The 72,089-nt window shown below is 43.3% G+C and overlaps 2 protein-coding genes across 2 annotated transcripts; both read right to left on the bottom strand.

Annotated features, from left to right (window-relative positions):
• Positions 1 to 33,505: 33,505 nt before the first annotated feature.
• Positions 33,506 to 33,949, bottom strand: LOC310856637 (ubiquitin-conjugating enzyme E2 D4-like; the record flags this gene model as incomplete). Its single annotated transcript, XM_083762108.1, has 1 exon — positions 33,506 to 33,949. The coding sequence occupies one exon, from the start codon at positions 33,947 to 33,949 to the stop codon at positions 33,506 to 33,508; it is 444 nt and encodes a 147-aa protein (XP_083618234.1).
• A 5,696-nt stretch (positions 33,950 to 39,645) lies between these two features.
• LOC310859260 (uncharacterized protein) lies at positions 39,646 to 48,552 on the bottom strand. The gene is made up of 11 exons (XM_083765674.1): positions 48,476 to 48,552; positions 47,840 to 47,917; positions 47,489 to 47,631; positions 46,323 to 46,442; positions 45,970 to 46,027; positions 45,275 to 45,676; positions 44,418 to 44,557; positions 43,188 to 43,295; positions 42,074 to 42,131; positions 41,077 to 41,148; positions 39,646 to 40,452 (listed from the first exon to the last, which is right to left on the bottom strand). The coding sequence occupies exons 1-11, from the start codon at positions 48,498 to 48,500 to the stop codon at positions 39,842 to 39,844; spliced, it is 1,815 nt and encodes a 604-aa protein (XP_083621800.1). The 5' UTR covers positions 48,501 to 48,552; the 3' UTR covers positions 39,646 to 39,841.
• Positions 48,553 to 72,089: the final 23,537 nt, after the last annotated feature.

Raw genomic sequence — 72,089 nt, 5'->3', positions numbered from 1 at the left:
AAGAATCACTTGTGTCTGTGACAATAACCAATCATACAGTTTGACTTCTGTACACAGACCGACATGAAGTCATTTTACCTGAACAGATCACATCCAGGACATCCATGGAACGAGTGGATCTTTTTGTTGCACACTCCCTCAGTGAAGACTCAGAACCAACACAGGTAGACATAGTCCGCCATACAAGTGAATATTGGGAAAGGGAAGTCTTTTTGGTTGAAACAGCAGAACCACAGCCCAGCTGTCTACAGACTACAGCTGCTGTCTTCATGGTCCAGCCCCGCTCATCAACCACTGGTCTCCACTCTCCCTGGTGTTTAATCTCCAGTCTACCATTACACATACTGGTTCCTTCAGCCAACCTGACATCATCAGGCTCTGTACAGACACAAGAGAGTTAAGGAGCAAGAATAATAATATTAATTAACTATAAAATAAATCACACTTGTGTGAAGTGAGGGACGCTCTTATCATCGTACAGCGATCATGACGAAAAATAGACACTGTCTTTTGCTCTGACACTATAAAATCCAATGGGAATTTCATGTTTGTGTAGGACAAAGTTTGTGAACCTACACTGTAAATATATATAAGGGGCTAGCGCCCCTCAAAAAAGAGATGATGCTTATGTCGTTATATATTTAAAATGATTTTTTAGATAAATTAGAACTTTTCTAGCGTCAGTAATGCCACAGACGAAAAACAGTCCAAGTCCACACTATTGATCCATAATGTATAAATGATAGATAAGGGTTCAGGACAACGAGGCCTTTTCGTGGAGGGGTCAGAATGAAATTTGGACTGTTTTTCGTCTGTGGTACTCACCTGTTGATGCTTTGCCATAATATTAGTACAATGCTCTTTTTAACACTATTATTAATTATTATCATATTAAGCAATAAAGAAAAGTCTATGGGAGTTTTGAATAGGAAATATTCTGCATGACCCATAGAGCCGTCGTTTAAATGTCAGGGACTTTGGTAAAAATGTGTAATAATCTGAACCTAAAGGTTAGTGTGTCTATTACCTGCACAGGTGAGTCCAACCGGCTTATCAGGTGAGCAGGTGTTTCTAGTTGAGTCTGTGGTTCCACAGTCCAGGAGAACAGACTCACTGCCGTTACACTGGAACTCTTTGGTCCACATTGGAGCCTTCGCTTCTCCATAGAGCGCCCCCTGGAGGACTGAAGGAGCCCCACAGCCAAGCTCCTTACAAACCACCTCTGCATCCTGATGGTCAAAGTCACCTTCACACACTGAGACCCACAACTGATTAGACTTCACCTCCACTCTGCCTGAACACAAACCAGTCCCATTCACCAACCTCACAGACTCTGAAGGTGTGTGTGTGTGTGTGGGGGGGGGGGGGGTACAGAGGGGGAGAGAAGATTACATTCCTTAGTGCATGAGCAGCTGTCATCAAACAAATGCTATTTGTGCTAACAAACTATCCCCTTTACAGAGCAGAAAGACAGTGTTTGACACAAACAACATATTTAACAGCAGGTCATACAGTCACAAACATATACAACAGAGAGACAGACAGACAGACAGCATAAGATACAAGATCACTGTTATTGTTTAAGCAATTGTGTTGTCTTACCTGAACATATCACCTCCAGTCTGTTGGAGGAAGTATCAGTGTACTGACTTCCACAATCGCTCAGTGTAGACTCAGACCCAACACAAGTTTTAGAATAAAACCTCCACACAGGTTGATTGATAGAAAATTTAGGCCTATATTCTAGTGTTGAAACAGCAGAACCACAGCCCAGCTGTCTACACAATACAGATGATGACTTCAGGGTCCAGTCTTGACCAATCACTGGTCTCAACTCTCCCCGGGGTTTTTTCATCTCCAGTCTACCAGTACAGTTACTGGTTCCTCCCACCAACCTGGCATAATTCGACTCTGTAAGGAGTTAAAAAAGTAATATAATTTGAATTTCACCATGAAATAATAATCACAACTTAAGGTGTAGTGTAGTGTGTGTCTTTTACCTGAGCAGGTGAGTCCAACAGTCTTATCAGGTGTGCAGGTGTTTCTAGTTGAGTCTGATGTTCCACAGTCCAGGAGAACTGACTCACTGCCTTCACACTGGAACTCTTTGGTCCACATTGGAGCCTTCACTTCTCCATAGAGCGCCCCCTGGAGGACTGAAGGAGCCCCACAGCCAAGCTCCCTACAGACCACCTCTGCGTCCTGCTGGTCAAAGTCACCTTCACATACTGGGACCCACGACTGATTAGACTTCACCTCCACTCTGCCTGAACACAAACTAGTCCCCTTCACCAACCTCACAGACTCTGGAGGGGTAAAGAGAGAGGGAGGAGACAGGGAGAGAGTATATAAATAGAAACTAATCATCATAAATAAATCATTATCATCAGTCCCCATCTGAGAGTCCATGAAATCCTAGATCTCCGGGAGTCCCTTCATAGTACTCCCCGACCAGTTACCACACACACTCTTAATGGTCCAAGGAAGACCCTCGGATCATGATGAACTCCCCATTTAGGCCACGCCCATTTCTACCTGACAAGAGTTTGTCATTTTGCTATTTCTTATATAAAAAAGCACATGATCTTCTATGAATTTGTCTCTATTTTGTCCAAAACCCACCAAAATCGCTACAAATCATCTCTGGAGTCATTATGATAAAGTCCGTTTTACAAAAATTGCTGCACATCATGAATTAACACAAACAATTGCTGTCTTAAAACTCCCTTTCCCCCACAGCTTCCTGACGGCTGCACCGGCCATCTGACTCTGGTGGAGACCTGCGCTCTGAGGAGTCATTTGGCAAGTAACTTAAGTAATATACTACTTTCAGTAATATTACTTTTTTCCAGTCAAAAAAGTTAATGTAATATTATTACTCAAAATGTGAAAGTAACTAGTTAACTAGTTACTTAACTAGTTACTTTCACATTTTGAGTAATAATATTACATTTACTTTTTTCCAAAAAGTTTCACAAGCCTTGGTGGAACTGTGGGTTTGAGTGTTTATTTATAATGGTAGACTACTAGACTGGATATAGGGGTCAAGTTTCTTTGCAGACTGCTGATCCACTCTAGATCTAGACTCTAGACTCTAGAGCGGATACGGAAACGATGCACACTCGTCGGTACGTATGTGTGAAGTATCGGATGCAGAAGGGCGGGCCTTAAACCGTCCGGAACAACAACCTAAACTGTTTATTTTTTGTGACCAATTTATATATTTTTGTAAGCAACTATAGCATTTGTTTGCTTTAATAAACAACAGAAGTTGTTCAAAGATTGCGTTTCATTATCTTTTGCCCAGGTGTGGTTTTCATTTAGACTGTAATTAATTAATTCATACACAGTAAAAGTCTTAGTGTTCATTTAATTCAAATGAGTGTACAAATGGACCCATCATCATGTGTACACTATACAGTACACTTTTTAGAGTTAAATAAACACTGCAGAATAGGGGAGGGGGGACTGTTAATGTTGAAAATGCAAAGTATACTTTTGGGGACAAAATATGCAATTACTGGAGGCGAGAGAAAAAGGAAAAGTAAAGTAATAAGTAACTAGTTACTTTTCTCAGGGAGTAATAAGTAGTGTAACTTTATTCCTTTTTTTAAGTAATAAGTAGTATATTAGTGTTAAAGTAATATTTTGCCAACACTGCATTTAGTATAGTAATTTCAGTCTTTGTGTTACCTGAGCAGACCACTTTGATTCTGCTAGAGGAATCTTGTTCATGCATTGTTTCACATTCCCCCAGTGAAAACTCAAGCTCATCACAGTGAGATTTAATTGTCCATACTTTAGAATCGTCAGAATCAAAAGTCCTTTCTATTGAAACAGCAGAACCACAGTCCAGCTGTCCACACACTATCGATGATGTTTTTTTGCTCCAATCAGAGTTCCAGGCAGTCCAACCATCCACTGGTCTCCACTTCTCCTTGTGTTTCAGCTCTAGTATACCAGAACAGTGACTGGTTCCTCCCACCAACCTGACAGGTTCTGTACAGAGACATGATAGAAAGCAAGTTTTTAAAAGTTGTATTATAAATAAAATATGTTCAAGTCGGCCATCCCACCCATGATCCAAAATTGCATTAAAAAGAAGAAAAAAGCCAAATAAGAAATGATTCCTTCATTATTTAACAATAATCCAAATCCAAAGTGTAGTGTGTCCTTTACCTGAGCAGATAAGTCCAACAGTCTTGTCAGGTGAGCAGGTGTTTGTAGTTGAGTCTGTGCTTCCACAGTCCAGGAGAACAGACTCACTGCCGTTACACTGGAACTCTTTGGTCCACATTGGAGCATTCACTATTTCATACATTACCCTTTTGAGGATTGAAGGAACACCACAGCGAAGCTCCCTACAGACCACCTTTGCAGCTTGCTGGTCAAAGTCATCCTCACAGACCGGGACCCACGAGTGATTAGACTTAACCTCCACTCTGCCTGAACATTTACTAGTTCCATCCACCAGCCTCACTGACTCTGGAGAGAGAGAGGGAGACTTTACATAAGGAAATTGACTTCGTAGGTCCAGATACCACAGCACACACGGTGATCCTGTGTGATGACAGAGATGTGGTATCTGGACCTGACACACACACGTGCACGCACACACAGTATTAGTGCATATACACATACATTACAGAGAATCTACTATAAGTTCAAGTTCTGGCAGTGTCTTTGGCTGGCAACCAACCCAAATCATGCCAAATATAGGCAAACCTGAGGTCAATGAACTGGCAGATCATGCCCAGAATATGGCTATGATAATATGCCTGCTATCACAGTACAACAGGGCATGGGAATGAGCAAATCACCACAGAATTCAAGAATGGTAAATAATTTGTATGGGAGTGACAAATTAGAATGTGTACAGTCTAACTGCATTTTAGGAGTATACATACATTTATTGCAAAGGGTAAAACAATTGTTGGTTGCTGGCTTGTTGTTGATTCTGTCTTGTGATTTTCTTTTCTTTTTTTGCGTGTATGTTGGCCTAAGTATGTCTTTATTTGTAATGTGCATGTGATTTTGTCAAAAAATCTGTTGGTAATTTGTCATTTGCACAATTTTGTTTAAAAAAGAAAGAAATGAAGGAAAAAAGAACTGAATACTGAAACACCTATACTGTACTCAGGTAAACGAGAATGTTCTTACCTTCAGCATTCACTATAAAGTTTAGAGTATACACCCATATGAGAAGGAGACAGCTTTGCGTTATCATGTGCATTTTCGTTCTTCGTTCAACTGCAAATGTGATTTAGACAAGTGTGTGCTGGTCCCTACACCACAGGAAGGGGTCAAAAGAGGTTGTTGTGACACATGAAGAAGCCAGCAGTGTGGATTGGCTTAGAGAGATAAATGTTTCAACACACGGGCACGGGCATCATAGTGGAGGGAACAGTAGAAGTGGGGAGTTTGCTCAAAATGGCCTGGACTGCTTTGGTCTATGCAGTTTGAAATTCAACTTGTGTCATAAATACATTTTAATCTCTGATTAACCCCCTATAGTCTCATAATATAGATATTCCACTGTTACTTTCTTAGCTTACGCATGTTTAGTTTTATGATAAATGATTTTTGTGATGTATTCCCATGCTTTTTGTTCTTGCTTAATGTAAGTCGCTCTGGATTAAGAGCGTCTGCTAAATGCCTAAATTGTAAATTGTAAACCCCAATGAAAACAAGTTGTAGGCTTTCTTTGTTTTAAAATGGTCTTAGCAGACCTTGTATTGAAATGTACTTTCCTGTGCTTTTTGTGTGTACTTATTTAGATGTGCACTTACAGAACACGAATGACAGCTACAGTATGTAATGATGAATTGATTACATATAAAGATACATTACAAGAAACGTAAGTCCACCCAAGATATGAACCCATCTGTATTTAAATCTACTATATAGTTGTTTTTGCACGTGTGTACATAAGATAAATAAACAGGGCATGGAGAGTCAAACATCATAGTCCAGAAACACACTCTTATCTACAGTATATGAACAGAGTCAACATTTAGGAACATGGACTCTGAAACCGTCCCATATACCCTGCCAAATGAGTTAGCAAAGATTTTTAACAACACCAAATACTTTCAGACTTTCAGATCCACGGCCAAATATAAATACATTTAGCAGTCCTTGACATGAACACATTTCAGAACCACTGCCAGTGTGCTACTCTTACTGTACAAGATGGAACAAATGAAGAAACCTTTATCCTTGGATAAAGGTTTCTTCATTTGTTGACTGAGTCAACACAACCCATTACCTGAACCAAATTCTCCTGGTAAAATATTACTACTCTAAGGGGATCATGATCATGTTCAGTCAGTTCTGTAGCCTTACAATAAAAAATAAAGAGACACTTTCACACATGGCATGTACAGTATAGCTAACAAATTACATGACCTGGTAAAAGTAATAATAGTAACAATACATACAATTTTCATAGCACTTTTCTTGGTACTCAAAGCAGAACAAACAACATTATTAAGAGAATAACTAGTTAAAAGAAAACAAAAATATTACAAGGCAAAAGGGGGGATTTGAATAAGAGATGATGATGATAAAATGGCAATTTTAGTAGGAATACACATTTCGGGGCATTCATGTGCAGGTTTAGCCAGTTCCCATAATGGCTTCAGTCAGTTCCACAGAGCTCACTGGCATTGATTCTTCAAAAAAGTGTGCATTAAAAAAAAAAAAAAAAAAAGAGATCTGAAAATAGCATATGTATTTTTCTATTTTCCTGAATCAATTAGCAATCTGACAGAGGTCATAATCATCAAAATCTATGGTGCAAATTTATGGTGCATGCTATGGCATAGATTAGAACATTGTGTGTATACAGGATTGTATGAGCTTCTTGTAGTCTACTGTATAACAAGTGGTCATGGTCTTAAACCACATAAGAAAATGAAATTAAACATCTCTCCAAAAACTCTGTACTGAGCCTGGACGGTGTTACAGTGGCACGTCAGCTCCACAAATTGCCTGGGCAGGCCGTTAGTGCGCTGCATCCTCGTGTTTATGGACACATATTTTCCCTCATCCTGTTCCTTCTTGGGTTCTATCATCCGTAGTTTCGTTTTAATGTCACAGGCCATTGTTTTGATCTGTTCTCTTATAGCATTTGGAGCTCTTAATTTCTTCATGCTATCGACAGACTTTTTTGGCATCTAACTACTTCCACATACTTTGTGCTAGGAATCAACTTCAAACTTCTTTTTGCAATTTTTTATTTTGTAATAGTTTTTTTTCCCCTAGTTCATCACACAAAACACAAACACGTAATGTGTGTGTGTGTGTGTGTGTGTGTGTGTGTGTGTGTGTGTGTGCGCGCGCGCATGTGTGCGTGTGTGTCCAGTTTGTCTATTTCCTTCACTATGATGCCCCTGCCTGTGTGTTGAAACATTTCTCTCTCCGCCAATAAAAACAGCTGGCTTCATCATGTGACCAATAAAAACAGCTGGCTTCATCATGCGTCACAACAACCTCTATTTACATAAAGTCCCCTTCCTGTGGTGGAGGGACTAGCACACACTTGTGTAAATCATTGAGCAATAGTTTTCTTTGTACAAATCTAAAGTGCAGGTTGATGAAGAACAAAATGCATGTGATGACGCAAAGCTGTCTCCTTTTCATGTGGCCGTATATTCTGATCTTAGTGAGCGCTGACGGTAAGACGATTCTTGTTTACAGAACAGATTAGATAATCTTCATCTCTTAGATTGTGTGTGTATATATATATATATATATATATATAGAGGTGTCCTGAGTTGCACCTGTTTTTGCTGCATGGCCGTGGGTGTTCCATCACAGTCAGCAGACTCAGCAGGTTATCAAGCTGAACCTCATGTTGATTTAACCTCTACAGCAGGGGTCTTCAAGGGAAGACGTGACGAAGACCCCTGCCCCTCAAATGTCTGAAAGCCAGACGTTTGAGGCCCAATCAACTCAGTACTACAGTCTTCCTAGAAATATACTCCGTAAAAGTAAAAGTAAAATATTTGTCTTGGAAATGTACTCGAGTAAGAGTAAAGTGCAGGCCAAAGAGAACTTCCCCAGGGAAAGGAAGGGACCGCACACTCCAAAGACTCAGGACAAGTTGATTTACTTGTGCTTCATTTTTATTGCACGGCGCGTTTCGCCGTCTGAAGCCAGGCGGCTCTCTGACTAATTCTCCCTCTCTTTCACCCCCGTTTACAGAGGCTGATGATGTTAGGTTGGTCGGAGGAAACAGTAACTGTTCTGGTAGATTAGAGATGAGAAACCATGGAGAGTGGAAACCAGTGGATGTTTGGTATGAAATAAACTGGATGACATCAGCTGTTGTGTGTAGACAGCTGGACTGTGGCTCTGCTGTTTCAACTAAAAGGATTTATGGGTCTACATATCAACATGTATGGAAGATTACATCCTGTATTGGGTCTGAGTCTTCACTGGGGGAGTGTGGATATTGGGCAAGTGATTTATCCCGTGAAACAGTGGAGGTGATCTGTTCAGGTATCAAAAACAATGACTTAAACAATGATATTCCATCTTACAGTGGAGTGTGCGCTGTTGGGATTCTATGAACTCTTAGATGATGATTGATCTATGTGCTCTCTCTCTCCCTCCCTCCCTCTCTCAAGAGTCTGTGAGGTTGGTGAATGGGACTAGTGCATGTTCAGGCAGAGTGGAGGTGAAGTCTAATCAGTCGTGGGCCTCAGTGTGTGAAGGTGACTTTGACCAGCAGGATGCAGAGGTGGTCTGTAGGGAGCTTGGCTGTAATGCTCCTTCAGTCCTCCAGGGGGCGCTCTATGGAGAAGTAAAGGCTCCAATGTGGACTGAAGAGTTCCAGTGTAAAGGCAGTGAGTCAGTTCTCCTGGACTGTGGAACCACAGACTCAACTAGAAACACCTGCTCACCTCTTAAGATTGTTGGACTCACCTGCTCAGGTAAAACTCGCACAACACTTTATGTTTAGACTTTTTATAATGACGTAATATGTTTTACGGCCTACTCTCTTGTCTCTGTACAGAGCCAGATAACATCAGGTTGGTGGGAGGAACCAGTAACTGTACTGGCAGACTAGAGATGAACCACCAGGGAGAGTGGAGACCAGTGGTTGGTTGGTCTGACTGGAACCAGAATTCATCAGCTGTAGTGTGCAGACAGCTGGACTGTGGCTCTGCTGTTTTAACAGAGCATACTTATGGTTTTACACGCAAATCTGTATGGAAGGTCCGATCGTCCTGCGTTGGGTCTGAATCTTCACTGAGGGAGTGTGTTACAAGGCAGTCTAGTACTTCCGTTGGCAGACTGGAGGTGATCTGTTTAGGTACCACAAAAGCATAACTTCAACAATAGCATTTATGGTGGCTAGTGGCTATACCCATGTAATTATAACAGCAAACTGTCTGTCTGTCTGTCTGTCTGTCTGTCTGTCTGTCTGTCTGTCTGTCTGTCTGTCTGTCTGTCTGTCTGTCTGTCTGTCTGTCTGTCTGTCTGTCTGTCTGTCTGTCTGTCTCTCTCTGTCTCTCTCTCTCTCTCTCTCTCTCTCTCTCTCTCTCTCTCTCTCTCCAGAGTCTGTGAAGTTGGAGAATGAGACTAGTTTGTGTTCAGGCAGAGTGAAGTCTAATGAGTCGTGGGTCTCAGTATGTGAAGGTGACTTTGACCAACATGACGCAGAGGTGGTCTGTAAGGAGCTTGGCTGTGGGGCTCCTTCAGTCCTTAACACAGCAATCACTCTTAACACTACCACTACTTAACACTGTCGTTGCTCATAACACTAATAATACTTGACACAATTGCTCTTAACACTATCAATATTTAACAATAACAATACTCATAACACTAGCAATACCTTACAGTACGAACAACCTTAACTACGGCATACCATCTTAAAATTACACTGAGCACGCACCTTTTCTTCAGGAGCAGCCCTTTCTAGTTTTTTTAAATTAAACATTATTTTCTCCTGTCTCTGTACAGAGTCTGGTGGTGTCAGGTTGCTGGGTGGAACCAGTAACTGTACTGGCAGACTGGTGATGAAACACCAGGGAGAGTGGAGACGAGTGGATGAGTGGTATGGTTTGAGCCTGACGACAGCAGCTGTAGTGTGTAGACAGCTGGACTGTGGTTCTGTTATTTCATCAACACAGATATTGGACATCGCATCTGAACCTGTATGGAGGATTACATCGGCCTGTGTTGGATCTGAATCTTCCCTGAGGGAGTGTGTAACACATGTGTCTGATAATTCATATGACACAATGGAAGTGATCTGTTCAGGTAACAAAAAAGAACTTCAACAATGACAGTGATCTTGACAGTCTCTGTCTGTCTGATCCTGTCTGTCTGTCTGTCTGTAAATGACTTACTTGACTTAATCCTCTTTACCCCGTCGAGGGGCATAGGGCGTCCACCAGAGCTCTCCATCTCACTCTCTTCTGGGCCTGCGCTTTTGCTTCCTGCCAGCTCATGCCAATGTCCTTCAGGTCCTGGAGAGTGGAACGTCTCCAGGTGTTTCTTGGCCTACCCTGTTTCCTCTTCCCCTGTGGGTTGTAGTCCAGGGCCTGCCTTGTGACGTTATCTGTGTCCTTTCTAAGGGTGTGGCCTATCCAGTTCCACTTTCTCCGTTTGATGTTACTAGCTATACTGTCCTGTTTTGTGATCCTCCATAACTCCTCATTTGTGGTTTTGATGGGCCACCATAGCTTGAGGATGTAACGCAGGCATTTATTTACAAACACCTGGAGCTTGTTTATTAGGCCCTCGTTAGTCTTCCATGTTTCAGAGCCATAGAGCAGGACGGTCTTCACATTGGTGTTGAAGATCCGTAGCTTGGTGTTGTTAGAGAGCTGTTTGGATATCCAGATCGGTCGCAAGATCCTAAATGCCAGCTGTGCTTTGCTGATTCTTTGCTCTATGTCCAGGGCTGCACATAAGTGGTGCGCCACCGCGCATGCGTCGTCAAAATTCAAAATGCGCTGTCAATCAAGCGCCGGGAAGCGCTTCTGCGTACCAACAGCCTGGGCCGCACAGAATGATTATTTATTATGGCCAGAATACTAGTACATTCTGTGGCGAGAGCATTTCCCACCGACTGCCACCCAAGTGGCTACTGGCCAATCACAGCACGTCTTGCACAAGTGCACTGGCCATTGTGGCCAATCACAGCGCATCCTTACTCAAAAGGGGGAGTATTCCATGCTGCTTCAGTGCTTTATGCTGGGAGGAGGTGAGAAAACCTGACACAAATAGTTTCGTCTTCTCCGTTTCAGATAGCAAACTACTGTCTGTAGTCCCCGGTGTAAAAGGGCATGCTTTGGATGCTTTGCACTCTTCCCATTTGCCGCTGTGCTTGTGTTTGTTTTCCGGGTGCTGGAGCAGCATGGTTGCTCGTGTGCAATGCGCACTGTGCAGCCGTCTCTCACAGCCTAGGCACCGGCCACCGACTTTTTACGGTTACTAAGGCTTTTGTTCCGACATAGTGGAGTGGGAAGAGTTTAAAGCATTGCGGACTGGCACTGCTGCTGACCAACATGAACACCGTGTCCCGACATACTGTCCCTTATTATCGTAAAGTCGGGTAGTGTACACTGTTTATTTTCGCACCGAGGAGCCATGTGTGTCTGACTGTCTGACTACGTCGCCTCAGCTAAAAACAAAAGTGAAGCCTGATGTATGCTTCGCCGTACGATGTGTCGCATGTTAAAAAAAATAGCTGATCTGCAAGCTCACAACGTGTGTGAGCAACACGTTGTGAGCTAGTAGATCGTTATTTAAATACAAAATAAAATAAAATCTAAATATTGCTTTGATGCTCATATTATCCTTAGGAAGTATTAAGTTGTTGTCATTCTAGGGCTAAATCTAGAGTTGCAATACCCTCCATTGACTCCCCACTCATCCAATACATATCGTTTTGCTATAAGTTATTCATCCCTCTTTTATCCATCCGGCGAGACGGGTCGCCGCATTTTAGGAGCACCAAGTAACTCCTCCAGGTGCTCCTCTGAGTACTGGACCAAAAAAGTTGTGTGCAGCCCTGTCTATGTCCCTGTCTGCTCCTCCATCCCTGCTGATGTTGCTCCCTAGATATGTGAAGTGTTCCAGATCTTCTATGGCCTCTCCTCCAAGTGTGATGGGGTTATGTACCCGCGGATTTATCTTCATTGTCTTCGTTTTACCGGTGTTGATCTTGAGCCCAAGCTGTTCGCTGTTTGCCTGCAGTCTGTCTGTCTTCTGTTGCATGTGTGTGTGGTTTTCAGAGAGTATTGCAAGGTCATCTGCAAAGTCCAGGTCCTCGAGCTGTGTAAACAAGGTCCACTGGATTCCTGTCCGATGATCTTTGGTTGTTTTTCTCATTATCCAATCAATGGCAATGAGGAAGATCAGAGGAGAGAGGAGGCAACCCTGCCGTACTCCTGTTGTGATGGCAAAGGTGTCTGAGAGTTTGCCCTTGCTGATCACACGGCCACTGAAATCTTGGTACATGTTTTTTATTAGGTTGGTGATTTTTGAGGGTAGGCCATAGTGCCCTAGCAGTTTCCAAAGCACTTCCCTGTCTAGGCTATCAAAAGCTTTCTCAAAGTCAACAAAGTTTACATAAAGAGGGGATTGCCACTCTACGCACTGTTCGATGATGATTCTCAGGGTTGCAATATGGTCTGTGCATGATTTACTGTCTGTAAATGGTAAATGGTAAATGGTGCATTTATATAGCGCCTTTATCCAAGGCGCTTTACATAGATTGTGCATTACATTCACCCATTCATACACCGATTGCGGCGGAAGCCATGCAAGGTACCAACCAGCACATCGGGAGCAATTTGGGGTTCAGTGTCTTGCCCAAGGACACTTCGACATGTAGACAGGAGGAGCCGGGATTCGAACCGCCGACCCATGGATCATTGGACGACCTGCTCTACCTCCTGAGCCACAGTCGCCACTGTCTGTCTGTCTGTCTGTCTGTCTGTCTGTCTGTCTGTCTGTCTGTCTGTCTGTCTGTCTGTCTGTCTGTCTGTCTGTCTGTCTGTCTGTCTGATCCTCCATCTGTCTTTCTGCTCTGTAAATGGGTTAAGAGGATGCTATATATTATCTGTGTCTGTATGTAGAGTAGAGTAGTAGAGTTAGAGTACAGAGGCACTCCTCAAGGCTGTTTGGATTCTTCAGACTCTTAGATGTAGACTGATGATGATCATTTATTTCCATATGTACTTATGAATTCTCTCTCTCCACAGAGTCTGTGAGGTTGGTGAATGGGACTGGTTTGTGTTCAGGCAGAGTGGAGGTGAAGTCTAATCAGTCGTGGGCCTCAGTGTGTGAAGGTGACTTTGACCAGCAGGATGCAGAGGTGCTCTGTAGGGAGCTTTACTGTGGGGCGCCTTCAGTCCTCCAGGGGGCGCTCTATGGAGAAGTGAAGGCTCCAATGTGGACCAAAGAGTTCCAATGCGAAGGCAACGAGTCTGCCCTCCTGGACTGTGGAACCTCGGACTCAACTAGAAAAACCTGTTCACCTGACAAGACTATTGGTCTCATCTGCTCAGGTAAAAGACACACACTACACATTAAGTTTGGACTATTATTTTATAATGAATTTGACCTTTTGCTTCTCACCATCTCATCTCTGTACAGAGACTGTCAGGTTGGTCGGAGGAACCAGTCACTGTGCTGGCAGACTGGAGGTGGAATACGAGGAAGAGTGGAGACCAGTGTTCGGTTGGTCTGACTGGGACCTGAAGTCATCGTCTGTCGTGTGTAGACAGCTGGACTGTGGTTCTGCAGTTTCAACAGGAAGGAGTTTCAGTTCTACACTTATGCCTGTATGGTTAATGAGGTCTTACTGTGATGGATCTGAGCCTTCACTGAGGGAGTGTGGACTAGAGCAGTCTGATACTTCCTCCGGCAGAGTTGAGGTGATCTGTTCAGGTAACGCAATGACAAACAATGGCAGTACTGTGTGTGTGTGTGTGCGTGCATGTGTGTGTGTGTGTGTGTGTGTGTGTGTGTGTGTGTGTGTGTGTGTGTGTGTGTGTGTGTGTGTGTGTGTGTGTGTGTGTGTGTGTGTTTAATTATGAACTCAAACTATCTCCTCTGTCTGTCTGTGTCTCTCTCTCTCCACATCACTCCCCCTCTCTCCAGAGTCTGTGAGGTTGGTGAATGGGACTAGTTCATGTTCAGGCAGAGTGGAGGTAAAGTCTCATCAGTCGTGGGTCTCAGTGTGTGAAGGTGACTTTGACCAGCAGGATGCAGAGGTGGTCTGTAGGGAGCTTGGCTGTGGGGCTCCTTCAGTCCGCCAGGGGGCGCTCTATGGAGAAGTGAAGGCTCCAATGTGGACCAAAGAGTTCCAGTGTGAAGGCAGTGAGTCTGTTCTCCTGGACTGTAGAACCTCAGACTCAACTAGAAACACCTGCTCACCTGATAAGACTGTTGGACTCACCTGCTCAGGTAAACCTTTAGGTTTGGATTGTTTTTTGAGGGGCACTAACCCCTCCTATGCGCAGCTTTGAGGGTGTGTGTCCTAACACAAAATGCCATTGATAATGAATGGCCACAAACATTGCGTAAACACAAACATTTAAGACAAAAGTGAGGACGCAAATTGTGATTGGCAGGAATGAGATGCATGATGACGTACGATGATAAGAGCGCCCCTCACTTCACACGGGTGTGATTTTTATTTATATGTTGACATTCCTCTCTTGACTCTTGTAGAGTCTAATGATGTCAGGTTTGTGGGAGGAACCAGCAACTGCACTGGCAGTCTGGAGATGAAACACCAGGGAGAATGGAGACCACTCGTTGTTCGCTCTGACTGGACCCTGAAGTCATCATCTGTAGTGTGTAGACAGCTGGGCTGTGGTTCTGCTGTTTCAACACGGCATAGATGGGGTTCTACCAACCAACCTGTGTGGTGGATTGGATCTCCCTGTGTTGGGTCCGAATCTTCACTGAGGGAGTGTGGAAGAAAATCCCCTGAAATGTCCACATACAGGCTGGAGGTGATCTGCTTAGGTGACTTCAACAAATGGAGTTGGAACAACTGATGTTCAGGAGGAGGAGAAACGCGCATTGGCCCTGCCCTTCATGCCACTCTCCGCCCTCCACGTCAATCTACCTGCCCCCATTTATACCTGCCCAGAATCCTCCATGCTTTGCCTGCCTCGCTGCGTCGCACACCAGCCGCCTCCCTACAGGCTTCTCGCAATTTTTATTACTACCTTTTCCTCACTCACCGTTCGTCCACGGAACCAGCTTTCTACCTCCTTCGCGTAGACACGTTCGCCGGGATACACAGACAGATGGCCTCCCCAACCTCAAAACCGGCACACCGTGACGACACGGGACCCTCGCCGATCAGACGACATCATCCACAGCCCAAGCGTCACGCCGTTCGAGCCAAACAGAACGATCCATCCGCCTCCCCAACACTACAACCCACAAAGCTAAGTTTCATTCAACCTTCCGTCCTTTCATTAAGCCACAGCGTAGCCCAGGGCTTTCCATTCATGCCCAAGCTCACACTACGCGCAGCCCGTCACGTCATCACTCCGTGACAGCCACAACCAGAAGCAGTTCCTGCTGAAACCACACGGGGCCGCTGAAGGCCAGCTAACGGACTGCACTCAGTCTCAGGCTTCCATGCAGCCTTCTTTAACGTTAACGGTTCACACTTTCACAGTGCTTCCTTGCAGCCAAGCTTCCTTATGTCGTGCATATCATACCGTATGGACATAACCCCTGCTTGCCATTCACCCAGTCAGACAGCCATGCTCCCAGCCTCCCATCCCCAGCCATTCAGCCTTCCTTTCAGCCAGCCATGCTCCCAGCGCCCCTCACAGACCCCAGCCACCCCTTCAGCCATTCATTCAGCACCAGATGTGCACCTTACGTAGCCCTAGCACTTCTTAGTACACATGTTTATCGGCTAATATAATATAGCATAGCACGCATAGTTGACATAGATACTCCACTGCTACGTTCTTAGTTTATACATGAATCACGATAACTACTTTATATATGCGATATACGACATGCCTTTGTTCCTGCTTAAACGTAAGTCGCTCTGGGTCAAGAGTGTCTGCTTGGCCCAGGCCGTAGCGTAACGGTCTGGGCACCGGACTGGTGATCCAGTCGCGGTGTGCCGCGGGTTCGACTCCCGAACCCGACACGGCCTTTACCGCATGTCATCCCCCCATCTCTCTCCCGTTTCCTGTCAGCCTACTATCTGTCCCTTAAAAAATCAATAAAAAAATATCTTAAAAAAAAAAAAAAAGAGTGTCTGCTAAATAGCAATTTGTACTTTGTTTTCAGCTAGCTAGTCGGTCAGCCAGCCAGGATCCCAGCCTCCCATCCCCAGCCACTCTTTCAGCCATTCAGCCAGCCACGCCCCCAGCGCCTCTCTCAGGCCCCAGGCTTCATTCAGCTAGCCACGCTCCCATCGCCTCTCTCAGGCCCCAGGCTTCATTCAGCTAGCCACGCCCCAGCGCCTCTCTCAGGCCCCAGGCTTCATTCAGCTAGCCACGCCCCCAGCGCCTCTCTCAGGCCCCAGGCTTCATTCAGCTAGCCATGCCCCCAGCGCCTCTCTCAGGCCCCAGGCTTCATTCAGCTAGCCACGCCCCCAGCGCCTCTCTCAGACCCCAGCCATTCCTTCAGCCATTCATTCAGCCAGTCACGCTCCCACCGTCCCTCTCAGGCCCCAGGCTTCATTCAGCTAGCCACGCCCCCAGCGCCTCTCTCAGACCCCAGCCATTCCTTCAGCCATTCATTCAGCCAGCCACGCTCCCAGTGCCTCTCTCAGGCCCCAGCCTTCTTTCAGCCATTCATTCAGCACCAGGATTGCTTTACGTAGCCTAGCACTTCATAGTACACGTTGTATATCGTATACTATAATATAGTATAGTACGCATAGTTGACATAGATACTCCACCGTTAGGTTCTTAGTTTACTTGTTTCACGTTAACTACTTTGTATTTGTGACGTATGACATGCCCCCCCTCCCCCGTCCCCTCCCTCTCTCCTATCCCCCCCCTCCCTCTCTCCCATCCCCCGTCCCCCTGTCCCGTCCCCCCACTCTCTGCCCGCCTCCGCCGAGGCTCCGCCCGCCTTCCTCATGGCTTCTCCTGCTGAGGCTCCGCCCACCCTCCCTCCGGCCTCTCATGCCTTCCCACAGGCCTCACCCGCCTACCCTCCCTTCCCGGCCCCCCCTCCCCAGGCTCCGCCCACCTTTCCCTCGGCCTCTCTTGCCTTCCCACAGGCCTCACCCGCCTACCCTCCCCCCCCGGCCCCCCCTCCCCAGGCTCTGCCCACCTTTCCCTCGGCCTCTCTTGCCTTCCCACAGGCCTCACCCGCCTACCCTCCCCCCCCGGCCCCCCCTCCCCAGGCTCTGCCCACCTTTCCCTCGGCCTCTCTTGCCTTCCCACAGGCCTCACCCGCCTACCCTCCCCTCCCGGCCCCCCCTCCCCAGGCTCTGCCCACCTTTCCCTCGGCCTCTCTTGCCTTCCCACAGGCCTCACCCGCCTACCCTCCCCTCCTGGCCACCTACCACCCTACGCTGGATCTCCCCAGCGTTCACTCCACGCTGCTACCCCCCAGCGTCCTTTCCGACCCCTCCTACCCTCTCCCCCCCTCCTCCCAATTTTTCTCTCTCCACAGCAACCCCAGCGGTCTTCCTGCCCAACTCCCCTCCGCCCCTCCTACCCCGTCCCCCCGTCCCCTCCCTCTCTCCTATCCCCCCTCCCTCTCTCCTATCCCCCCTCCCTCTCTCCTATCCCCCCTCTCCCGTCCCCCCATCCCCTCCCAGCCACCTCGCCACCGTGGTATCCCTTTTCATAATAGTCCATATTCGTAATATTCCATGTCAAATGTTTGGTCACCGTGCCAGGACAAATGGGAGGAGACAAATGGAGGGTGGGCGGAGCCTCGGCAGGAGAAGCCATGAGGAAGGCGGGCGGAGCCTCGGCGGAGGCGGGCAGAGAGTGGGGGGACGGGACAGGGGGACGGGGGATAGGAGAGAGGGAGGGGACAACTCTCCCTTCCCCAGACCTCGCCACGCTCTCCAACCTCCTCCAGTCAATTTCACTAGCCACGGCCACTTCGCTCCTCCGCCCTTACAACTCTCCCTTCCCTAGACCTAGCCACGCTCTGCCTCCTCTAGTCACTTTCAGTAACCACGGCCACCTCGCTCCTCCACCCCTACAACTCTCCTTTCCCTAGACCTAGCCACGCCCTCTGCCTCCTCTAGTCACCCTCAGTAGCCACGGCAACCTCGCTCCACCCCTACAACTCTCCCTTCCCTAGACCTCGCCACGCTCTCCACCTCCTCTAGTAACAACTTCCACAGCACTCCCCCCACATCGGCGCAGCATCCACCGCTGCCAGCCGAGGCCCCCCAAGACCTCGCCGCCCACCTGCTTGGCAGATGGGCCTCCCAAGCCTACCAGTTCCACCCGAACGAACCTCCCTGCTTCCCTCAATAAGTAGTCGCGGCCCGTTTGTCCTTTTTGGGGATATCGTCCATGCGCACCGTAAGACGAACGCCTTATGACGAACGCCACACGACGAGTGCCATTCGACCTCCTCCCCAAAGACTCCAGGGTCGGCGACCCCCCCGGAACCTACACATCCGCATTCATTCATCCCTCCTTCATCCCTCCATTTCTTCACTGTCAATAAATTCCTTAAACCTCCCCAATGGCGTGTTTATTCCTACTAGTGAAATGGAGTTGGAACAACTGATGTTCAGGAGGAGGAGAAACGCGCATTGGCCCTGCCCTTCATGCCACTCTCCGCCCTCCACGTCAATCTACCTGCCCCCATTTATACCTGCCCAGTACCACCCAGAATCCTCCATGCTTTGCCTGCCTCGCTGCGTCGCACACCAGCCGCCTCCCTACAGGCTTCTCGCAACCCACCCCCACCCCTTCACCTCCATTGCAGCTCCTCTCCCCGCTCCCCCCAAAGGAGCTACTACATCCACCTCGCCAAAAGTGGATCAAACGATTAAAACAAAACTCTCTCCTCTCCTTATCAGGTTCCTGCGGGGGGATATCGTCCATGCGCACCGTAAGACGAACGCCTTATGACGAACGCCACACGACGAGTGCCATTCGACCTCCTCCCCAAAGACTCCAGGGTCGGCGACCCCCCCGGAACCTACACATCCGCATTCATTCATCCCTCCTTCATCCCTCCATTTCTTCACTGTCAATAAATTCCTTAAACCTCCCCAATGGCGTGTTTATTCCTACTAGTGAATGACAGTTAGCGCCTTCCTGGTTCTCTAGACAAAAAAACAACAATGGGATTTTGCACTGGATTTTTGATTATTGCCCAAAATGTATTATGTACATGATTTGTGAAGCTTAAACATAATTTAAGAAGTAAAGTGCTAATGTTAGACCTATACACCATGCATTGTCACATTTGAAAATGGCATCACCCACCACTGTGCCACTTCCAACATACAGTATAATTTCATTTTAAAGTTTGTATGGAAATTCTTGAGAGGCGAGGACCGTACACGCCAAGGAATTGTTTAATTTAATTTCATTTTCTTATGTGGTTTAAGACCATGACCACTTGTTATACAGTAGACTACAAGAAGCTCATACAATCCTGTATACACACAATGTTCTAATCTATGCCATAGCATGCACCATAGATGTATATAGCTTGCGTATAAACAATATTTTGATGATTATGACCTCTGTCAGATTGCTAATTGATTCAGGAAAATAGAAAAATACATATGCTATTTTCAGATCTCTCTTTTTTTTTTAAATGCACACTTTTTTGAAGAATCAATGCCAGTGAGCTCTGTGGAACTGACTGAAGCCATTATGGGAACTGGGAAGCAAGTGAGCTAAACCTGCACATGAATGCCCCGAAATGTGTATACCTACTAAAATTGCCATTTTATCATCTCTTATTCAAATCCCCCCTTTAGCCTTGTAATATTCTAGTTATTCTCTTAATACTGTTGTTTTTGTTTGTTCTGCTTTGAGTACCAAGAAAAGTGTATGTACTGTTACTATTATTACTTTTACCAGGTCATGTAATTTGTTAGCTATACTGTACATGCCATGTGTGAAAGAGTCTCTTTATTTGTTATTGTTTAACTGTAGCCTATGTATTTGAAGAGTGACTTTAAGAGCTGTTATTATCGTGCAACATAAGTCAATGAGGAGAATATTTCAATTCCTGTATAATATCAATTTCTAATTAATGGAGCTACAGAGCAGGATATCTCAACAATTGGGCTTGTTGCATGGAAGAGTGGGGACGTTTTCGCTATAGTTTAAGTGGCTGAGGTGTGAGGAGAAAACAAGAGTGGAGTCTAAAGGCCTATTCATAGTCTGGATTTTCGGTGGTGAGGTGACCACCACTCCGGTGGTGAGCTGACCACCGGAGCTGAAATAACGTTGAGCGGTGGTGAGTAAAAACAGAGAGAAGGGCTGGAGCGGTGGCGGTGGTTTGCTCTTCACCGCGGCTCGTGACGTCATGTTGTAGTTCGGTGGTCACCCCACCACCGTAAATCCAGACTATGTATGAGCCTTAAGGCATCTTCAACTCACCAGATATGTTCCAATGACCTGTCCCTTAGAGGGGTGAGGTCATCTGACATGTGTAGCTCCACAAACACACAAACATGTTGTTTTTCATTAAGCCAGGCCCAAGAGGTCTTTTAAATGCCACAAGGTTGGACATTTACAATAACACTAATTAAATATAAGCACATGGTAGATTAGACGGAGGAGGACAGTCATGAGGGCTTCTCTAGACACACAGCTGATTTCATACCTGTACTTGACCATGATATTGTTGTCTTCTTTCTCTCCTTTGTCATCTTCCTTCTCTCCTTTGTCTTCCTCACCTTCCTCTGCTTGTGAGTTACAGGCACGGTTTGATATCAACAGCTTTTACAAGGCTGGGGACTTGGTTCTGGGGGGTTTGTTCACCAGGGTAGTCCATGTCTACCCTGATGTGTCTTTCACCTCCAAGCCACAGGAGCCCACTTGCCATGGGTGAGTACTATAGTATACACAGACAAATAATGGTTCTCAAATGGTTCTTTGAAATGTTACATGGTTCCACAAAGAAACATCAACTGAAGAACCATCTTCATGCTCTTCATATGGTTCTCTTTTTTTATGGTGCACCTTTAATCACTTCCAAATTTTGAATAGATAGAAAAATAGTAGATATACAAACGGGTACAAGCTCATAATCGATTACCTTGTAGCACGTTGTGAGCTTGTAGATTGGCTATTGTCGACATATCTACAGATATCTGGTGTAGAGTGAAAAATGAAAGCAGACAAAGTATAGGGTTTAAGTGTGTGTTTATGGTTTCTTTATAGAACCTTTAAAATAAATGGTTCTTTAAGTTGGCACCTTCTGTGTATATCATGAATACAATAGAAAACAAAAGAACAGGGATTTTGATAGATAGCAGCATGTTGTATATTTCTACAAAGTATAAATATTCAAGAATGCAGTAGAAATGTGTCTGTGTTAGTTTTTTTGGGTTCAGGCAGGCCCAGACGATGGCGTTTGCAGTCACAGAGATCAACAGAAACCGCAGCCTGCTGCCCAGAGTGACTCTGGGCTATAGCATCTTTTTCACCTGTCACACAATTCGGGGTGCATTCAACGCAGCGTTGTCATTGGTCAGCGGGAGAGAGGGTAGGTTTCAATTGGATGAGGCCTGTGCTGGGTCCTCTCCGGTGATCGGAATTGTGCGCGCCGTTTCCTCAACACACTCCATTGCCATCCATAGCGTGTTAGGTTTGTACAGAGAGCCCCAGGTATGTTTCCTTCTAGAAACCATTTACCATCACCGATTATAGGTTATGACATGCTTCATTTGGGTTGTTTATTTACAAATATAAAATGTGATAAATCATTGTATATCGTCTCTGTTGGGTAGAAACCTCATAAATACAAAACTGTTACTTTTCAGGATTCAAATTCGTATAGCAAAAGTAGCAGATCAACAAGCTCAAAATGTGTCGCTCCGCGCCAAGTTCGAGCTTGTAGATCTGCTACTTTTTATGGTTTTGTGTAACGATAGTAGTATGATCAAGTAGGGCGTTCAGTTACTTTGCAGTTTGTACAGCTTGAAAGAGCATGGAACATATTTACTTGCAGGCAGAGCATGTGATTGGAGCAAGAAAGCAGTAAAAAAAAATCTGCCTTTATTTGAATGTGTATAGTGTACGTTGACGGGATATGGGGGAGAGAGATGGGGGTGACACGCAGCAAAAGTCGTTGCGATCGGGAGTTGAACCCGCGACACGCTGTCTAGGCACTAGGCAGCCTAGGTGCCCCGGCCGCTAGGCTGGCCCGGGCCAGAAAGCAGGTTTTAAAAGATCGGAGTGAAATACATCAGTGTTAGAGGTGTGATTCCCAACCCAGGCATGAGAGAAGGAATCCTATGTCCCCTGTCGCTTAGGTGACACATTTAAATACATTGTAGGTTTGGGTTATTAGTACTAAAGTAATATTTCCTGTTTACACCTTATTCTCTTTTCTCTGTACAGATCCTGTCAGGTTGGTGGGAGGAACCAACAACTGTACTGGTATACTGGAGTTGAAACAGCTAGGAGAGTGGAGACCAGTGGATGGTGGGTTTGACTGGAACCTGAAGTCAGCAGCTGTAGTGTGTAGACAGCTGGACTGTGGTTCTGTTGTTGCAACAGAACGGACTTCTGCTTCTAGATGGGAACCTGCAGTGCATGCATGATTACATCTTCCTGTGTTGGTTCCGAGCCTTCACTGGTGAAGTGTGCAATGAATTTGCCTGCTGATTCTAGCGGTTACAGTCTAGAGTAGAGGTGATCTGTTCAGGTAACAATGTTTCCAACAATAACAGCCATGTTTACATCCTCTTATTTAATCTATCTATTTATTTATCCATTCATCTATCTATGGACTTTTTAGATGTGGATTGATGAAGATGATTTATTTCCACAACTTATAAGTACATTAATTTATTTCTCCTCCTCCTCTGTGCCCTGTCCCCCCCTCTCTGTCTCTATTTTCAGAGTCTGTGAGGTTGGTGAAGGGGAATAGTTTGTGTTCAGGCCGAGTGGAGGTGAAGTCTAAACAGTTGTGGGTCTCAGTGTGTGAAGGTGACTTTGACCATCAGGATGCAGAGGTGGTTTGTAAGGAGCTTGGTTGTGGGGCTCCTTCAGTCCTCCAGGGGGCGCTCTATGGGAAAATTAATGCTCCAATGTGGACCAAAGAGTTTCAGTGTGAAGGCAGTGAGTCTGTTCTCCTCGACTGTGTAACCTCAGACTCAACTAGAAAGACCTGCTCACCTGAAAAGATTGTTGGACTCACCTGCTCAGGTAAAAGACAAACTACGCCATTGGTTTTTATTATAATTTGACAATGATGTGATATTCATAAACTCTTTTCTCTGCACAGAGCCTGATGACATCAGATTGGTGGGAGGTATAGTTGAAATGAAACACCAGGGAGAGTGGAGGCCAGTTCCTTATTCCGGACCAGTCAGTTCAACGCAGAAGTTGTCATCTGTGGTGTGTAGAAAGCTAGACTGTGGGTCTGCTATTTCAGCAGAAAAGAGTTTTGCTCTTATATTAAGCCTGTCAGCTGGAAGGTGATCTGTTCAGGTAAACAATTCATGGACCCTAATATTCCACTAATCAAAATGTCTCATGTAAACAGAGAAAGTCCAGGGACTTATTTCCATTGAGGTCCTCTCAAAATTAACAGATTAATAAATTAAGAATACATTACAATTCAAAAACATATGACAGTAACATACAGTAGGCTACATACATAACATAAAACAAGTGCTCCCTTATCTATCCTATACAAATTACCCTCTATAGGGGAACCTAGGCATGCTGTCTGCTCTTCAAAATACCTCAGACTGGTTTTGAGGTCGTTCCTCTGTGTTGCGTCTATTTATGTAAGTAAATGATCCTTTGCCCACTTTACTATATACAGCTGCAGGAGGGCTCACACCTGCTATACTGGCCCTGGTGAAATGGTTGTGTACCTCGTTTACGTTTACCCGAGTGAAACATGTCTTTAAAATACACCATATCTGATCTTAGAATAATGGACCATGCATGGTTAATCTGGCCATGGTAACCCTGGATTCTACTGGGAGCCAGTTGAGCTCTCTACTTGGCCCCAATCCTAATATGATTACATTTTTTATATGATTATATTTTCCTTTAGTATAAAGTCTCACCCTCTCTATCACTCCTTCCTTCATACAGGACAGGTCCTGTTTGACTCCGAAGAAGATGCAAGTCGAAATGTCAGTCACCCTTGCAAAATAATCACCCCCGCAAAATAATCACCACTGCAAAATAACCACCCCCGCAAAATAATCACCCCTGCAAATAATCAACCCTACAAAATAGTCACCTCTGCAAAATACTGCAATCACTCTGCAAAATAGTAACCCCTGTAGGGTGCGTTGACAGGTGAGATTTTGTTCAACTTTTCATTCGTACTACTTATATTTGACAGCCAGCCTGCCTCTTTTGTGTCAGTTTGGTTTAACTGCCTGGGCCTCTCAGACAGGGCCTGCAACTTTGTTTTGTCTGACGGTTCCTAGTATAAGTCAACAATGTTAAGATAGCAGGTTAACCTCGGAATTGTTCACAGTATTGAGGAACCTTGGTTGCAAAGGAAACTAAGCAAGATGAAGCCACATCTTGCTGACGTGATGACGCAAGGCCGTGAACCCACGCTATGTGTGTATAAAACTCTGCATCTCTGTTTAAACTTCAGAAGAATGTTATATGGAACCTCGCTCTAAGCATTTCCATCTCTTCTCTGGAATAAACCCAAATATGAATTTCAATAAGAAGTTTCATCTGTTTATTGATGTAATTAATTGATACCTGACAGATACATATGGACCAGTAGAGAACAATAAAGCTATCATATGTCACTTTGAGGTGTGGTTATTGCCCCTGGAACAATCTTCCACTGCCTATCAAGTTAAGCTCCACCATTGAAAGGTTTAAATCCAAATCTAAATTACCTTCAGCTCAGTCTGCGGGCAATCAACTTATATACTCTGGTCACTGATTGTATACTTTAACTTTTGTGTTAAATTGTATTGCACTTATGTTCTTTTTTGTATATTTGTATGAGGTATTGCCTATGTTTCTTTTTACTATGCTGAATTGTATGAGGTCTTAATGCCATTTTAAATGGAAAGCATTTTGGGTCAAGTTGTTGTTTTTTAAATGCAGGGGGGGGGGGGGGCTGACCTCATTGACCTCATGCTTCCTTCTATGCATAAGTAGTCCATGAGTAGTCCAGGCTATGGAGAGTTGGTAACCAAATGGACCCTTTTAACTCTTGAGAGGGTCCATTTGGTTTCATTTTTACGATCTCAAGAGTTAAGTTATTGTTAAATATCTTCATTAGGCTACTTAATTTGCAAAGTCTACACATAAGAGAATGTAGAAGAATTGTCATTTCAATATTGATCATCAAACAGCATGGAATTGTGAGTCTTGGGTCTGAGAGGCTAAATGTCATCAAATGGTGGTGTGGCTCAAATGTTGAATAAATAATGGACCTTAAAAGGTTGAAAACCACTGCAATAAAAGCATAACAACAGCTAACACCACAACGTTGTCTTTGCTCTTATTTATTACTTCCATGCATGGGGCAACATATAGGCCTACTGGTCCATAGCTCTAATGCGTTTTAGAGCTGGATCAGAACTATAGGCAACATTCAAAAGAGCAGCCATAATAAGTAGCCTAAGCCTACCAAAAACTAAAATATGAAAAGAACAAACACAAAACATATCGGATGCTCTCTAGAGAAGCAGATGCTCCATAAATTCAGATTATTGTCAGACACCAAGGACTAGAAAACCTAGCTTTAATAAGCCAAACGCGAATCTGCCGTTGGCAAAAAAGTGTTATATGAGCATAGATCTATAGCCAAATAAAAGGAACTTTGAGATATGAAAACCAGCAGCGGGCTCTTTAAATCCTTCCCCCTCCCTCCACACACATGCACAATTAAGAGTCACACCCCACACTGTACACAGCTGTTTGATACAAACTCTTTTCGTGTGTGACTTAAAGAGTATTATTATACTATTATATTGGTGAAATAAAACATAAAAACGTATAATGTAACGTTACACAACATGGACTTACAGTACAGCTGCTGTCAGTGTGCTATATTCACAACAATGAACAAGCGTTGCTTTCTTAATTCCAAATGATTATGAATCTGATTCAGGTGAGTTAGCTAAACACTCTGCTCTGTGAAATTATGGTATTACGCAAAAACTACTGTGTACCTGTGAATTTAATTAATGAATAGTCCTATTGCAATGAGCTGTGTTTTGTGACGAAAGGGCTAAAGCACTGTGTGTGTGTGTGTGTGTGTGTGTGTGTGTGTGTGTGTGTGTGTGTGTGTGTGTGTGTGTGAGTGTGTGTGTGTGTGTGTGTGTGAGTATATATACCCACGCGCGCGCATGCGTTGCCAGGCTGCCCACAATAACTGGTAGGCTATGAAAACATGTAAACAGGGACAGATGTGTATTATTTTTTAAATATAATTGAACAGGTGCTTGAATAAGGTATTCCTCTGGTCCTATAGTTCTAAATATTATGTGTTCATTGTCAGTGTGCAGCACAGCCTATATCCTTGCAGTTCCTAGACCTATCAGCAGCATTTGACACAGTGAACCACCAGCTGCTCCTAGAAACCCTAGCGGAGCTAGGCATCGGTGGAACGGCACTAAAGTGGTTCTCCTCCTACCTCACCGATCGGACCTACCAGGTTTCCTGGAAAGGTCTGCTATCATCCCCCCGAACCCTCCAAACTGGGGTCCCACAGGGATCTGTACTTGGTCCCCTCCTTTTCTCACTGTACACTAAATCCCTTGGCACTATCATCTCTGCTCACAATATATCCTATCACTGCTACGCCGATGACACACAACTGTTCCTATCCTTCCCCCCCTCTGCCACTCAGGTGGAAGAGCGCATCACTGCATGCCTGGCTGACATATCACAGTGGATGTCCTCCAACCACCTCAAGCTGAACCCAGACAAGACTGAGCTTCTCTTCTTCCCAGCTAAGTCCTGCCCTATGCGGGAGCTAACTATTTCCGTAGACAACGCCCTGGTAACGTCTGTCCCAACAGCCAGGAATCTTGGTGTTGTCCTGGACAGTCAGCTCTCGTTCAAAGCTCACATCACAGCTGTCACTCGATCATGTAGGTTCACACTCTATAACATACGACGAATTAGACCGTTCCTCACCCAGGAATCAGCCCAGCTCCTAATCCAGACAACAGTCTTGTCAAAACTCGACTATTGTAACTCCCTCCTTACTGGCCTACCAGCATGTGCACTTAAGCCTCTCCAGCTGATCCAAAATGCAGCAGCTCGCTTGGTCTTCAACCAGCCAAAATTCTCACATGTCTCCCCCCTGCTCCGCTCCCTCCACTGGCTCCCGGTCGCTGCCCGCACAGAATACAAAACTCTGATGCTGGCATTCAAAGCAACCAAAGGTATGGCTCCCCCATATCTTACAAGTATGATTGAACCCTACAAACCCTCCCGCGCACTCAGATCAGCCAACGCAGGGAAACTGGAAGTACCCTCACTAAAAACGCCGGGACAACGCTCCACACGTCCCAAACTCTTCTCCCTTCTGGCTCCAAAACTGTGGAATGCACTTCCCATTGCAGTCAGAACTGCAGCATCACTCCCAATCTTCCGCCGTAGCCTGAAAACCCACCTTTTCAGACTCCATCATGGCCCATAGCACTTACCCTAACCCCTTACATAGCATTTCTGTTGGCTTAGATAGCATTTGACACAGACTTATAGCATGTTATGTAGACAGCACTATAATTGTATTGTATATAGTCATAGCACGCCATAGTACATATGTATAGCATAGTAGTGAATATGTATAGTTTATTATGTATAGTGTATGTATAGTTTCATCATATAGATATTCCACTGTTACCTTCTTATCTTACGCATGTTTCATGATAAATGCTTTTATGTGATGTATTCCCATGCTTTTGTTCTTGCCTAAATGTAAGTCGCTCTGGATTAAGAGCGTCTGCTAAATGCCTAAATTGTAAATTGTAAATTGTACTATAGTTCTCCTGTAAGTTCATCTGAATAAAGAGCATGAGCATCAACCCTCAACAAACTAGTGATAATGTAGAGCAGCAATGTTCTCAAACATTTCCATGTCAAGGAACCCAAATTGATAGGCTATATAGCCTGTGTAGACTCTAGGCATGTGCACCTTTTCTTCTTTGTACTTCTTTTGTTTTATGCATCCTTATGTCATTGTATAATTGTTTTCCCGTTGCTTTAATTGATGTTCTGTGTAAAAGCACATTGAATTGCCTTATTGGTACACCTGTCATAAAGAACAAGACTCATGCTGCCCTCTAGTGGAAGCTGAAGTACAGTAGCTCAACAGACCAATAATCTCCCATTCTGACCTGAGATCAGATTCATACGAGGTTTCCGCCGGACACACACTGGTCTGATTAACCCATTCTGACCTGAGATCAGATTCTAAAAATGTCAGTCGCTCTTCGATTTTTCAAAAATAGCAGACCTACAAGCTCGTATTGCGCCACTCGGTGGCGCGATATGAGCTTGTAGATCTGCTATTTTTAAATAGCTAAAGCATAACATGATGCTGACACCAAAATGGGTGCCCGGTCAGAATGGGTTTTAAACCACTTCAACCCTACACAGTCCCCACCACTGGAGCCAGTCAGATGGATGGAGAATGGACATGATGACTGGAGACACCACCGAGGGGGGTCTACAATGACTTTAGTCCATGAGATCCAAAGTTTGACCCTGGCATCACTTACACATGTCGAGAAGCCAAGAAGAGGACATCTCAGGGTAGGAAGCTTTTTTCCCCCTTTGCTGCTGATTGTGTTGTGTCGGCCAGTGGTTCCCAAAGTGGGGTCCGGGGGCCCGCCAGGGGTCCTTGAGGGAGTTCCAGGGGGTCCCCAGCTAATCTTCTCTGTGCAGACAGTGTGGTCTGTGAGCTCTGATCTTCTCTGTGCAGACAGTGTGGTCTGTGAGCTCTGATCTTCTCTGTGCAGACAGTGTGGTCTGTGAGCTCTGATCTTCTCGGTGCAGACAGTGTGGTCTTTGAGCTCTGATTGTCTCTGTGCGGACAGTGTGGTCTTTGAGCTCTGATTGTCTCTGTGCGGACAGTGCGGTCTGTGAGCTCTGATCTTCTCTGCACAGACAGTGTGGTCTGTGAGCTCTTACTGTATCTTCTCTGTATTGTCCTGTCTATTGTCTCTGACCACATGGTTAACTGTCTCTCAATAATTAGAAAAGCAGGAATTGCCAAACAATGATCTAAAAAATAAGATGGGGTCTACATGTGGCTCACATGTGGATATCAGATTTCATGGAGCAACTCTACAATTCATAATAGCCATCTATTACGAAACTATGATGTATGTTACAATATTTGGGGTTCAGTCTGATCGGATGTCTTTATTAAAATGTATTGCAAAAAAATCACACCCGTGTGAAGTGAGGGGCGCTCTTATCATTATACATCATCATACATCATCTCATGATCAACTGAATGTATGTGATTGGTTAGCCAATTTGCTCGTCTACATATCGTAAATGGTCCCTTCATTGTCAATAGCATTTAATGTTTGTGTTGCCACAAATTTACGTCAATTTGAGGCACATATGACCTAATTTCTCCTTTCCTTGAACTGAATTTATGTGGTTGGTTAGCTGATTTGCTCGTCTACATATGACGTAAATTGAACCTTCATTGTCAATGGCATTTAATTTAATGTTTGTGTTGCCACAAATTTACATCATATTTGACGGACATTTGACCTAAATTCTCCTTTCATTGTCAATGGGAAAAATATTGAGACGTGTGTGGACAAAAGCTGCCCCTCAAAATTCACACAAAAATCGAGATATCTCGATTATTGTCATTGTTGTGAATGAATGCATGGGACCCGAATGGAAACAAGACCGCAAGGTCTTTTCTTTCGGTGCTATCCCTTTGGACCAATGTTCTTTGACTGTACGATGTACTGTTTTGCATTTGTTATTGTCTAATAAAATAATCAATCGATCAATCAATCAAAACTTTTAATAATAATAATAATAATAGCTCAGATTTATATAGCGCTTTTCTAAATACCCAAAGCGCTTTACAAGGGAACACTAGGAACAGACTTTATTAAGAGAAAAAAAACAAAGTAAAACATAACAGATACAGGGTTAAAAAGATAAAAGGATAAACGAGACCTCAGCTGGGTATTGCACTTTGCTTAGCCAATCAAATCATCGCTATGGGGTGATCAGCCAATCACAAGCCAATGTTTGTGTTCACACAGACCCGGAAAGCTGGGCATAGGAGGGGCTCCCTCAAAAAAGAAAGTAAAAAAATGACACCCGTGTCATACGTCATCATACATCATCTCATTCTCAACCAATGGCAGGCACATCTCCCACTCAATCACGCCGGCCAATCACAATTTGTGTCCTCACTTTTGTCTTCAATGTTTGCGTTTACACACTTTTGTCTTCAATGTTTGCTTTTACACAGACCCCCAAAGCTGGACATGGGAGGGGCTAGCGCCCCTCAAAGAATATAAAACATGATTTATTTATAAATTATTTGCGCCCTGTGTCCGGTTTGCACAGGACACAGGGACACACTCACAGGGACAGAAACAGGGGGGAAAAAAGCAGGTTGAATCTTGGAGTTGTGGGTCGAGTTAAACAAAACAAGACTTCTAACAAGTAATAACGGCATACAGTAGCTCTCATGTGGCCAGTCTGTGACATCAGGTAATTTATGACATGTCTACAGTATGATGACGTGTGACTGACTCAAAATCTGAGCAAGGTCTGATCTAAACCTCATTGACTTCCAATTATAAAAGTAACTTTTTTCCTTTTCTATTAAATCATAATGTGAACAAAACGGGTGGAGTTACTTCTTCAAAGTTCAGCCTACTGGTCTGAAGAAAGGTGGCACTGATCAGTCCAGTGGTTTGCTAGTTAACCTCCGGATACACAGAGAGAAAATCTTATAGAATATAGACCTAGTGGCACGCACAAGACATCCGGCGTTGATTCGGCAAGACTTTGCAAGACCTGGACAGACCCACTCACGGACAGAGACACAGTGACAGACCCTCTTCTAGTCGTCTCAGTTGTGTAAAAAAGAACAAGACGCGTGGCTCCCTGTGAATCTCTGATGTCACATTGATGCAATTTACAATGTAGGCAGACGCTCTTAATCCAGAGTGACTTGCATTAAGCAAGAACAAAAAGAATGGCATTACATCACATAGTATGAACGTCATATTATGTCAGTCTTGCCAAAATATGGAGTTCAGCAGGACGGTGGATGAGATTATTATGTCCGTATTACTATTATCACAAAACGTTACGGTACTATTACTAATATTCACAATGATGAAATCTTGCTTTACCAATCTAATAAACATTCCGCAGCAAAAAAATATTCAGAATTTCATTTTCCTTTTATGTAAAGCATCTTTGGGTACTTAGAAAAGTGCTATATTAATCAGAGCTATTATAATTAAATTTAATTATTAAACATGAATCAAAAAAGTGTGTGAATAATTCAGTGTGGAACTAGTTTAGGGATGAACTAGGGAACGGCAAGGCTGATAAAACACACCATTAACCTCACCTGCCTTGATCCAACTGCTATTCCTGCTTCCTTCGAGAATAAACTATGTATTTATTTTTTTATTCTTTTGTAATTCAAGTTTTTATTTTTCAGTCTTACACTCAAAAACAGCACAACAAAATAACTGTCTGTACTTATAGTACATAATGATAATAATCAATAAACATATAGATGATAAACAAGAAACAAGGAGTAACACCACAAAACAAATCATCTAGTCACAGCCACGACCTATCAAAAAATACACAGTAGACCTCACCTATTATATAGCCTACCCTGAGAGAGAGTCTCATAGAGCAAGTGTCTTGCTTCAGAGAGGCATGCCATTAAAAAGAACCTCAAGTGGTTATAAGGACCGTCTCCAGTAAAATGAGCAAACAACTAACAAAAAACTCCACTTAAAAATAAAAATAACCAGCCCTTTTATAATATAATAATGGCCATCTGTCCTCATGCTGTGCCCTTGCCGCAGTGGAGAGGCCTGAGTGATACATGACTGTTAAAACCAAAGATGTTTAATTTATGAAGATACACCATCCCGATTGGAGCCACTAGAGGTGACATGGTACACAAATCCTACAAATGGTCTACTAACTGATGATTACTGGTGCTAGATCCTGCGAGTGTTTCTGGAACAGAGAAAGGTTGATAACGTGTATTAATTTATCTTCTCTATCTTGTCTCTCTGAAAAAAGTCATTTTTGTATGAAGATCTTGGGAATATTGTGTGGCTTGTCACTTGTGACCAATATTTAGTTCAGTGACCATGGGGCAAGAGAATGGTTCAGAAGCTGTGGTCATGTTCACCTTTCCATTGGAAATAATAGACTGATGGCTTCTAATTCCCCCACAGACATCTTGACTTTTCCATAGTTTGCAGCTGTCAACCCTCCTCTGGAGTCAGCCCTGAAGGATAGTCATTTTGTATTTTAAAACAAAAGGCCAGACACCAGAGGGTTACGCTTGGCATGGGTTGATCTGAGATGTTCTGGTCTCCATCATGTAGATTGTTGCAACAACGCTGCCAACTTGCTGTGGCGGTGTGCCTGTCAACCTTATGCTGGCAATTGTATGGCTATCTTTAATGCCTTTTTTGTTACGTTTTTTAGCCTTTTAATGGAAATACGATAAAAATAGAATATGTAGTTTTATATACCAAACCAAAAGCAAACAAGGAAAATGTTAATACAATGATAAAATCTTTTCAGTCCGGTAAAGAAAGTTCTGAGGAAAAAAACACCATCTAGTCTTTTGGTTGTATCCGGGTAGCACAGTCAGTACAGCCCTCATTCTGTCCCACAAGTTTCTGGGTTTGATCTCAGTCATCGGCAACCAGCATAGGTGTAGCATGGCTTGGGTAACTACAGTAAGTTTTGCAATGAGTACTGGGAGCTGATGGTAGGTGTGGAGCTCAACCTCAGCAATCCAGGAGAGTTCTGCCAATGAGGGGGCAGAAAACTGCCCGGTCACGAGGTTCATGTAACTCGTTTGTCACTCTAAAGCCCATAGACTGCAATGCATTCCGTAAACCTCCGGTTCAGGCCTTTGTCACTCTTCCCCAATAGAAGTCTATGTAGAAGAGCGGCCATTGTTGGACTGGCCCCATGAAGTGAACAGAGTTGTCGGAACTCTCTCATCTATGTGCAGAAATCCGTCTCCCAGGGGGAGAACTGGTGACACACTCTTGTTCTTGCCGATACTGACAATAAGCACTCTGGTCTGATCCGCTACTTATTTTGGAGGAATGAGTCCAGCAAGATGTGCACCAAACCTTCAGTCTTTTTCACATTGCATACTTTTGAGTCCATTCTCTGGCTAAGGTGTTGTACTGCTGTTTATCGGATTTGTAGATGTGCGCAATGTCCGGGACAAGAGGGTCATCCGGATTTGGATCGCAAAGCAAAGAGCATATGGACAATAACACCTTCGATACCGTGAGGGCGGGTGACCATTGTGACCTCAGGATGTCCAGGCAAATGCTCCCGTTGCTGTTTATGTTTGGGTGATAGATCTTGGTCGTGAAGGCTACCTTTGGAGGTTTAAAGGGGTAGTCGGTGGGGAAGTGGATGGCGAGGAAGAACACCCCTCCTTGGTATGCGCTGTCGGTCGGTCCCATGATGGTGGCCTGCCAGTGAAACAGGTCCTCCCCAATTGGACCGGCTGAGCACTGAGCTGGTGGGTCCGTCTGTAGGTCCTGCAGCTCCTTCTTTATCCTCCTCAAAGCCATGCCTGTTGAAGTACGTTTGTAAGTTTAGGTCTGATTTGCTTTCGATAGCGACTAACTCCAAACACCAAACTCTTTGACTAAGCTGCAGAGAGATGTTGTCTTCGTTGACCTCTGTGTGGCCTGCTTTTAAATGGCCAGATTGGTTAATGCTGTGACGTCACCGTTAGGTCACAAAAGTGACGTCATTGACCCGCGCACAACATCGTCAGCCACCCTGCTGGCTGGCGTGAGCTATGCTTTACTGCTGTGCTGTACTCTGAATAAACAACTCATGGAACATCGAATCTCGCCTGTCTGCCGTGCACATTTCTCTCCTGTATGGTATAAAATATACTTCATTGTCTATGGCGTTTTCTTAAACAAGCATTGTTGAAAAACAAACATTAAAGCTGTACTGTATATAGGAGGGGCTAGCGCCCCTCAAAAGTCACACGTGTGTGAAGTGAAATATATGCTCTGGTTTTAAATCTATATAAGGGTTTGAGGTAGAGTTGCTGGCCAGCTCCATATGATCTAGGTGATGATCCAATCTTCTCCATGTATGGTTATCTAGTGTTTGATAAGGTCAGTGTCTTTGACCAAGAAATGCACAATATCTAAGGGTCTCCATGGTGTCACGTGATATCATGAGGCGTGACCATATATGTGATATTACGAATTACGTAATATCGCGTCGTGCTGCGCCGCGTTGTGACTACTCGAGGCGTATATCCCCATATATTCCCATATATGGGGATTCGGGAAGGGCCCCTGGCGATGTTGTCTATGTCGCGTCTATGCCGATCCCTGATGATGTCACGTAAATCCGACATGTGGTCGACCAAATTATTTGGACAAAGAATCAAAGGTATATTTATGGTCATGATTCACCGGGAGCCTGGATGGCTTGGTTCCAGGCTTAATATAATTTATATTTATATCAATATATTAGGAAATCTCCATGGGGAAATTGATCGGTTTTCTATCTGTGGCACCACAAAATGGCCACCGCTGCTATACCCTATACTCAGTATGTCTGAGCGAGTCCAGGTTGTCATGGTTACCATTGTTGCTGGTCAGACTTCACCTGTCTGATATCATGGACTCCATATTTGGGCTGCATGGCTGAAGAGAAATGAAAGACTACTATTTTTCCATCATGGACATTGGCTGGCTTTATCTAAGTCTGACATCTTGGACTATATATAGGCATAGCTGAGTTACAACTCATGGCTGAGCTACAACATGCCTCAATGTCCATTGATGACATATTGTGACATCACCACAAGAACATCCCTGCCAGACAGTATATAATCACAGGCAGGTTTCCTTACCTCCATAAAAGTCCTTTTTTGCGTGGTGCTTCCTGTGGCGGTAGAGCCATGTCTCTAGGAGAACAGAAGTGGTTCATATTGCTCATCAGCCTTGTGTTATTTTCTCTATACTATATTCCTACTGTCGTTCTTTGCGGCGGCCTTATCATCCTCTTTTTGTGTTATATGGAATGGTATAACAGACAATCTCTGTATGTGAAGCAGTTCATATATCCCAGTCCTACCGTGATCTGTGCGCTAGTGGTATGTTCTCTAAGTCTTTATTACGCGCCCGCTCTTCTACGCGTCATCCTTATCCTCGGAGCGTCCGTTTTGGCATGTTATCATAACAGACAGTGGATGTACGGGTTCTTAGGCCCTGATGCCCAGCGTGTACTGACCATTGCAGCCGCATTCTGGCGCCAGTGGACCAGCAGGAACAGAGTCCTGTCTTCCGCACCAGAGAGAACCAGAGGCCGCCACTGCAACCATGCAACCATTGTCCCGGATCCAGGAGTCCATTCTGGCCCAAGTCTTCAGCGGACTACTGGCGGTTATCGACAAGACGAGTTGTTCGTGTCTAATCCCCGGGATGTCTTCATGGGGAGCAACATCAGGAAACCTGAAGGTCGAGTTGGACTGCCGGAGAGCGGAGGACTGGACCAACTGAACCAAGAAGTGGACTGTTTGTCAGAGAACACATTCACCATCACCACTCAGCGCCATTCTCTGCAGAAGATGCGCTACAGGAGGAAGAACATCCTCCGTCCTCTCAAATCCATGGCGCTCCCAGTCACAACGAAGGTGACGTTCCCAGACGACAAGATGCTCAAAGAGAGTCACAATGATGACGGAACTGTTACTGTCGAGCAGAAAAGCAAAAGCAAGCGAGATCCTATTGCAAAAGTCCTCAAGCGATGGGAAAGCACAGGCCTAGTCGGACAATTCTATGATCAAAGACAGCGGCAGCGTTAATGTGCTCGCTCTCGCACTGTGTTTTGCAGTTTTGTCCTCATAGCATTCTGGCTTTGAGGATGCAAGTGGCACCGTTTGCAGGGGGAGACATACAAAAAGAATGAAAGTTCCGTAAAAGTCCATAGACTTGGCTGCCACATGACGTCATATTCATGTGGCACCCACTATCAATATTTTACATATTTCAGAGAACATTCATGGTAATGTGTATTTTTAGACTCTACACCAAACCTCTTTGCTGAAAATAGACGATTTTTGGCTAATGTTCCCCTCAGAATATAGGGATGCTAGGGTTTAAGTGGTTAAGGTAAATAAAAGAAAATGTTCCTATCACACAAAGATTTGGAAACGCCGCTTTAGTAATTATGAGGACCCCCTTTTGAAGACCCCTGCTATAGAGGTACAAATGTATCCCCAATGCAGTGATTCTGAGACCCTGGTCAACAATACGTATATGGGGTTAAGGTTTAAGAGTCAATTGCAGAAATGCAGCCTTGTAAAGACTCAAACCACTCAATGAAGAAACCAAGACAAAGTCTTCAAACCGAGGCTTGACATTTATTCTGCACCAAAAACATCCAGCAATGACACTCTCCCATATTACTGAATATCAACAATGTAAATTAAAAAGAAAATTATATCTAGTGTGCTACACTGAAGCGATCTTGGTGGCTGATTTTATGGAGCACTTCACTGAGGGATATTTCACTTTCAAAAAGGTTTTTGTCTCCACCAGCCGAAGCACCCCCGAGTTTTTAAGTCGCTTAATTTAGTATTTAGATAGGCTATTTGATATTCATTTTAGCTGCCCTAGGTGAGGCAGCTAAAATTAATATCAAATATTTAAATACTGAATCAAGTAACTTAACTTAAGAAGGATGTTACATGATAAATGTGTTAAATGACATATCCCTTTAAGAACTGTTTATATGCAGTATATTGTGGTAATGGCACATTGACATCTACAGTGAGGCAAAACCTGTAATGATAAAATAAAGGCCTTTTGTTTACAATGCACTTAACCCATTTTGGGCGGGAACCCCTTTTAGTGTTTTAAACATTGTTATAATTTAGCTATTGAAAAATAGCAGATCTACAAGCTCATAGCGCGCTACGAGCTTGTAGGTCTGTTATTTTTGAAAAATCGTGAAAAAACTTATTTCAGAAAACTGGAGGATTTACATTTTTGAGGTCAGGCCTAAATGGGTTAAAGCAGCATGTGACAATAAAATAACATATCGATGGTGATTAAAGCACGGCACTAAAGGACTTTCCAACACCTGGTCTGGGAAAGGTTGGCATAATCAACAAGCAGCATTTGTGAGATTCAGTAGTTTCAGTCAGACCTGTTGAAATAAAGTTATAACAGTGTTGTTCTTCATCAACACGCTTTATCATGATTCAGTGTTTGGAACTATTGGTTACTCGATGGCAAGCGTTACTTCACATTCTTGTTGCAAATTCCAAACTGGTAAGTTGGTTTTGGCAAATTATTGAATATTACTAATATGTTTTTTTTGCTCCCGATCCGATTCTGATGATTTGATTTTCAGTATCTGCCGATACCGATTTTTCCCGATCCGATATTTATATTTTTTATAGAACACTTATGCCATATCACATCACAATATCCAGTCTAATATCAAGATATGGATATAATATTGATACAAGGATGTCCCGATCAAATTATTTTGCTCCAGATCCGTTTCCGATCATTTGAAAATGATCGGCCCTGATTTCCGATCACGTGATCGGATCAGGACAACCCTAATGACTAATATCTGTTGTTTACAACAGAGCTCTATGGAGTGTCGAAGCTCTCTCTCTCTCTATATATATAAATATAGCTCTGGTTTCAACCAAGTAGATCCCTGGCCTGTTCATGTTCAATTAGAAAACGTTGCAATGTCACAAAATACAAAACTAAATTCTCTTAAACTCTGTGGTTCTCAAAGTAGGGGTCCGTCCGGGGTGGGGATCCCCTAGAAGTCCTTGAGGTGGACACCCCAGTTAAATGATAGATAGTTAGTATCCAAAGGGACCCTTAGAGGTCTGTAGTTCTGTACCACTGAGGTCGTACAGAAGGTTCCATCTGTACACTCTCGAGAGGTATGGGTGGTCCGTGGCCTAAAATGGCCTGACGAGGTTTGAGAACCAATGTCTTACGTGTGTCTGTGAGCTGCTTTCCAATAACATACAGGGTCTTGCTGTGATCGTTCCATTCCTTTTTGAATTACTAACCAATACATTGAGACAATTTGACTATTGATCTCCAAATCCATCGAAAAATGATAAACAACAATAGTATGGTTGCAGTGATAAAAAAAAAGAAGAAAACTAAATAAATTCAATGTGGCAGTAAAACTATAGACTATTACAGTCCACTCGATCCAAAAACACAGGAAGTAAAACGTATTGTCTTTTAACCACATGAACCCCTTGCGTCCCTATTCTGGGGCAAACATTCAGCAAAAATAGCAGATCTACAAGCTCACAACACGGCACTCTAGTGAGCTTGTAGATTGGCTAATTCTGTGAAGACATTTGGTGTAGAGAGGTAAAAAGGAGGGGGACCGAGTATAGAGGATATAGGGTTTAAGTGGTTAAAAGGAAAATATTATGTTATTGCGGTCTTATAAAAAAAGTTTAAACTTTCAAACAAGAGTTTCTGGACAAGAAAACAAAGATGAGTTCACTGATCGTTTCAGAGCCATTATCATATTTAGCCAGTAACAAAATCTTGACATGATTTACAGACATCTAACAATGTCAATGTTATTTTAGAATATTATATTTTTCAGCATGTTCACATTAACAGTCAATCAATGTCAAAGAGACGGTCATTTGAGTCTGTTGCTTCTGTGTCGAGGCTTTGGGACATGTTTACGTTAGTTGTGCAACCTGCCAACATACATACTGCCCTCAAATGTTACGTCATTTCTGTGACTTAAAATGCGAAAGTTAAGTTAGTCTCCTGCATAACATAATTTTGTCAATTTAACATGAAGTAGGCTTTGTTTAAGATGCGAAAGTTAAGTTAGTCTCCTGCATAACATAATGTTGTCAATTTAACATGAAGTAGGCTTTGTTTAAATGAAAAGTGTGGGGAAAAACCTATTTCCAGGCTTATCAAAGCGTCACAGCAAGACACTGGCTTTTGATACATTTCTCATTTTTCTTTCCCTTTTTTTTCAATACAATAGATGTCCCCAAAAATGTGAAATAAACAGAAAAAGGGAATTGGAAACGTGGGATATAAAAAAAACAAAAAATCGTATACTCGTATGTATAAACAGAGTAGTGTTGTGTATACTGTAGTCCCTCGTGTCGCTCCTGTGAAAGAAACCATTAGAGCGACTGATGGGTGTTTTCAATGTGGTTGGACCAGCAGATGTGAGGCAGCTATGGAGCCACCACGACCCAGAGAATATACGGTAGCATGTGTGGAAGCGGGACATTGTCTTTGAACATCCTCTGTCCGTTGAACCTCCCCTTGATGTCAGTGATTAAAATACATAAAAAAAAGAAAAGGAAAATAGCCGATCGCAATGTGAGCTTGTAGCTTAGCCTTTTTTCGCAAGGTGTTAACTATAAAACCAAAGTATAATGGCTATAATTTAACTGTCTAATTAAACCAATCATTGATGCGGCGACTGTCCTCGGCTGGGTTTCTCTGCTGGTCTAAGTAGTGTCTATCAGTAAAGTAGCCATCCCTGGCCTCTTGACAGCCCAAAGTGTCCCACGAGTTCCAGTACTGTTCCTCATGCTGGTCCTCCTCGGCCAGTGTGTCTGGGTCTCCGCCGAAGAGTTCATTCTGTAACTCCTGTTCCTCGGCGACTGTGTCTGTACCGAAGAGTTCATGCTGTAACTCCTGTACCTTGGCGAGTCTGTCCGTGTCTGCACCGAAGAGGTTGTGCTGTCCCTCGGCGAGTGCATCCGAGTCTTCACAGAAGTGGTCCGGCCGGTCGCTGAAGAGAGGACCAGAGATGTACTGCTGGTGGGGCTCCGGCGGGGGGCTTGGGGGTGTGGGGTCGGCCGGGGGCAGCACGGGCAAGGCGTCCAGGCTGAAAGATGTCCTCTCCAGCACCAGGGGCCCGTAGTTCAGAGGGAGGCTTACCTTGAACACCGGATTGTTCTCGCTCTTCGTCTTCCTCTTCCGTCCCTGCCTCGCCTGCTCGCCGGCATGCTCCTGCGTCCCTCCTGTGCCCGAGGCCTCTGCGGCACCATCGCTTGGCCCTGCAGAGAATAGAATGGAATGAAGACAATTTGAATGCCGATAGGTTAAAAGGCAACAGAAAATAGACATTAGTAAGGAAGCAGAGTGCGCGACTCATCACTCTCTGTGCATTCTCAGCATTCCTACGATTGCCATATTATGCATTTCTTCCTGGCACCCCATATACTGTCTATGGCTGCCATTACATCAATCAACCTCCTACGTTGAGAATCGTCACGACAGGGCAGTCCTGGTGTTTGACAAGACACGGAGGACTGCTTCTAATGGAGCTTAAGGGCCGATTCATACTCCTATTTTACCGCCGTTTCGGCGCTGTAGTGCCGAAATGATTTCGGCTAGTCAGAAATTTTCAGTAGCACCGAATAGCCGACTTTAGGACGGTACCCACCCCCGCCCGAACCTCAAATGACGTCAAATTGTAGGCTCTACAGAGCCAAACCGACTTTTATTCGGCTCTAAAATAAGAGTATGAATCGGCCCTTAGCCCTACCACAAATGACAATTTAGTCACCCCTAAAAAATACAAATAAACTCCAGTATTTTATTTGGGCAGTCTCTTTAGATAAGTGCCCAGGTAATTTTCCTTCTTATATGGCGATGGTTTCCCTTTATGAATCACACACCTTGTAAGGACCATCGTGTCGTCTGCTTGTCAGCCGGCGTCCACACATTACCATCCCCCAACTTCTTTATACCTGAAACAAAGAGAAAATAAGAGAGAAAGAGAGAAAACATGGGAGGATAATATAACCTAGACAACGGGTTTAGAGGCAAGGAAGGAGTGGTTGTCCCTAAATCAATGACTGATGAGGCGGTTAGAATATGAAAGACGGATGCAAGATGAAAAGACAACACTGACTGACAGACAGAAACCACACAGATGAAACGGCAAGGTTAGAGTAAAAAACACAGAGAATTACAGAGAATGAAGGAAGTGATAATATAAACAATTGACAAACAACAACTGAAACGGCAGATGGCTCGACCATAACGGAGGTTAAAAGGAGAAGGAGGGGATAACTGCCTGAGGACAGGCGTCAAGACGTTTTGGTGAAGCCATGCATAAGTGGGGTCTCACAGACAGTGCCCACTGCGAATGTGGGATCCATTTAAATGGTGCATTTATATAGCGCCTTTATCCAAGGCGCTTTACATAGATTGTGCATTACATTCACCCATTCACACACACATTCATACACCGATTGCGGCGGAAGCCATGCAAGGTACCAACCAGCACATCGGGAGCAATTTGGGGTTCAGTGTCTTGCCCAAGGACACTTCGACATGTAGACAGGAGGAGCCGGGATTCGAACCGCCGATCCATGGATCATTGGACGACCTGCTCTACCTCCTGAGCCAGTCGCCCCTTTTTTTTTTTTTTACAGACTGTGGAATACGTGCTGACCATCTGCCCCATATATCGGCCACCGAATGGCGATCGTGGGTTAATTGACCTAGACAATGACACACTGGACTGGCTTGCCGCAACGGAGCTGAAGGTCTAAGGACACACGACAGAAGAAGAAGAAGAATCAGCGGAACGGACGCTCCTCGTGAACAGAGAGGAGGAGAAGAATGATTAAAGAGGACAGTGGACGATGCATGCAGTTCTGCACTTACACCAATGGTAACTGTTACCAGTCAGTTGGCTGCACAGGGAGGTTGGTAGCCACTTCACCTAGGAAACACAATATGGTCATGGTGGGTGTGGGAGGTTTTTTGGGGGGATTGGATTGGCAAACAGCCTGCCTTAAGTTTATGAATAGACTGGATTTTGGATCAGAATAAACTATCAAGATTGGAAGCATTCATATTTTCAATCAATAGGGGGCACTAACGATCTGTGCCAGGCATGCATCTCTAGCTCCAATAGTAAATATGGGGGTTAGATAGTTTCAGATGTTTTTTTGGAGGATGTAGGATTTTGTTTTTAATGCAGTGAAAACAGTGCTAATAGTACAGTTCCAGTACTTTTGATGGCTAGGGATTGTAGTGTGTATAGTTGACAAACCCCAGGGCCTTTCACTGTACAGGAAACACCAGCTCAACGGCTGCATAAAATGTGGGAGAGCTTGCTTGGTATCTGTTCGATCTGTGTGTTCTTCCATTTGTTCTCTGTCTATATTATTTGTAACTCTCAAAATGTCAGAGGAAGGGGACAAAGAATAATAATAATAAAAAGGACATTTCAGTAATGTTCCTAATTTCTTCATGGGCTGGAATAGGCTGAGACATCCTTCACATTCCTTTTGTAGGCTACTGTGGGTATAGGCTTCATAATTTTAGTTTGTATACCTGTTGTACTTCTATTGTTCTGCTTTGGTCCCGTTTTGGCTAGGTCTCACTTGCAAAATAAGTTTTTAATCCTAGTGTGACTTCCTGGTAAAATAAAGGTTATATTCTCTATCAATGCTCTATTAATTACAATTTTTGGTTCAAGAACAAAGGATAATTTATACTTTTGTATGACAGTGTCGTGCAAAAGGAGGGAAAATAGCCAATCTACAAGTAAGTTTGTATTTTTTAGAGAATTTGCCAATTTCTGAAAATATTCACCTACAAGAAACAGGGATGCCAGGTTGAAAGTAGTTTGTCTGTGGGATTTATAAAATGTAACCAATGAACAGTAAAACAAGAGACTATAAAGAATAACTACACTTCATCGGAACAGGTTATTTTTTCCCCACCCGACAGTGACATATATTTTCTTCTAAAAGGCGTGATGAAACGATACCTTAACTTGTCCTCTCCCGTCTTGTTGCTCCACGGTCTGTGCCATGGACAGGTACAGGTGCCTGTCACAGTTTCTCATTGCGCCCTCGCATTCAGGCTGCATTTCCACCTGCACACACATTCTTTCAGTGCATTCAAAATAGGCTCAAAACTATCTAAATCAAAAGACAGTAACGCACCACAATGTTTCTCAAGCGAGGGTGCATGAGCCAAATGTTGGGACGTGGAATGGAGACACTTGCAAAAGGTGATGGAGCAATTGGGCCAATTAGTGTTTTGAAAACAATGGCCTTGTCGGAAGTTGCCGCCTTGTGTACTAGGCTGTGTGAGGAGTCACCTTGATGCGTAGCTGTTATCTGTCCTTGTGATAATGTGATATGTCCTTCTGAGTTCCTAGCAGTCTAAATATTTCAAGACACAGTTGAATGACGGCCTGGTGTTTACATTGTTACAACACGAGTACAGCTTGGTTGGGCCCGGCTTATCAACGTGTATGAATACAGTGTGGTTTGGAAATACCGATGTTGTCCAATGCTGATAGCTGAACATGCGTACCACACAGGTTCCAATGCCTGACAGCGAGACTCCAGTTTGATTCCGGTCCGGATTGACATGTCGATCCTATTCTCTCTCTCACTGACTGATCGGGCTTCTCATCTACTGTTCTATGAGTGTAGCTTGGCCGTATGATACAAAGTCCCCTCTTATCTGTGTGTAAACTGGCTCTGATCCCTGCTGCTTTCTCTCGATAACTACTTACCATTGACTGTATTTAGCTTCCATGTTAGAAATACAAAGTGCATCCAACTCCGTTTGCCTCATCATCCTGATTCATGCAGAATTCCTCGACAATTACTTGGTCCTAATAGCATGCGTTCAGAAATTCATAGTCTTATGTAATATTATAGCTATGTTTTCTCGTTATAGACCTCTCTGACTTTTGTATGGAGAACTGTCGATGAGGCAGCACAGAGTGCTGTAGCACCACAGCTAAGACAGGGGGTCTATCAACGCATGGGGAAAAGGGGTGGTCACTGTTGGGACTGGCTAAGACATTGATTGTAGAATGAGTGGGTGGTGTTCATGCTCATATCATGCAGCTAAGACACAGTGTTGGAAAAAGGCTTCACATTTGGATCATGCGCAAAAAAACAGTTAAGACACCAGTGACCGTGTAGTTAAACTTGTAGTAATGGTGATGAACTAACTAGTGAACACAGAACACACTGACCATGTAGTTGTAGTAATGGGATGAACTAGTGAGGTGATGAATGATGCCGTCATGAAGGGTCTTGACTCGACAGGAGTGACACAGGAAACAGTGCGAGCGTCCGTCCTCCTCCCCTCTGCACTCCACCACACGGTTCAGACCTGGTGGAAGCACGTGGAGATACACACAATTTAGTTTGATTGATTTTTTTTATTTCTCGTTTTTATTCATACCTTTGAGCATGTGGCATATACACTGCTGCCTACCATTGGTACTTCCTCTACCGTCTACCCCCTTAGCAATCTGAGAAGAACCCATCGTCAACAAATAGGAAAAACAGCACCCTCTTTTCCTTTTGAATTGGACTAGTCAACAATCTGTCTCGAGAGACTACCCCCTAGCAAGCATACAGTGTATAGTGCTCAAGTGCCCCCATCCTGTTCCATCACACACAAAGCCATAGCCTGTTTTTTTTGTTCTTGAACAAACCTTTTGGAATGAAAATGTGTTTTTTGTACTTAGACGCCAGTATTTTGCTTGTCAGTTTGGTACAAAGTTTGAGGAAGTGACCCTGCCCAGCTTCCCTCTCCCGAACACCAACAGACCAATTGTGTTCGCATGTACACACTTGACACAGCCGAATGCACCGCGGTGGATTCGAACCCCCATAGACTTCAAGGTTCAAGGGAGTTTGTCATTCCATACAAGCACATGTGCGATAGGAACGCTACTTCCTTGTTGCTCAGATCGTGGTTTTATGGCGCTCCACAGTAGTTGGCATGGTCTTTACCACTGCACCACCCCAGCGCTATCCAAAAGGGTCTGATGTGAATAATTTAAACTTTCTACCGCAAAAGATTGCATGTGTAAAAACTCACCGATAATAGGCTTGGTGTCTGTATAGCCATGGAGAAAGACGTTTCTGTGCTTGGATTGGCCAGGGGGCTTGAGTGGCATTTGATAAGTCCCAGGCAACATGACCGAATTCTCCGACTGTCCAGTGGTTGGGGTCATCCATGTAGGGGCGGGAGGCCTGGTCAGCTCAAATGACTGTTTTTGTGATGGGGTGAAATCAACCGACTGCTTTTGTGAATGAGTGAAATCCACTGACAACGTTTGTGTTTGTGGTTGGCTGAAATCAACTGACAGCATTTGTGATTGGGTGGAATCAACCGAGGGCTTCTGTGATTGGGTCAGAGCCTCGAGGGAATAGGCCGATTGGACGGATGAGTACAGCTGGGCCCAACGTCCATCTTTGACGGCGTGTAAAAAACTTATTGCTGTGGAGAGAGAGTTCATTTTAGATATCAAGTCAATTAACTACTTACAGCTTTTGATGCACAATAGTCGTGTGCAAAACATAGATCTACATTCATCATTTCAGGTAGGAGCTGACTTTATACCCTTGTATTAAAGGGTATATATGGTGTGTATACATTCAGGTTGTTGGAATGTTATTAGATGTACTGTACAGACCCTCACAGGGACATACTAGTGAATCAAATCGAATGTGCAGGAAGTGTAACAAATAACGCTTAAATAAAAAAAATATGAAAAAAAGATGACCCCTGACCTTTGGACTCGCTGAGGGACGCCATCATCTTGTATGCGGCTGGATCCAATTCCATGACCTTGAAACATACATGTTGACGAAGAAAAAAGAATGAACATACAAAACACATAGGGGCACTTAGAAAGCACGATCAATCACTTAGCTGGGGACCCCCTACTCAAGACAGAGACACACACACACACACACACACACACACACACACACACACACACACACACACACACACACACACACACACACACACACACACACACACACACACACACACACACACACACACACACACACACACACACACACACACACACACACACACACACACACACACACACACACACACACACACACTCTACCTGTACGTCCCCGGGTCCCTCTTTCTTCTCCAGCACACGGGCCAAGTCCATCAGGGGCCAGGCCAACTTGGACAGGTCCGTTACCTCCCGTCCGCCCATAATGTACGGGTGACAGACTTTCTGTCAGGAGAGACGTATGGTAAATGGTGTATTTTATATGCATTTATATAGCACCTTTATCCAAGGCCCTTATCCATTACATTCACCCACACATTCACACACTGATGTCGGAGGAAACCATGCAAGTCATCCCTTACGGCTAGAAGGAGTGGCATCAATGTGTGAAGATAGGTGATCTACAAGCTCACAGCGTTCCTTGCTGCGACATATTGTTGAGCTTGTAGATATGGGCTACTTTGGGCGAGCGACACGGCACGACGCGGAACTTAACAAAGTATAGCTCAGCTACAGTGTTTCGTCCCTGGCTGAACTCCCTCTAAGTCAAACTAATGAGCAGTCTGTACTGCCAACTCACAGACCTTGAAAACGGAACACAGAGAGGAGTAAACGGTCTCCCGGGAGGCCGGGCCTTTGAAAGTGTCCTGGCTGCCACAGGAAGAGATAAGGTGGTTTTAGGCAAGATAACGTGTCTGCCAAGCATCTTCATAACTACTCTACTCTCTTTTTTAACATCGACATGGGAGGCTTTTCATATTAAAAGGGCCTTGAACCCCCAGTAAGTGTACTACTCATAGTCTAGTCCACTGATTCTCAACCTTTTTACAGACTCATTGACTCATTGGGTCTGTGGCATTAGGCCACAGACCCAATACAAGTTTTTTTTTTTATCTTTGGGACCCCATTCTACTGTTTAAGAATGGATTGTTACAGGTCCATTTGGTCCCCAACTATCAATCAGCAAGCTGGGGATCCCCCTCAAGGACCCCTGCGTAGAGAACCATGGGGGACTGTCACGTCAACTGTATTTGTAATGCACTTAATCACAGTTACAATCTGTAAGGGCTTTACTGGGCCACATAACGAAGGAAACAAACAGTCCTGAGAGACCCTCAGTGAGTTAAACCTCCCAAGAAACAAAAATAAAAGAATAAACCGCAGGAAGGATCACAAAGCAGGGGCTGCTAAGGTGTCCTTCGGGAGTTAATCATAGGTGTTTGTTTGTTTGTTTGTGGCACCCAAAAAACACAGTGTCTGTGCCTACTTACAATGTAGTTGCATCTGTGGAGGCTTCCCATGATGTGGCTCCGTATGTCGGCCTTGCTGACCCGACAGGCGCACACGTCACACAGATACAACACCTCGTTGCCGCCTGGGCCCGCCTTCACGCATTCTGTCACACTAGTCAGACCTGAAACACACACATCCATGGGTCTTAATATGAATTTTGCACACACACACACACACACACACACACACACACACACACACACACACACACACACACACACACACACACACACACACACACACACACACACACACACACACACACACACACACAAACATCCATATGCTGCAATTCAAATGTCACAAGAGAGAGATATGCTGCTGCTGACCAATGATGGGTTGCAGTCTGTTCTGGTTGTTCAGATAGACCCGTAGAGAGTGGAGGAGCAGGCTGCTGCCTGCCATACCTGCAAGCAGACAGTAGTGGAGTTATGGGTGAGAAAGAAAAGCAGACCTGTGCGCTTCCTCTGGATGCTGCCCTTGGTTTTAGGCAGTGGGTGCTCAGCGCAGATTAAAACGAGTTATGCTTAACCAGACCCCGGCGTACGACCGCGTCAAACACTGGAAACAGCCGATCTACAAGCTCACAGCAGTATAATTTATGAGTATAATTATAACACCATAGATTTCACTGTGTAGTTTTAGTTTATGAATTGAACACATTGATAAAAGGTCCCTGCTGCGTTTCCAATTGCTGCGGATGACGGCAAAAAGCGCAGTGTGATGGCAAACGCAGCTAATTAAATATGCAGAATGGCTCAACTTCTCCGCCCATTCGCATCGAGTCTACCGAAGCATTAGGTGTGAATGTGACCTACGTCAGGTCACTTCAAATCTGATTATTTTTTGGAGGTCCAAAGTTCAAATATGATAATTTCATCACGACCTGAAAAGGTTGAGAACCACTGCTACAGAACTAACAGGCTTCAGCAGCTGCCCCAATCCCCCCTACCCCCCTGACGTACCAGTGTTGGCCCCAGCAGTCTGCATGCTGTGGAACCTGCATGCAGATGAGAGAGAGAGTGAGAGAGAGAGACAGATAACAGACAGAGGAATGTCAAGACACAGATTTTCTGCAACAAAACAAAGAAATCTGTGGTTGCTCTCAAGCGTGAACCACGTACTGTCTCACCCACACCTCACGTTTGATCAAAGGACCTTATAGCTATTAACATTATAGCTATTGTAGAATTGTTTGAAAAGAAGAAGTCATCAGGATGCGTTGTATATTACTCAGCAAGAATCTTTATTAGTTGCTAAGGAGTCACATTTGAGTTCAATAAAAGTAAACAGAGTTGGACAGCTTACTTCCATGAGATGACAGTGCGAGTATGACTCCAGATGGTTGCTTGCATTCTCCTTATATAGTTCTGAATATAACGTGTGTGTGTGTGTGTGTGTGTGTGTGTGTGTGTGTGTGTGCGTGCATTGTATGCGTGTGTGTGTGTGCATGTGTGTGCGTGCGTGCGTGTGTGTGCAATTAGTCCGACATACTGGCATCATTCTATGGTTAGTTGAGTTATAACAATGTGCATAGGATGTCACAGACAGTGTCCCATTGACAATTATGGCCCTGCGCATGGTGTTTCACCAGACACAAGTCACACGTCCCGAATACCAATGCACACAGTATACTGCATACGGCAACAATGTATAAGCATCAAGTACAGGTATAATAATAATATCCTATACTATTAACATAGCTATTCCCACAGCGAAGGGCCCAAGGTTTGATCTGTACAAAAACAAAATCTACGTGGTTGTTGTTTTGTTTGTTTTACAGCTATGACTGCAATATTCTGGCTATGTTAGGGGGTGTGTGTTTAGAAGAGTGTTTCAGCTGGTTGTGTTTTACTGAGGTATTTGATAATACCGGACCGGTTTTGGAAGTACTAGTTATGGAAGATAATAGATAATAACCTCCTCAACAACATGTGACATTTAAGAAATTAACATACAGTGTGGGTGAGGGTGTCAAACTTGCAGCATCCTGGGATGAAGAACATAAATAAGGCACTAGCTGCTCCTTTTGACACCTTTAAGTGCTAGCCCAGGGGTCTTCATTTCAACAGGGGGTCCTCAGATATATACTGCAGGGGGTCCGCCAAATCTTTGTGTGATAGATTTTAGGGACTTTTTCTTCAACACTTTCAAGACTCTACAGGCGATGAAAATATGAAATCCTAATAATACAGTTAAGTTACTAATTACGGTATTATCCAAACAAACAAGACAAATACAAAACGTGCCTCCCAATTTCACACCGTTTCTACCGCTTCTACTACAGTGGCCACCAGATGGCGACACAGGTCATGTAAACACGGAGGTATTTCTTTTTAGTCAATGATCTGATCCCCAAAGAAATCACGGCACGAATTTAAAATTATAACGTATCATTGTATCTTGCAATTTAAGTTAAGCGACTTGTACCCATTTAAGCCACTGTCAACCAGTCTTTGCGAAATGCAAGGAACACAACAGCAACTGTCTGACAACAAACCTATCAGATATTTCCACGTGTTTTTCAGAAAACAGAAACCGATACTGATCAACGGTCATAGATCATACATAACGTCTTTGACCACCTGTCACCATTTCATTGATTTCAATGAAGTGCCTTCATAACATAACATCACATCACTAACATAAAAATACACTTTCCCATTGAACTCCCAATAAGGTCACGGCATTCGATAAGTCACCGATGGCCGTGTAACACAATCCAGCTGCTCTCGGCAATCATCAAACACACAGATCCGACCGCGTGTTGTTGTTTTCTAGAACTTTCCTCGTCGTAACTTACCTCTAATGTCCGCGTCGGAATCTACTTTCACTTGAAATGGATGTAATCAAAAAGGTCGATCAATGTTTCCCCACCGTTACGTTAAATGAAAGACTCAAAGAGCCTGGACTTCCTCAGCAACACTGACAGTGAGTGGCGGCGTCTCGTCTCCAAACAACTCCCTTTCTCTGATTATCTGTTGTTTGGACTCCACCACCAGCCACCACCAGGCAAATAGATACAACTTTTAACAGAGCGTCAAACTACAATACCCACAATTCCCTCCCCCATCAGCATTCTACCACGCCGAGGTGGAAAGCCTGGTGAGGCGAGGTTAACCACGCCAAATCACTTTCTTTGATTGATTTAAGTATGTATTAACAGTTTGCAGAATTACAGTACATTTCAAGTACAACTCAATACAAAAACTGTCAACTGTGTGATTGGACGATAAATTATTACACTTGTTTACAAGAGGGTCCACCATTTCAATTCATAATATTAAGAGACATACAAATAAATATACACTTCTATATAGCCAAAAACAGGAAAGCATCATAGAGGTCTGGAGGTAAAAAGAAAAGTTTAAAATATATACAGTGAGGGGGGAAAGGGGTGGGTGGGGAATTCAGATTTTATGGGGGCCAGTTTTGAATTGCAGCCGTCCGTATAGGTGCCCTTTGAGAGTGGTTTTGAAACCGGAATTGTCCAGAGAAATTACAGGAAATGTAGCCTACAGTTGTACTTGAAATGTACTGTAATTCTGCAAACTGTTAATAAATCAATCAATATTGTAGAATTGAATAAATGGAGGAATAGGAATGGGGAAAGGGTAAGAGGATAACAGGGTCAGGGTGTTACAGGAGAGAAGGGTCGGAGAAGAAGGGTGCGGTTCCTCTCTTTGTCTGTCACTTTATATTGGGTCAATACATTGCTGTAAATGTATACACGTAGCCTACCATTAATATGTGTATGGACTCCACTGGTGTGTGCGTTCAAACATGCTACCTTCCAATCACCAGTCTGCGTTGGCCCAAAATTGTACATATTTAGGGAAATTCTATAGTCTATACTATAGTCTTCGCGTGCTTGTGACATACGTGTGAAACGTGCGTGACATATGCGGGGGGAACTGTATATGGTAAGTGAGGGATGATTCCCTTCAAATGATGTGTCTGTGCTTAACTATGCTATCAGTGTGTGGCTGGGAGTGTGTGGGTGCCGTGCGTGCGTGCGTGTGTGTGTGTGTGTGTGTGTGTGTGTTTGTGTGTGTGTGAGATGGTCTGTATGGTTCCCTGAAATATGGGATTGGCATGTAACTAGATTCTGGTACAGTGGTTAATGACATACACATTGGTCTCTCCTTCTCCAGCTTCCACAGGACAGTTGCACAACAAACATACAAGACAGACAGTACAGGCCTATATGTATATCCTCATGGCAACAATAATACATAGCCTACTAATACATGTATATGCACACACTAATCTCATATATATTATGTATAAAAAATACCCTATAATAGGAGAAAGAATTTTCCTGAAGAAGATCCCAGTGATCGAAACGTTGAATTAACAAACCAGTGGAGCTGAGTTTTCCCTTTCCAAATGTTACAGACTCTATTTCTTTCTCCTGTACTGCCTTTTGTCCAGCACCTGGGCTAGAGTGGATGTGCATGCTCTATTATTACCTTTATTATTGTCTAAAATAAAATGAAAAAGTGATAATATTTAATAACCAGTAAGACATGCGTAAGGGCGCTGAAACAACAGAGCTTCTTAATACAGCACAGTTGAACAGCAGTCAGTTATATTAATCTATTTGGTGAGGTCAGAATTCAAGTCTCTATATCTTATGGGGTGAGTAATCGATAGAAAGAAAATAATTATTTTGGGGTGAACTATCCCTATAATTAAAGACAATATGACCCCCAAGACTTCTCTAACACACATAAAGGTGTCATTCCTGATAGATCACTAAATAAATCAGTGGCTATACCAGACAGATCCTTCCTTGGACACCTTCTCAACATCTGCACTGGCCTGGCCTATGTATAAACATACGTAGGTAAATTACCCCCAATACAATGGTCTCCCTGCCAGTAGTTGAATACCAGCCATACTTGAGGAGAGGTCGCACAATGGCTGTAATGGCTTAGGGTTGACGACAGAGTACAGCATCTTGCAATGGGTCTGGTCCACAATTCATATCTTGAATGTATTTATATCTGATGTTTTATATTGTATGTATCAATATCCCAAAGAGAATGTGTCTCACTCTGAAACATACTGGTCAGAACCGGTCAGAAGTGGTATGGCCTTATGCATGTATAATTCATTTAACTAAGATTCATTGTCTAAGTATTTGTATACTCTGTGCAGTGACAATAAATTGAATCTAATCTAATGACGCACACATGTTTATAATATGTTTGTAATTCATTTAACTAAGATGACACACACAGGTTGCACCAGATGGCCCCGGGTACGTGCACACACATGCACGTATGTTTGAATACACACACATGACCAAAGAAGAGACATGAGTTCTTTGTCTATATGTTCAACACACACGTTATATTAAAAAACTATGTAAGGTCAGTGCAAACGACCACATTGGGGTCACATTGCCCGAGGAACTGTCATCCTGTGCGTGAGCTGCTCAACTCTGTTTATAATGTGACTCCTTAGCAATTTAATATACCGTAATGACATGTAAGGTTCTAGTTTAACAACGTTTTAGGAATTCATGTTTATTACAAAGAGTGGATAATATAGACTAGGAAGGGGAGAGGGGAGGACATGGTTACAGGGAGACGGGATAGACAAAATGGGGCCCCCGCCCAGTCTCTTGGTCTGTCTTTTATACGGGACCATACATGGCTGTGTAAGTATGTGCACGTACTGGTCCAGCACCATTAGTGTGTGTGTGTGGACTCCACCTTGTGTGTGCAACTGTGCATCCGAACATGTTAATGACCAATTGTCAGTCTGCGTTGGCCCAACGTTGTACATATAATGGTATCCGACCTACATGATCGCCTATACGTGCTTGTGACATGCGTGTGATATGTGCGTGGGAGTGCATACATTATGTGGGAGTGCATGAGAGTCTGGGAGAATGCATATGTTTGCTTTAGAAGTTATAGTGAGTGATGCTTCCCTTCAGATTATGTGTATGTGCGTTGTGCCTACTGCCTAACTGTCTGTGTGTTTAATGTTTATGAGTGTGTGGGTGCCGTGAGTGTTCGTGCATGTTACCCTATGGGTCTGTAAATTGATGCAGTCCAGCTGTGTGTACAGTAGGTGCGATGTGATGTGGTGTGTGTGTGTGTGTGTGTGTGTGTGTGTGTGTGTGTGTGTGTGTGTGTGTGTGTGTGTGTGTGTGTGTGTGTGTGTGTGTGTGTGTGTGTGTGTGTGTGTGTGTGTGTGTGTGTGTGTGTGTGTGTGTGTGCGTGCGTGCGCGTTCTGTCAAGAGTTTTTGATGGAAAACATAGCTAACCATGTGGTCCTTATAACTATAGATTTGGGATGAATAAGGGAAGCATGCATGCAGGCAGGTCTACAGGCAGGTGATGTTCTGGGATCAGGCAGACAATTAGCACTAAACAGTAAAGTAAAGTCTCCTCAAGATTCTATGATTCTACACTATCCATAAAGTAACAATGTTAGAACCACTGTTCTATAATACAATGTTGCTTTTTTTTTTATTGCTGTATATTAAATGTCCCCTCTGGGGGTCAGTAAAGGCATACATTTGAATCTTTCTGTTAGTGTGTCACTATTTCATTTGTATATTGTAGAATCGTTCGTAAAGAAGAAGGAAGTTACAGGATGCGTTGTATATTTACTCAGCAAGAATCTTTATTAGTTGCTAAGGAGTCGCATTTAGAGTTAAATGAAAAGTAACAGAGTTGGACAGCATGAGATGACAATTCCAAAGTATGATCCCAGATACAGCTCTCAGTATGACTGCAGATCGTTGCAAGCATTGTCATTATATAGTTGTGTGCATGTGTGTGTGCGTGCATGTGTGTGCATGTGTGTGCGTGCGTGTGTGTGCATGTGTGTGCGTGTGTGTATGTGTGTGTGGGTGTGTGTGTGTGTGTGTGTGTGTGTATGTGTGTGTGGGGGTGTGTGTGGGTGTGTGTGTGTAATTAGTCCGACATGGCATCACTACAATGTTCATTCTATGCAATGTGCATAGAATGACATGGCGCGTGGTCACAAGTCACACGTCCCAAATTCCACAGAGTTTGCACACAATATACTATATACTGCAGAGAGAGGCCCGAGGCCTCAAAAATATCCTATAATATGCCGATTTTGTTCCAAATGTTCCTAGTGATGGTTAATTAGCTATTTCAAACTGTGCTTGAATGCACATTATACACAGTTTCTCTTACATCTGACAGGAACGATGTGAGTGGATCTCCTCTTCGTATAGCATGGTCGTGAACATCAGCTACATTATTCATAATTATACTAATACTAATATCAATAAACACATTTTAGTGCTTTCTAAGCACTAAAAAACGTTTTTATGTCTGCGGGCCAGTTGAGAGGACAAAAGAAAATAACAACTTTATTAGGAAAAAAGATAAAGAAATAAAAGATAAGAATTCAAAGCAATAAAATCACTAAACGTAACGAGTTGAAATCTTGATTTGGGTCTGTCTCTCATCCACCTTTAAAGTGGACCATGCGCCCAGCGTGACCTTATAGATAACATGAGCTCTTCACAGGGGGTTGTCTGCGAGTCTGCGACTGCTCTGCTGAGTTTGAGGTTCAGGAGGAGTTCAGGACCTTTTGGGTGCAGATTAGGTAGATTATAACACCATGCTGGGGCTGTTCTACAATACCTTCTAATGACCTGGGATTGGCCATAAATTATGTAGGTGTCAACCAGAAGTGGAGTGGTATCAAAATCAAACATATCATGTTACCTAAAACAGGGTTGGCTGAGGGGGGGGGGGGTTAGGGGGATGGGTAGACTTATGGCTGACCCCTCCCACCCTGGCCACGGCCTCCTCACCCTGCTCCCCCCTGAGAAGCCTGCGGCTGCCGAAGGCTATGAAAGCCTGCCACGGCGCCACAGACAACGTTTTTTCCCCTCGGCTGCCAGGCTGTTCAATGTCTCAATGGCTTCCCTTCCACTTCTGCCACCCTAGTGACACCGGCACTTTAAACACCGGCAACATTGATGCACTATTCGTCCGGGCTTAGGAATAGTTAGGAATAGTATGACCTATGTGCCCCAACTCAGGCAATAATTATAACCATGTGCTGGCATAGGCCGATAGACTTCCTGTGGGGGCCAACCACATGACCTCAGGCCTGCAGAACTGTGGGTGCACATCAGTATTAAAAGTCTAGTCCATATGTTTTCCTCAATGGCATATACCATAATTATTACCTTGTGTCCTTGTTGATTGGAGGGTATCTTGTGTGAACACACACACCACTGGGGTACATACACACACTGGGGGTACGTGCACATACATTTGACCCAGTATAAAGTGGCAGACAAAGGAAAGCACTGCACCCTTGTCCCCCCGATCCTTTCTCCTGTAACACCCTGACCCTGATATCCTCTTACCCTTTCCCTATTCCTCCATTTTATTCTACAATAAATGTATACCTATGTTAAGCTTGAACCTTGTGTCGGACTGTATTGAGTCTCCCAGTTCGGTCCATCATGTATATTTCCTGTCATTTCCCTGGACACGACACTGTGTGTGTGTGTGTGTGTGTGTGTGTGTGTGTGTGTGTGTGTGTGTGTGTGTGTGTGTGAGTGTGAGTGATACGGGGTTAGGGGGATGGGTAGACCCATGTGTGTGTGATACTATAGTGTTATGTAATATCTCAATAATTTAATAAAGAAAAGAAAAGAGAGGGCTGATCATGAACATTGACCTCTATTATCACTTCTGTCACCAGGCTGTGCCTAATGGCAGTTTGTTCTCAAACCTTTTTGTGCCAACTGCCAAGGAACCCCAAAATGATGTATTTGGCTGCAGGCTCTCCGTCTGAAAATGTTTTTTTTTTTTTCTTTTTTGCCAGGGACTCCCAGAAGAGAAGAGTTATGTTTACAATAATTCTAATCAATATTAAACATTTCCCACCATTTTCAAAAGATCTAAAGTACTCTCCCCTTTACCAACTCGCCCCCACAAAAACTGTTAATTTAGTCAACAGTTAATTTAGTATCTCCCTCCCGCTCCCTGCTGAAATCTGAAATTATCTTGTACAAATGTATTTGATTGTATTATAGTACCGGTAGTCAATCTCTGTACTCTGTCAAATCAAGTAAGAATAACATGAGACAGAGACGGTGACTGCTTTCTTTCAGTGCTGTGTAAACAATCCACAGCAGATATTGTACTCTTTTTTTTCTTTTTTGGGGGGAAATATTTGACAAACAATTCAGGTAGAAAAACGCAGCACAAACAATAAGAACAGAAAATAAACAACAACATGACAAAAAAAACTGAAATACAATACAATAATAATAATAATAATAATAATAATAATAATACAACAATGATATCAAGGTTCGGGAAATAATGATTCAAAATAGCTGTAGCAATTTTGTTTTGTTTACTAGGGCCAAATCAATGATCTGAGGAGCATTCTAAGTTCTTTAATGAAGTGGGGGAGATTCACAACGGCCTCCCTCCATGCAGTGACGTCATAATATCACAAGCACTTAGCACCGCCTCTGTGACTGTAGCTCTAGTCTAGGTAGACTGCTGCTGCTGCGTTCATTAAACATATTAATTCCATACGAAACTATACTCAAGAGAGTGCGGATATTCATTTTTTCCATTGTATCTTCAAGAATCTGCACCCAGCTTCGAGTAGTGCGCGCATTCTAAACGGATTTTGTTCTGCAGCTGCGTGCAGAACAATAATTATGTGCATGTATACACAGAGACACACGTGTCGGGTGTATGTGTTTGTTTACACTGAATAAACGCGGAGGCATGGGCAGTGTGCTCAAGGCGAACGAGATTTGGTTTACTTTTTACTTTTCACCACTACCTATGAAATAGGCCTATGCAAGGAATCTCCAAGGAAGAATACGGTAGTTGTTTTTCTGTTCACTTCTGTTGGATTTCATCATGCCTCATCAAGGACTGAACTACTACTGTCAGGTACGTACACAAACATTTTCTTCTTCTCGTGCAAATGTTTTGAATCCCCTCCCCTCAACACCAACCCCTTTTCCCCCTCACTGTATAAAGTGTATAATATGTTTCTGATGATTTGAACAAACATGGTGGACCCTCTTGTAAACAAGTGTAATGCTTTATTGGGTCGTCCACTCACAGTTAACAGTCTTTGTAATGAGTTGTGCTTGAAATGTACTGTAATTCTGCAAACTGTTAATACATATTTCAATAAATGTGTGTGTATGTGCGTGTGCGTGTGCGTGTGTGTGTGTGTTTAATGAAAAATCCAGCTGTGGTGTCCTCTGCTCTATTCGGTTTTATTGATTGAAGTATTTATTAACAGATAATTACATAGCTCTGTTCCAACGCATTAGAGCTATGTGCCAGAGGCCCAGAGCTAAGAATTACAGTATATTTCAAGCACAACTAAATACAAGACTGTTAACTGTGGACGACACCATAAAGCATTACACTTGTTTACAATAGGCCTAGGGTCCACCATTCCATGTTAAATTCATCATAACATTTAGAGACGTAGGCTAATATACACTTCTATATAGCCAAAAACAGGAAATCATCATAAAGGAGGTAAAAAGGGGGAAAAAATACATTGAGGGGGAAACGTGTGTTTAGAATTGCAGTCGTCCTTAGGTGCCCTTTGAGAGCGCTTTTGAAGGAGTCAAGGGATTTGCATGTCTTAATGACTGTTCGTAGGGCGTTCCACATTTTGGTGGCATATAGTAGCGAGATTAATTTAGTCCCTTGTTTGTGCCGAATCTGGGTTGCACATGGTTTAAGGAAGTATTTAGAGGTACATGCATGCATCTTGGTGGTGTAGCGAATCTTGTGGACCAGACCCATTGCAAGATGCTGTACTCTGTCGTCACGTCAACCCTAAGCCATTCCAGCCTGTCAAAATGGGCAGGGGTGAGGTGGGTTCGGGGAGTGAGGCCAAGTAGTAACCTGACGTGCGTGCGTGTGGTTACATGCATCAATAGTAGTCCAATAGTAGGGGAGTTAAGTTTTCCCCCTTTGTTTATTACAGGTCTGCCAGTTTGAACTTCAAGGCGACTGTATTGTGGGACATCTGACATCTAAGAAACATAAACTGGTTTGTATAATACTACTACTACTACTACTACTACTACTAATAGCCTAGCCTACTACTAATAATAATATTTGCCAAAGCTTTTTTAATTCAACATCCAAACAGAACGGATCAGCACCTGTTGTGTATTGAAGAGAATAAAAGTTCGGAGACCAGCTACTTGAATCAAAAAGTTAGACATCTTCTTTATTTGATTACATCCACAGTCCGTCAGTTGGTCAAATCTTTGCCGGCATTCAATACAAGTGTTAAAGGGTCAGTACAAGTCAGGACCGGACTGTTGCAGAGCCGACAGTCTCCAGTATTTATACTGTATATCTGCGTAACATATACATCTTGATGATGTCAGCAAGATGTACTTCACAATGTTAATGATTCTTTTCAGACCTCCAGTTCTAGGCAACACAGAATGGGGGGGACTTTTTTATTATGTCCACACAACAACTCTAAGGTATATTAGTAAAATGTGGTATTCCCCTTTTAATAGGTCAGAGTCATGAGATTTTATAATAATAATACAAATTCCAGGTTTTATGCTTTGATTGTCCTAGCCAAACGGCCGTTGTGTGTCATTGTAACCTTTCAGCGCATCAGGAGAGACCCCACAACAGAGCCTGCCTTAAGCCTGTTTGGATTTGGGTTGTGACTGTGAGTGTCACCCGCTCTGCGGCTCTGTTTTTCCATATTCTATATTGTTCCATATTACAATGCCCCATTCATATTGCCTACATATGTGCATATATACTGCTCAAATAATGAACATTACAATGGTCACTCCTAACAGATTTCTAGGGTCCACTGTGATGCGGCCTATCTGGCCACATTTCTTTAGGAAACCTCGGCAACCGTGGCTCCGTTGGTGACCTCAGTTGATCTCTGGTCTCCACTTTGTTGTTATCCGGAGTATGTCAAAGTTCATTCGTTCCCCCACGGACAGGCCTTCTGAGGAGACTTAGACATGGCTGTTAGTACAGGATGAGAGGACAAGAATGGTCAGCAGAATTTCATCTCCACCCAGGCAATACAACATTTATAGAATGCTAGGCTTGCCCAAAACCAGCTCAGTGGCCTTGTGGTTAGAGTGTCCGCCCTGAGACTGGGAGGTTGGGGTTCAATCCCCGGCCAAGTCATACCAAAGACTGTAAAAATGGGACCCAATGCCTCCCTGCTTGACACTCAGCATCAAGGGTTGGATTGGGGGTAAGTCCCTGCGACATACTAGCGTCATGTCCAGGGGGTGTACTTGTACATCAAGCTGCCTCACGCTACAGAAACAGGAGATAGCCTCCTGCCCCTATGGGCCTCGTGGCTCGGCAAGTCTACTTACTGTTGAGAGCCAGGGCGGCCCGGCCCCGACTTCAGAAATTGGCCCGTGTGTCACAGCCAGAAGGACCCACAAGCCGCCCCCGACCCCTCCCTCCCATTGGAAACAGGAGCAGGGAACAGAGCCATCGGCGCAGAGATGCGTACAAAGGGAGACGGGGGGCGCAGGCTTCCCCCCGTTATTCAGCTCATGAGATGACTCGTGGGACAATGGACGGAGCAGTATACCGTCCACAAAATGGGCCGAGGTGGGCCTACGACGAGGGGATCAATAAATCATCTCCAACTCATCCAGCATCGATGGCGACATTGAGGGCGCCACTTCCACCGCCTCAGCAAGCTGAGTGGCTGAACCAAGGGCGGGGATCTTCGCACACAGCAGTCGACCCTTCTGCGAAGACTGGATGGATTTATGTTGGTTAACCTTCTTCTTCTTCGTGTCTGGCCATCTTCTATATCACGTCTTTCCAGTGGTTGGCGCAGGCGAGTGCAGCAGCATTTGGCCCGGCCAGGTCATCTCCAGTACATTGTGGAGCAGAGATACACATCATGATGTGGTCCATTGTTTGTGGTTCGCCACACACGCATGCATCAGAAAAAATTATATTCCATTTTTTCATGGATGCCTTGCAGCGTCCTTCGCCGACCCGCAGACGGTTCAGGGTCTTCCAGACGGCCCAAGGTTGGTCGTGGCCAGTCGCGAGACATTCCTCTGGGGTGATGCCTCTCTCTGTCCACTGGGCTGTCCGGCTACCCATGCTGTTCCACTGGTTGTGCCACTCCGTGGTCCTGGCGACAGATGGTGTGGTCTCCAGTTCTGCAGTGGTATCCAGGAAGCTGCTTCTGGACCTGAGCCGTTTTTGGGGGGCAGAGTGTTCGTGCAGTGAGTGCCGGTTGTCATGGGCCTGCTTTGTGCGCTCGGCTTTGGCGGTGACTGCTCTGCGGATGTCAGGGGGGGCAATTCCAGAGAGGGCGTAGAGGCAGGGTGTGGGGGTTGTTTTGATGCACCCAGTCATTATCCTGCAGGTCTCGTTGAGGATGGGGTCTAGTTTGTGTGCGTGACTTGATTTATACCATGCAGGGCAGGCATATTCAGCGGTGGAAAAACACAGGGCTAGTGCCGTTGTGCGCAGCGTGGTTAACCTGAAATGTGTTAACGTGAAAATGTCATAGCAGCTGTCTGTATTGTATGAAACAGGAAGTAGATGCATAGACGTGTAAGGGCAAGGCAGTTAAAACTGACAGGAAGCCAGGGGCCCTCTCTGTGGTACAGAGAGAGTGATCAGAGATGTAACTGTATGTTAACCAATACTAAAGGCCCATATAGGGCAATATGTAGGAACTGTAATGTTTAGCACAAATTTATGCTTAGAGGTGTTTTGGAATGTAACCATATAGCGACGGCACGTCCGGCAGGGCGGGGAAAGTTGCATAGCATCAAAGTATAAATGCTTATGATAAAGGGAGAGGAGTCTCTCTTCCTTGGTTCCTCCGAGCTGACAACTTAATACAGATTTTTGTATTGTATACTCTTTTTACTTTCGAGGCTTTGGCCTCTGTGCTATTTATCTGTAATGAACTCTTATGGATATTAAAACAACTGTTACCTCTACTTAAACAGTTTTGTCTGACTCCCATGCATTTTACCTAAGCTTGTGTATTTTTCCTCCGCCGTTTCCTCTGAATTACCCTGTTGGTGAGTACTGGAGTGTAAATAGGTATTTACATGTCACAGTTGTGAATACTCTCAGTCCCTGGTTATAGGGAAGTGTATTGATGTTGCCAAGAGGCGCAGGACGTCTTTTGAGGGCATCACTTGATAGAGAATAAGGTACCGCATGATGATTGACTGTCGTTGACATTAAGCTGCATCCTGCAGGTCTCGCAGTCTAAACAGACATCAGGGTATTCTTAGATCAAGCCCGCATGTTAACTGGTGTTAACGGGAAACACTGGATATTCGAGAGAGAGGACTTGCTTGAGATCAAGCGAATGGGTTCGTGTGTGCCTGCATTTCAGTGACGAGAACTCTGTCTTAAAGTATGATATCACGGTTCTAGGTTTTGCTCTATAAGGTGGTGGTCTATAAACTTAACATTTGTTGGTCTGTTTCATATCAATGTAATTCACAAGGATAGGTTGGTCACAAGTAATAATTAATTTTATTGTTGTACACTCAGGCCATGACACAAAGAGCAATGGTACTTGTACTCTAAGGTATTTATACTTAGGTAAATAAATTAACACCCTCAACCAGCTGTGTGGAGTAGCGTAGTACACACTGTACTGGGGTCTGGGAATGCGCACGGCGGGTAGGATGCGCCGCGGGCACTCATCACTTACTTACTTTAGGCTTGCCCAAATGAGGATGTTAGCCAGACGACGCCCAAGGCCAAATATGATCTGTATTAATATGTGTCGACAGCTAAATGATGGAAAGGTTATCATGTGTTTTCCGGAATGACGTAGATATCGCCTTTCAGTATACCTATAAAGTGTAATGTCTGTATGCTTAACGGCATTCAGGACGATGTATATACTATGTTGCATCGCTGGCTGAATCCTGTTGTACAACGTGCCTTCTTGGAATTAAAAGTGCCTTCTACAGAATACCGGGTCTCCTCCTGCTTTGCTGAAAACCACTCTGCTCTGACAATATACTCTATAATAAGAAGACATTGTAATTTCCCTCATGTTTAGAAAGGATGTATTTATTGTTGGGTTAATTGTTAATCACTTTCTCTTTCAATGTTTTATTTCAAACAGTAATGTTATTGTTTACAGTTAAAACTCCTTCAGCGCCACCTGGTGGTCACCAGTTTAGGCTCTGAGTGCCAATTCTCCCATTATAAAAAAGAGAGGACGTTTTAAAAAAAATTGTAAAAAAGAAATATATATATATATATATATATTATTTCTTTTGGTTGAAATTACGTCTTTACGTCTTGGCACCCATTGCAAAGACGTCGGGGTTACGGGATTACGGGCATGGCACTTAAACAGTTAAACAAGCCTGATTTATATGTAAATTATCATTACTAAACCTGTCACTCGTTCTCTACCCACAGAGAAAGGCACAACTGTTTCAGAAAGGTAAGGCCCTCTCTTATTTGGTCAAAGAAAAAATACTGCATCCAAGATGATGATTTATTTCCAACAAATGTAGAAATATAGAGCATTTAAATTAAGAGCATTCTGTATAGCAAGCTGTATAGGCCAATAATAAATCTTGCCCCAATTTAAACACACTCGCCTCGGGTCAAATCGCCATTTAGTCCTTCCTAAATGTAACCTCAGTAAAACTATGCCTAAACACAACCTTATTCCTAACCTTAACCTCAGTAAAACTATGCCTAAACACAACCTTATTCCTAACCTTAACCTCAGTAAAACTATGCCTAAACACAGCCTTATTCCTAACCTTAACCTCAGTAAAACTATGCCTAAACACAACCTTATTCCTAACCTTAACCTCAGTAAAACTATGCCTAAACAGCCTTATTCCTAACCTTAACCTCAGTAAAACTATGCCTAAACACAACCTTATTCCTAATAGGCCGTGTTGGGACCCCAGAAAAAGTGCCTAGAAAATGAATTTCGTTCCCGCGTCATGGGCACTACTCATTCAATGCATTTTTTCAATACCCTTCTGAACTTTGGGTTAAAAGTTCTACTCATAATATTCTGCAGTATTTTGTCACAGGCCAGAAATGTATATAAAAGTATATAACGAAATATAAAAAACGAAAATCTTGTGCTGCTGTTTTTGCTTGTAAAATGTGTTATATTGATTTTGGCAACACAAAATCTTTATATGTCATAAATACATATACCTAACATCTGAAACAAGTACTGGTGCCTTAGCTTACTCATACGTTAATCTAGATCATGAAATGTAGCAAATTTGTTAAAGAAAAACGCTTCAACTAACGTTATTGGCACCCAGCACACTGAAACATACACATAAATTTAGCCAAAAGGTTATGTTTCATACATTCAAAATTTCACAACCTACTGTGTAATGATAGGTAGAAAAGAAAAGCAGCGCACCTTGGCTCAAAATGGCTGGTCTATCAAAATGTTACCACGCCCCCCTAATTTGGAATAAAAATAAATGCAATAAAGGTCAGAATTATTTCAACATATTGTATGCAACATTTATTAAAGTACCACAAACTGTCACAGCATCTGACATTTCAGCAATAGTCCCGGGCCTTACGGATATTTCCATGCCAATCAATATTAAAGGGACCAAATTTGGCCCTGATGTAGCCCAGGGCATGCTCTAATGATTAACCCATTCTGGGCGGGAACCACTTTTGGTGTCTTACCCCCTCAACATTTGAACCAACTGAGCTACAAATGCGGTGTCTATTTATTTAGTTATTTGACCATTACAAACATGTTGGACTACTTATCATTACAATGGGGTGTGTCTGGTACCCATTTCCAAGATGGTGGCTATGTGAAAACGAGTTATAACACTTTCAGTCAAGTCGATGCATGTATTTTAATGATTAGAAACTGGAATGTTCCAATTCATGATTAAATCTATCTAGAACACTCAGGTTTGCCATTGTGGTCTACAGCTTCATCGCTGTATGCACCTAAACCATCCACTCCATGTGAGCTCCCCACGACGGAGCTTCTTCTACTACAGTGAACGGTAGAGTGACTGATGTTAGTCTGCCTCAAGTCAAACGTTACTCTTTTACCTGCTTTTTACTAACACTAACATTACAAAGATGCCCAGAACATCGAGATGAACCTGTTTAGTTTATGGCTGCTCGAACAGCAATGGCAACATTCCAAAAAAAACAAAAAAACGGAATGTCAAAATATCCACCGTGGGGTCTGAGACCAGAGCCATTGAGTAATGGTTGAGACGAAGCAGTGAAAGGTCATACTAAGCATTTAAAGTAGCATTTAAATGACTCAATGGCTCTGGTCTCAGACCCCGCGGTGGATATTTTAACATTCCGTTTGTTTTGTTTTTTGGAATGTTGCCACTACTGCTGGAGAATAAACTAAACAGGTTAATCTCGAGACCATGAGACCCGTTTCTGAATTCGTCTATAGGGTGAGCAGGTAAGGTGGGTGAGTGCCCGTGATGTACACCAGCACCTCTCACATACTGCAGTCTGCCCGAGAGATTCTTAGATCTTAGATCCATGCCACCAAACCATGCCCCCCCCCCCCCCATCAACACAAGCTTCTGCAAGCAGCTGTGACTGGATAGTTTTGAAGACATTGGAGAAGTTAAAAAAAAGCATGATTCTAACTGTATTGCCCAGGGTGTCAAGGTGTATGAATGCCTTGTTTAGCATGTAGAATATATGACATCATCAAACATCAAACCCAATATCCACCTGGTATGCAAACTGAAGGGGGCCAATTTGGTCACTCGCCATCGGTGAGTGACGATTTGATACATGTGGTGGGGAGCTCAGAGTGGAAAGTAAGCTTTCTAATAACACAAGCCGCCTTTGTATTAGTGAGTATAGGTAAAACGTATTTATATTTCCGCAACAGAGGAGAGGCTGGTCTGCATTTCATGTGAGCGCAGGAAGACAACAGTCCCATAGCTCTAATGAAGGCATTAGACTAGATCTTTCGATTTTCGAGATACGTCTACTAGATGGACGTATATATGCACGTACAGAGATTTTGTGCATTCATTATTTAATACTCCTATCTGTATCAATAGGAATGTGTATATTAGAGTGTTCTAGATAGATGTAATCATCATACATCAGAGCATTTCAATGTGTTTAAAATAGACACCACGTTTGTCAAACATTTCAAAAATTCACTCATTTTCACGTAGCCATAGGGTTCCAGACACACCCAATCATAATGATAAACATTCCAACACGTTTGTAATGGTCCAAAAAACATGACAGACACAAAGTTTGCATGTGTAGCTCATCTGGTTTTACAGCCAAAACAGTTTTAGTTAGCAGCCATTGAGGTCGCAATGGCGACCCCAAAGGTCGCCAGCTGTACATTAATGTCAGATGCTGTGACACTTTGTGATACTTGAATAAATGTTGAATAAATGCATTATTGCATTTGTCTTTAGTCTTGTCCATTTTTTGCATTATTCAATTTAGGGGGGTGTGGTAACAATTTGATAGATTTGTAGCCTTTGTGGGCTGAGGTGCACTGCTTTTCTTTTCTACCTTTCATTACACAGTAGGTTGTGAATTTTTACTATGTGTATGCTTCATGTGCTGTGTGCCAATCACTGAAGTTGAAGCATTTTCTTTAACAAATTTACTACATTTCATGATCTAGATTCACATATGGCACTATGGCACCAGTACTTGTTTCAGATGTTAGGTATATGTATTTATGACATTTGAGAAATATTTTGTGTTGCCAAAATCAATATAACACATTTTACAAGCAAAAATAGCACCACAAGATTTTCGTTTTTTGGTTATATACTTTTATATACATTTCTGGCCTGTGACAAAATACTGCAGGATATTATGAGTAGACTTTTAACCCAAAGTCCAGAATGAAAAAATGCATTGAATGTGTAGTGCCCATGACGCGGGAACGAAACTGAACGAAAAGGGACCTCACAATATGTCCTATAACATTAACCTCAGTAAATCGAATACAAAAATACAAGAACCTGGGGGCGAGCAATTGTTCCAGTTAACGTATAGGCAATTATTTCATTTTAGCTATCCATAGCAAATAAATAAATAATAAAAGTGTTAATAAAAATGTAAGATATTTTCTTGTGTCTGTGACCCAAAAATGGGTACGGACCCATTGTTTGCAACATTAAGCCAGCTCTCTCTCTTTCTACTGTTTTCTGTTGCGTGTGCATGATGTGCGCGTGTGGCCCTGAGCCCAGGTACAACATGCTGCTATATCATTATTATAGAGTATGATTATAATACTCATATACTATACTAAGATAGGATGGATAGTTTGAGTTTAGAGATGAGTTAGACCTGTGCCACCAATCACAGAAAAGGCATTGCATTACATCTTGTCCTCTGCTCTCCTGGTTTTGTTAACCTCTAGTGACTTCAATTTCCACATCTGTTCTGTTTGTTTTTCTTTCTGAATGATCTCCTCCTCCTGGACTGTAGAGGTGTTCCAGGGCCCTGGTAAGCTCCCGTATATTTAAGATCGTTACTAACTTTTTTCCATTTTCTGCTTTATTTGGAAAGAGACATCCTCCTTCATATATGCAGTTGAGACTTATTCAATAAACCCCCTAAATCTACATGTACCCAATATGTCTTAATTGGGGCTTAAGTGGTTAAATTAATGACAAACCTGTTAGTACAGGTTAATTGTTTTAATATTATGCATTGCTGATATTTCTCCATGTCTAACACTCTCTCTCTCTCTCTCTCTCTCTCTCTCTCTCTCTTCCAGTAAATTCGGAACATGTTAATAATCAGATACAATTCCTGAGGCGTTTCCAGAAAAAAACTGCAATTGGAAAGAAAAGTAAGTATCCATCGGAAATCAATGGTCTATGTGACACAGGATGGCAGGAGCCTAACTCCGGTTTGTGTAGCGTAAATTGACTTGATGTACAAATGCATCCTAAAATCCCTGTTCAATCCCTGCTCCAAAAAAGGCATGCTGCAAGGAAAATAATGATTACTGCCCAGTCGCTTTGACTTCAGTAGTTATAAAGTGTTTTGAAAAACATCATCATCAGTCTGTCGAAGGCAGCGGTTGGTTGTTCATTGGATGATTTTCAGTTTGCTTATAGGAGTGACAGGGGTATAGAGGATGCAGTTTTGGCCTTGGACTACAGTATATTCTTCTGAAACACTTTGACAATTGTAGATTTCAACTCAGCATTTAACACAATACAGCCACATCTCTTAATTAAGAGGTTGAGGAACCTTAATGTCCATCCTCTTATTATTTGATGGTACTATTCATTTTTAACCAAACGTACACAAAGGGTCAGTGTGAATGGCACTATGTCAGAGTGCAGAACCCTGAGTCCTGGAGCATTCTTGGGTATCTGGATTGACAACTCACAACTTGGAATACATACGTAGACAGTCTCTGTAGTAAACTACAGCAAAGACTGCACTTCCTTCGCGGTCTCATGGTTGGTTCATGGTGTTGACCAAACATTTATGTTAGTGTTCTATCGAGCGGTCTTGGAAAGCCTGGTCAGATTTGTTATCACAGGACAACACCCCTCCACATTCTGTTGTTGACAATAGTGATTATATCATCTGTAATGTATTACAATTACAAATTGTTAATGCAACCTTCCTGTAATATACAAATAAAAGTAGTCCCATATTTCATGGAACTTTCCTTTGACATTGTTCCTCCTGGCAATTGAGTATTCGAAAGATGCAGTTTCAGTCATAACAAGTTTAAATCCAGTCTGTATAGCAGAGCTCTTCCAGTTTCTCAGTATCAACCTGGCTGCAGTGATAAGACCTGCAGTCACTAATGCATGTTGTGTCTTGGTGACTCCCTGTGGCAGCACCGTGCTATCTCGATTTTCCTCCACAAGATTTGAGATCACAATTCTCACACGATTCTCATTTTCCCATGAAAATTTGTATTGTCTTTAGTCTGTAGTTGCTGAACATTACTACATTCTAATGTGGCGCCTGGAGCCAACTACTGTGGCTTTAAACGGACAACAACAAAGTGCTTGACTTAAACCTCTCTTAAAGTCTCCCTCTTGTATCAAAAACATAATAGTAACTAAAATGAATTGGACAGCCAACTAGTGATTTGGAAATGAGACATCATAGGTGTCTGAATCTAGATCACAATCTTTTTTTTAATTATTGTGCAGCACTATGTACAGCTAAACTTTGCTCTCAAGAATGTTTTTGAAAACATTTCAAGATACTCATGTTCCACTGTTGAATTGGAAGCAAGCACAGGTTCCAACTCACACTACACTTATGAAAGATGTTATGCACTATTTGCATTAGGAAAAGATGAAGTTTGAATTGAGAGGGAGTGAAGATAGATTTTACCAGACTTGGCAACAATTCATTGACTATTTCAATAGGTGCACACTAACCCTCCTACACAATAGATAACATAATCGAAAATTGGAATGGAATTTCTATTTTTTTGTTTTATATTACGTAATTACTCATTATCTGTCAATGATATTCTGAAGTTATGTCATATACAAAATGCCTAATAAAAACTGTATTTAAAAAATACAGTGTTATACATGTTCCTCATTGCTTTCTGCATTTTACTTCCCTCCTAGGCCTTTCTCTGGTGACACTGTGCTTGAGTTTAGAGCTTTCCGAAGAGGACTCCATGTTTCACCTGTGTCATGTGTGTGAGCAATCGCTCTCAGGCGTAAGGAATTTGAAGAAACACATCTCCAAAACCAACGAGCACTGCTACAATTACTACGTAAGTGTTGACCGTCACCTTATACATAAATGCTCTTTCTACCCGAGATTTATCGTTCCCATTTCCTTCAGAGCTACACGGACCCCAATGTGCTGAGGTTCTCTTGGATTCACGGTAAAGATCTTGAGCTTCTCGTGGACCCTGTGGCCCACAGCAAAGCGGAGGAGAACTGGAAGCTACACACTGGGACTCTGCAGGTGGGGAGTAACGTTGTGCGGAGCGCTTGAATTTGATCGGAGCGATCCTCATTGTTATAAAGACCACGTCTTTCTTTGTTATCTTGGAATTAATTTGAAAACGCAGCCAAATTCCAGAGCAGACTGACAAGGACTGACTGTAATGTTTGAATATTTGGGTAGCTGGATCTCAAGACGCACGCACGCACGCACGCACGCACGCACGCACGCACGCACGCACGCACGCACGCACGCACGCACGCACGCACACACACACACACACACACACACACACACACACACACACACACACACACACACACACACACACACACACACACACACACACACACACACACTAATTAAAGGTGAGCTTGTAGATTGGTTATCTTCACTACTTTTAAATGGGTTTAAATTGTTAGAGCTGAACCTACATTGATTCTCAACTTAAACCTCCCTACCTCAATATGTAATTGTTTCTTTCACCTTATTTCACTGTTTCTGTGTTTTATATATCTATATGCATTAATGAGTAGTTGAGACGAATAACCAGATAACCATCAGGGAGGGGTCAGAATAAATCGTTGGACTTACAGTAGATGGTTATTCGTCTCAACTGCTCAATTGTAGATTGGTTTTTGTGTTTTATTTCTTAATTGTTGATTTTGAGTGTGTAATCTCAGCAGTTTTGCAAATCAATCAATGAATCAACTTGTGCATGCTGATCACTCCTGAAGCCATAGGGTGGATTGTGTTTACTTGTTAATAATGGAAATAGCAGTTCAATCAACCTTTTTAATTACAGGTCAACAAAACTTGCAGAGATTTTATTTTATTTGTTTATTTTTTAAATATTGATACAGATCATTGCCATTTTCCTCATCCAACACAGGCAAAATATAGCCTTTCTATTTCATAAAATGTATTTGATGATGTAACCAGAAGGAACAGGACGATTACATATACTTTACCTGTTTTATTCCATCGTTTCTGTGTGCAGGTTCTGGATTTGCCTCCAGATTTGTTTGAGACAGTCAAAGGTGCCAGTTATAACAAAGGTACATCTTTGAATATACATTGCTTTATTTATTTGCTTCTGGAAACAAAATAATTGAGAAACTTTTGGGGGTCCTTACAGTTTGAGAATCACCGATAAAGCGCTATATATATATATATATATATAATATATATATATATATATATATATATATATATATATATCTTTTTTAAACGGTTAAGTACCAACACTTATATTATGTATGAACTCATGATTCTCCTCACTCTTTGACAGCAATGGACACTCTGAGTCAACATCACAACCTTCTGAAGCAGACCTCAGGTCAGTTGATGAGCTAACTCTGGCTGCCCAAGGCATTGCTTGAATGCTTCAGTTAAAGAGTCAACGATGGCCTTTGTGTTCCAATATTAATTTTCCCTAACTCAGTGGGGTAAATTTTCTGTACTTTTAGTTCTATTCCACTACATCTCGGAGACAAATATTGTACTTTTACAAAATGTACAAAACCTACATTAACCACGTCAGCCCATTTTATACATTTCGGCAATTTGAAAATAGCAGATCTACAAGCTCACAATTTTGTTTTATTATTTTATGCATCTATTGTTGTGCCCCGTCTATCTACAGCTGCCAGACTGAAACAGATGACTATACAGACGTACCTGAGAAACCCTAACAGGAAGCATCCTCTTCTAGGTCAGTACTTGCCATCCCATGTGAGAGTGTGGTCTAGCCAACATCACCTCAGGATGTCTGAATCGCTGCCCTCAACACACACTCCTATCTAGAAACTAGCATCATGAGGGTCTTGAGGTCTACAGTGTTGTTGGCTAAAGGCCAGGACAAAGTACTTTTTAGTTGCGTTGGGGGTGAGAGAAGACACGCAATACACGGAATGTTGTAGTGTTGATGTAGTGTAAAACTTTATGTATTTAACAAAAGCCAATAGTGTGCTCATATGACATCACTGGTGGAGAAGATGGCATCTGTGACTGATAGCATCCTGATTCAACAGGTGGTAGGACAGGGCCCAGTGCTTGCATCTCAGAAGAATACGTTTTAGACTAATTGATGTCAAATTTCATCCACGGTGGTAGATTATTTTAATTTAGCTAATTTCATTAGAGCCAATGATTGTCTTTTAAAGAACTGGCTCATCAGGTGAATGCAGCTAACTGGTACTATTGCGTTGAACCACATGCTGCTTAATTATTATCCTCTCTTCCACATTTTGATCCCTGCAGGTCTGGAGTACCTGGTGGAATGCAGCTGTGAGGAGCAGACTGATTATAGACGCTTATATCTCTGCACCGTCTGCAAAGTCACTCTACCCGACCACAAGATCATCAGCCATCTCATCAGCTTTCATCACATCCACAGCTACATTGTAATGTTCTATTAAATGGAAAATTTGGAAACTGGGGAGATTCAAATGCCTTGGACGACTGTTAATGGCCTGTTGGCTACTAAATTAACCCCAGTTTTGTTTGTGTTTCTAGAATGCATTGCATCCCTCTACTCTACAACCTCTAAACTGCTATGAATACAACACAGCTTTTCACAGCATGATGCAGGATTTAGCTGAACAGATGGAAGAACTCC

The sequence above is a fragment of the Protomyctophum parallelum genome, assembly GCF_964188405.1.
Source record: "Protomyctophum parallelum genome assembly, chromosome: 1".
Lineage (NCBI taxonomy): Eukaryota > Metazoa > Chordata > Actinopteri > Myctophiformes > Myctophidae > Protomyctophum > Protomyctophum parallelum.
Note: the sequence above shows the minus strand (reverse complement) of the source record. Positions and strands in the feature narration are given on the sequence as shown.

What these genes read in the sequence shown, in the direction of transcription:
- LOC310859260 (XM_083765674.1), bottom strand. Translation starts at nt 48,500, where the DNA reads ATGCAGACTGCTGGGGCCAACACTG. An exon ending in CAGACTGCAACCCATCATTG is followed by an intron (nt 47,632 to 47,839) that starts GTCAGCAGCAGC and finishes TGTGTGTTTCAG; the next exon opens with GTCTGACTAGTGTGACAGAA. An exon ending in GACACGATGGTCCTTACAAG is followed by an intron (nt 40,453 to 41,076) that starts GTGTGTGATTCA and finishes TATTCTCTGCAG; the next exon opens with GGCCAAGCGATGGTGCCGCA.